General features: G+C 41.0%; 2 protein-coding genes across 2 annotated transcripts in view; both read left to right on the top strand.

The window, feature by feature from the left end:
- The window catches only part of tmx1 (thioredoxin-related transmembrane protein 1), a 7,648-nt gene extending 4,363 nt beyond the window's left edge, over window positions 1-3,285 (top strand). Inside the window, exons 6-8 of the mRNA XM_080513523.1 lie at window positions 216-317; window positions 655-721; window positions 1,027-3,285. Coding sequence (XP_080369649.1) covers window positions 216-317; window positions 655-721; window positions 1,027-1,280 — 423 coding nt within the window. The 3' untranslated portion in view covers window positions 1,281-3,285. The remainder of the gene's footprint in view (window positions 1-215; window positions 318-654; window positions 722-1,026) is intronic.
- A 40,577-nt stretch (window positions 3,286-43,862) lies between these two features.
- frmd6 (FERM domain containing 6) lies at window positions 43,863-68,662 on the top strand. Its single transcript, XM_080512261.1, has 14 exons — window positions 43,863-43,991; window positions 54,747-55,043; window positions 55,749-55,839; window positions 57,004-57,083; window positions 58,701-58,777; window positions 58,890-59,076; window positions 61,440-61,595; window positions 61,782-61,847; window positions 62,693-62,761; window positions 65,487-65,661; window positions 66,306-66,614; window positions 66,722-66,853; window positions 67,021-67,112; window positions 68,312-68,662. The coding sequence occupies exons 2-14, from the start codon at window positions 54,945-54,947 to the stop codon at window positions 68,600-68,602; spliced, it is 1,824 nt and encodes a 607-aa protein (XP_080368387.1). The 5' UTR covers window positions 43,863-43,991; window positions 54,747-54,944; the 3' UTR covers window positions 68,603-68,662.
- Window positions 68,663-72,089: the final 3,427 nt, after the last annotated feature.

Genomic DNA, 72,089 nt, shown 5'->3' with positions numbered 1-72,089 from the left:
TAAGAACATATATTGGATGCGTCACCAAAACTATCAAGGAGAAAAGGAAATATATTACTTTTAAGAAGCAAAACCTACATGTCATAGAACGCACCATTTAAGGCTTATCTCTATCATCTATCTTTTTTTTTTTTAACCCCCCCCCTTTTTTTATTTTATGTGACATGTGGAAGTCTTCCTTCTCATTATATTGACGGCTTGTTTTTGTTTTTCAGCGCTGTCATAACTACATGACGGAGCAGCTGGGGTTTCCCGTCTGGGGCTCGTATGTCATCTTTGGTCTGGCCACTCTGTTCTCTGGACTCACTCTGGGCCTGGTCAGTAAGAGCAGCTCTCCTATTCTCCTCTGAACTCAGCTGAGTCAAAACAAACACGGCATGCAAGCTCTTTGTTTTTATATACAATTGCAGAATGAGAAGTTTCTTTGTATTTAGCTCCTATAAAATGTATTTTAATGCAGAAAATTACAAAGTGCATTCATGTTGATTTTAATAAATCCAACTTACAGTCTTGGATTATTTAGAGTTGTGCTGAGGAAGTGATGTCGAACACCTTAGTGTCTGATATATGGACATAGAGCTGTGTTTGTCTGCTTGACGACTGTTTTTGAATCTTCTTTCGGAATGAAGGCTTCTCTGTGTTATTTCCTCGCAGTTGCTGGTGTTTATTGCAGATTTTGTCTTCCCCTCGAGGAGGTTTTCCTCTACTGACTACTACCAGAGTGAGTTTCATCTTATCTGCCATTGGTTTTGTGACTTGGGTGGTTTATAAATGTATGTATAGAAGAGTGCGGTCAACTCTGCTCTATTTTTATATTCGGGATAATTCTACAAAAATTAGAACATCATTGAACATTTTCCAACTCATAATATATAATTCTAAAAGGTTTCAGGGATGTTATGGTAACAGTTAAAAAGATTTTATCTTATTAATTATTGGAATGTTTTAAAATGCTTTATTTTGCTGTTCGATTTAAATGACTTTGAAGTGCACTCAGTGAATGAAGTGTTGTTCTCTCGCTTGCAGAGAAACAGACGATGGACCAGGCGAGGCTGATCCAGCAGCAAGAGGACGCCCACGAGGCCGACGGCGAGGAAGACGACGATGAGGAGGACGAGGAGGAAGACCAGGATGAGGTCTGGAAAAGACGGCGGGGGTCTCCGGAGGGCCGCCCGGAACCCAGGGGACAGGGCTTCAGTGACGAAGCCCTGAGGAAGAGGGTGGTGGGCAAGCGCGGCGAGGAGGATGAAGATGAAGAGGAGGAGGAGGAGGACACCTAGAGCGCCGGCCTGGAGCTTCACGTGGCTCCTCTCTCCTTTTTGATACGAGCGCCGCCAAATCAGCAGAGTTGGAGGAGCCGTGGGTCCTGAGCAGCAGTGTTTAGAGCACGGAGTTCAAAATGTTCCTCATCTTCCTCCTCCACCACTACCTCCTCTTCTTCCTCCTCCTCCTCCTCCTCCCCTTGTTTCGTAACGGGAGTGCTTCAGACGCTCACCGAAGCTCCGTCAGCAGCAGGCTCCACCTGGAAAGACAACCACACTCCTGACACGCGTTTCCTCCGTGGAAACCTGAGGTTTGGGTTAAGAAGTTCAGTACAGCAGGAGTTTGCGTTACCATTTATGCTATGCATTGTTTTCGTTTTTCGTTTTATAAAAAGAAATGTGTGTGTGTTGTTCTATTTCTATCTTGGAATTGTTAAACCAGGTTGGAGGTGTTATGTTGTTGAATGCTACTTTTTTGGTGACATACAGGTTGTCTTATGTTACATATGAGCCCCAGAACAGTTCCGACCGTCACACTCCTCTAGGATTTGAAGCCGACGTGAGGTCAAAATATCCAAATTGTGAACTTCAATCAAGTTTTCTCAAGATTAAATTGAGTAATTTGAGACAGAAATAGATTTTCTTTTTTTAATGGATTGTCTCACATTTCCTGTGGCTGCTTCAGGATAAAAGTTTTCAAAGTGAAGCGACGGGATGAAATATTTAATTTGATGTGAAACAAAACTGCTCAGATTCTAAATTAAACACATTATTTATCCCTTATGCACTTCTTTTAAATCCATCTATTCTCAGCGGAGACTCCTCGATAGTACAATATTGTAAGGGTAAAAGCAGGATTGCATTGATCAGCCATAACATTATGACCATCCTGTGTCGGGCACCGTGGGAACATTTTGTCCTCCGAGTTGATTTGTTGTTCTTTGAGAATACAAAAGGAAAAGAGCTTTTCTGTGGCGGTCACTATCCAAAGTGGGCATGTTCTCTGTGCGTGCTTGGGTTTCACCCTATAATCCCAAAATGCATTTGCACCTAATTGATGGCTCTGGAATTTCTTGTAGGTACGAATGAGCGCAGTTATCTCTGTTGTCCCTGTGATGGATTAGAGGTCTGTCCAGGGTGAACTCTGCTTTCACACATTGACCCGGGGTGCTGTTGGCGACACCGGGATCGACACAATATGAGGCAGGTGGTCATTGTTCAATGGCTGATCGGTGCGAGTGGTGACCCTTGCTCAGAATAATAATAAAGTTAGGATATTTGAAAGCTTCTGTGGTGTCTAATTAAACACAGTTTAATCTGAGACGTAGGACATTTGGGGCAGGAACCCTTCTGAAAGCAACCAGGCAACAAATAAACTAAAAAATCCACTTTCAATAAGAAGCCTGGTGAATGTTGTTCTGTAGATACTGTGTGATCCCATATTGTACCATCCTCCTGATAATCAAAGAATGTGATATCTGATTTTCTAATGTTTACTATTGATTCTGTATCTGTTGAGCAATGTTTACTGGCTGAGGCCGGCTGCACTCTGCATGCCTTTAAGAAGGGAGTGAAGTGCATAGGCTGGGTCTTCCTTTGTCACGCGAGGATTCAGCTCATCACACCTGGCGTCATGTTTTCGAACCACTTTCTGAAATCTTAAACATCAGACGGTCATCTATCTGCATGAGTGCCATTTTTTTTTTTCGTGCCCCAACGTCTCATTGAAAACAGTACAGCACTTTTGACTGACCCCCGATACATTTCTGTGTTGTAAAGCAAAATAAAAGGACCTTTTTATGTGCGTCTGTAAGAGGTCTGTTTTAATGAATTTCAATTTGTTTTCACAAGGCCTGAAACGAATTGTGTCAACGTTGGTTTATTTTTTATAAAGCATTTATCCTCTCCAAAAGCTAATCAACAATTATAATTTTGATCTATTTATGGCTTGTAGCATTCTCACTTTACCCCGAGCCGGCCGTGCTCCTTACTGTTTCTTTAAATAAAGGGTTAACTATGAAAACCACCCCAGTCTCACCTCTTCTGTGTTGTGAAACAAAAATTAATTATTTAAATAATACAGATCTGGAATGGACTATAGCAATAAATACATTACATATTGAAAAGTTGCTTTAAAAAATAAAGCATGTATAAATAAAAATGATATTGTGGAACCACACATTGAAGATAGTACATAGTATAATGTCAAAGTCGTGTTTCATATATTTTTTATTGTAAGATTATTTTGTTGAAATGTTTTTCAAAGTCTGTAGGACCTTCCTCCACTCAACCACTAGAGGGAGCTCGTGTTCCACCACAGGCTGAGAGTCAACGCTTCAGTCGAGAGATCTGCAACCTTGAGGACCAAGAGGGTCACTTCCCACCAAATTAAACGTGTAACCACGTAAAATCAACAATAATTTTTTTTTTTACTGCTTTTGCAATTTTTAATCAGATGTTGTACCTGTATTTCCCCCCTTGTTTCCAGCAAAGGAGAACGTGCAAACAGAACAGTATTTGAACAGAGACTCTCTCACTGTGAGGCGAGCGTGCAGACCTTGTGGCCCCAGACTGAATAGCTGCACAGTCTGCAAATTAAATACAAATAATATTGACCATTTTCCTGAGAATTTTATGAAAGCTTCATTGAGCCAGGTCGTTCGACAACATTGATACACAGTCTTATCAGTGAAAAACAGGATAAACCTGGGAACACACACACACACACACACACACAAAGCGTCAATCTTTTCCAGCAGATGTCCCTCTTGTATACAATTCTATTTGTGCCACCTCAGGGCCTTTTTGTTTATACTGAAACACTGTTAACAGTGACAGGGATTCTGTAGTGGCACTTTCTCTAAATGTAACACTACACTTGATGTTTCCTCTCATTTCTTCTCGGCCTCCCTTTTCCCTTCCTGTGCAGCTTCCTCCCTCCCGGAGCGGCGCAACTCCCCCTGGATTAAAAAGGGGAGCCTGTTTCTGGAGGAGATCTCTAATCAGCACTGTAATTGCAGCCCCCTCGCACACGCTCTGTTTAGCAGGGGTTAATCTCCTGGAAGAGGAGCAGAGGAAGAAAGTGTTTGATGGGATTCCCCCTGCTGTACTGTACCAGCCTGCTGCAGGCCTGCTGGCTGTTTCAGAGGTCGTTTGTGTGTGTGTGTGTGTGTGTGTGTGTGTGTGCATGAAGAAAAAACACATAGCAGATGCTTGTTAAAAAGTTGCCTGCACACTTGGCCGATGCCGGCTCTGATTTATCAGGTACATGTGCAGATTCCTCTGCATTAGACGGGCAGTTTCGTTGCTCTGTGATGTAAAGTGAAGGCAGATGGCATCGCTGCAGGTTTACCGGGTTTCTGCCCTTGCTCATTTAGCTCGCTTTGCTTCGTATGGTTTCCTTATTGTCCTTTGTTTTCACTTTCCCAGCAAAGTTCCACTAAAGTAGTCAAAATGTAGCAGTGGATGTAGCAGAGCTGTCTGAAAATCCATCTGTGACTTAAAAAAAAAAAGAAGAGAGAATTCAAATTCAAAAGATAAGCATGTTTGTTTCATTGGATGAACTTTGAATTTACATACTTTACCGAGCCATGAATCTTAAAGCCACATATAAGAGAGCAAACAAAAGAGAACGTGATGTGAGGAGAGCATGAAACTGCACACAGACAGAGAGACAGACAGACAGACAGACAGAGAGACAGAGAGACAACGTTAGAAAATGCCAGTCTGCTTGCCAGATTTATACAAAACTCACAATACAGAGACATTTCACACTGATATGAAGAGCGATCCCGTCACCGTCACACCAGCTGAAAATATCTTCATAATTGTAAGATTTTCGTTGAAATGTGTTTTCCTTGAATCTTTTGTGTTTTAAGTCTGTTCTGGGGGCCTTTTGCGTTTTGGGGCCAAATTTGAAGTCTCATTGTCATGAGTCTTTTTTTTTTTTGTCACTTTCTTTTTACAGGTGAATACCAGGGCCCCATAATCCTCTGGGTCTGAGCCCATGCACTGGACAGGTTTTCATCCATGAACATAGATTCACTTCATCAGATACAGCTGTCAAAGTCAATAGAAAAAAAAGAGCATATTCGACTCAGAACTGTTTCCCTGAACAATTGATCGTTGATCTTGCAAAAAAAATATTTTTACTGAAGTGGATTAGAAGTGTGAGGTTGATGTACGTTTTTCAAACTGTAAGAATCTCAGACTTGATCAGGTTTATCTGCCGTCCCTGTGAGGATGTCCATGTCTCAACCTGAGTCACTTTTTCCAGCTCTGCGGCGAGCAGGCGACCACAAACACAAACAGAAACGTCGGGGCGCTGTTTTCCCACACTTCTCTCCCCCATTTCCATAATTCATCCGATTCTCAGTTGGAATCAATTTCATTTCCATTTTGGCAAACTGCGTTCTCTGCTGTGTCCCATCACAATAATGGGAACTTAATCCAACAAATGATGAATTACATTATATCAGCTTGACTGGCAAAGTGCCTTCTCCCCTTGAACTCTCTAAAGTTTTACTGTAATAAAATGGAACTCTTCTCCAGCAACCGGAATCAGGCAGAAGCGTTTTTGGACCGCAGTCTTTTAAATTTAAATCTACGGGCCAGTGGCCAGAAGAGATTTTTCGCTCAAACCGCAAAAATCCATGAGAAAAACAGGACAGTGTTACAAGATCCTGCCTGGACTGAATGCCAGGGAGGTGTGAGTGCGAGTGCTCAACAAGGCAGCACTTGTTCTCCTGAACTGCAGTGTCCCCTCAGTGTCCTCTCTGTGCTGAGACCATTAAAGCCCATAAGGAAGATGAAGAGATCCAGATTCCTCTGGTTGGGCTTTTAACGGTGATTTATACATCAATCTGAAATCTTGCACAAAAAAAAAAGACTAAGACAAAAGGGCTGCCAGTGCTTTTTGTACTCTCTTCTTAAACGGCCTTTTATATCTTTCCAACATGCTGCAAATCTACAGAAACTCCAAATGGTGTGTATTATTCCTGCACCAACATCTGATGAATGCAAGTCTGAATCCTATCTGTAAATATTAGATATTTTTGCAATATCCTCTTTTTTTTAACGCAGGTATGTAAGTGCATGTTTCTCAGTGAACTGGTGGCTTGTTGCTGAAGTGACAAGCACAATGTTCCTGTTTCAAATAAACGGGTCGACTGGACTTTTTAGCGTGGAGGCTGCATGTTCTGCCTGTGCCTGTGTGAATTTACTTTTCAATGTGTACACCAGATTCCTGCCAGAACGTAAAGACTTGCCGAAAGCACTTTTAGATATTAAACAAATACTTATTTATTTATATTTCAGCATAGTATATTAGTCGCCTTGGCGGAATTTGTTCAATAAGTATAATCTCTGATAAACATGCACTTGTCTAGAAGATTTGAGTCATTTTAATCTTTTTTGTTTTGCTTTATTGCCTAGCAAATGTTAAGTTCCAATTGAAGCCACTTCAGCCAGAGGATGGCTGCAACAGTGACACCCTGTGGTGATTTTAAATACAACTGAAGCAATGTAGAGCTTCGAGACAGGCGGCAACAGTTTCCATCTAAGTAACTTTTTTCCAAAAGATTCTTAAACATCGACCGGTATCTTGAATCTCAAAGGCATTTTACAATGTTTTAAATTGACAGTATCTTTATTATGGCTTGTTTTCTGTGATTCTTCTGAACAAACTCCCAAAAACTTTTAAACTCAAACAGTAACACGTAACAAGGTACAACTGCAGTACAAGTATGGTACCTCTGTCTTTGTGCAGGCCTTATACAGTACACCCATTGTGCCATTCATCACAACGTTTGACTGTTTGGTGACTAATGTCTCCTCCACAATGATATTACTTGACTGAAAGGATTTTTCTCTTCCACAAACACTACCAACTACCCGCCCGTGTTTACATCTACAAGCTGTGTGTCACTTCCTTTCAAACCAGATAATTGCACGGTGGCTTGAGCAAAAATAACGAAACACAAAGGTTTGTTGTTGTGTCTCCCCTCCAGTCCACAGCATGTATATTCTCAGGAAACCAGTGCGGTGGTGCCAGAGAGAGAGAGAGAGAGAGCGAGAGAGAGAGAAAATATTCTCCCATGTTTGCACGTGGATGCAGAAATCCTTCTTTCAGTGTATGTAGGGGACTAAAATAGCTGCACCAGCTCCCTGCAGTATAAACACAGGAACATATACTGAGTGGACACACAATGTGCCAGCCAGCTCAGGATGAAGCAGAGGAAAGATCCCGGGAGGATTAAGAAGAAGAAGAAGAAGAAGAAGAAGAAGAAGAAGAAGAAGAAGAAGAAGAAGAACAAAACAACATGCCAAGGTCCACAGAAAGAAATAATAAATGCACACCGCTTGACTCATGTGAAAATGGAAACTCCACAACTTATAAACGACTTGCCCGCTGACAGGTTGAATCTTTTATCCAGAAACTGTATCAGTTCGAACTACACGTACTGTTTTAGCCTTTTCTGGAGGCAGGACTTTTTTTTAATGACCCTGAGATTTTACTTAGCGAGAAACTGCAGAAGCTGCTTTTAGTTTTTATTCACCAAATATTCCCAGAAAAGTTCATATTTCAATACAATTAGATGTATTTTTTTTTTATCTCTTTGTTTTTGCTCTGTACACACTGATACATTTAAATTTTCTTGTTGGTGAAATGTGTTATACTGATTAAGTTACGTCACCTCATCAAACGATTCATATTCCATTTAACATTTTTGCCTTCCTGATGAATGTAAACTCACTTTTTGCTCCCTCTTTGGTCTGCACCAACTCCTCAACGAACAGTTATTTAGCTGTAGCTGCTAAATGCATCATTCTGCTGTTTACCCAATAGTGTACTTTGTGAAGTACATTTTTCCAGTCAGATTCCTTTCATACTTTGCATTTTCTGCATGTTTCAGGTCAATTCTGAAATGTCACATGTCATCATTACTTAAAAAAAACTCATATTTGAGGATTTGTTTTTCAGCCAAAACTACTAAAAATTGTGTTTCAATGATTATTACTTTAATTTTAACAGATGATTTCTCTCTAACAATTTGTGATATGATAACTTCATGGATTTTTTTTTCTTTCAAATCATTCACATTTCTTTAAAATAGTTTATTGGATCTGTATGGATGACTTCCTCATAAATAACAGATCCACCTGGTATTATAATACCATACATTGAATGTGTAAAAGGTGAAAAAAAGCTCAGTGTAAATGTTTATGTTTGTAGAGGTGATGAGGGACTGCTGCCTGTGTTTTGTGGTTTTGCGTTGGTGTTAAGAGCTTCATGTTGTCGTGGGGAGGAAGTTGATGTTTAACTCAAACCCCCAAGTTTTTTTCTTTTTCTTTTTTTTTAAAGCAAACTTGCAGCCGTTGCCGTGGGTACGGCCGTTTGCATGTCACCTGATGTGAAACACACATCTGGTCCACGTGTCCCAAAGCTCAAACATGAAAACACCCTCCGAGGTCCAGTTTCAATATTATCACGGGTGGACGGAGACAGTGAGAGCTGGCTGTGAGCGTTGGGAGTGGGTGTGTGTTTAGATATCTACATTCCTCTGTCACTTGTTCACATGGAGGAAAAGCTAAATCTCTTAACAGCCGCTAAACGACAAAGGAAAAGGAAAGGCTGGAACGTGTATTTTTAGTTTTCAGCAGTTTCATGTTCACATGTTTTTCAAAAAATTAGATGTGGTCACAATAGGCACATATATCTCATTATGTGTCCTTCAAAAGGCAATAAAACACAAGATTATGGGGGGGGGTAAGTTGTGCTAATTATATAAATAGATTTTTTTTCTTTTGTAATATTTCTTATAGTAGCATGGACCACAAACACTTCTTTACTAAGATTATATCCTTTTAGACATAAATAAATGTGAAAACAATGTGATAAAATGTCTTTAAACATCAGAATTAAGCCACGTGGGTCAGGGGAGAAATGTTTTCCATGATGTATGACCGACTCTCGTTGACCCGATTCGATACACCTTTTAACTCTTTTTCCAAAATGAGATGCTCTCAGGTCTTTGGGTGTCTTACGCCCTGCTTGATGGAGTAAATTTGTAGACGGGGCTTCAACAGAAGCAGATAATCTGCTCCATAAAAACCCGCTGAAGAAAAGCAGCTCACTGACAAAGAGCCAGATTAGATGCAGGTCAGAACCTGGCATGTTCTGGATCCAGGTTAAGTCTCGGCTGTCGGGTTTCCACTGTCAGATCAAGTTTATATCCTGCGTGAAGCACGTCTGCAGCCAACCTGGGATTATTTATCTGCTCAGATTTATGCTTGCAATTATAATATTTGTTCACTCGGGTGCATCAGCACGGCCATGATATACTGCTGTCGGGGTGGGAGTGTTGACGTTTACTGTTGTGTTAGCATTCTTTTGCTGAGGCCTCGAATCAACAGCAACTTTGGTAAAAAATACACTCTTTACTGAACTTGTTCTCAAAAGAAGAGTTTGGTAAATGTAAAAGTACTAATTTCATACCTTTATATACATAAAGGTGAAAGGTAAAGTACACAATGTCTTTTTTTCCTGCATCTGGAACTTTGTTTTTGTTGGCGGTTGCATATTTACATACGTTTTACATCAGGAACTAAAAGAATAAATTGTAATGATAACCTGGCTGAACTTCAAATGAAACGACATGTAATCCAGTTTAAAGTTTTATTTAAGAGTAACTTTATTTTTGAAAGCGAAATCATTTCACTTAACTTAAATTGTTAATATAATTTCATCCATCTCAAATTTGTAAGCTTCTGCTTCATTTTGGATAACTCTTTCTGTCTGATGTTTTGATCAATTAACTATTACCATACTCTGGTTTATCCTCACAGAGGTTTGAAAATATGACAAACCCTTCTAAAAAATGTAAGCAGTTATAAGTATAGAAAAAGCTTTAGATACCAGAATCTAAAAATCTGAAAGAAACTCATGATTAAGAACAATATTCAAGTAAAAATAATTTGTTCCTCGATCTGCTTCAGCTGAAATATTATTATCATATAGCAACAGTAACCCCAAAAATGGTTAAAGGCAAATCAAGACATCTTGTGTAAATCTAAATCCAGATCTGACATAACAGCAGGCTGTGACACGTCAGATGTGCAGCAGGTGATCACACTGATGACAAAAATTCATCGCTCCGGGGTGAATCATGTCTTCTTCTGAAATATTATGTCAGATCGGTCGGCCGCAGGTGATAATCAGGGCGTGGATATTAGGAGCAGCGGTGAGTCACAGACATCAGTTTCATTTTTGAACACGGTGTCAGAGGAAACGCATGGCTGACATTAGAAAAGACCTTTTCGGACTGAATGTGCACCGATTGATTATGTTGGATTCTTTGCAGCTGAAATACATTCGATAGTGTGCAATTTGAAATTCAAATGATGTTCTGGACAAGAATTCATAGCTTAGAACAGATTCGTATTTACTGTTGGAGTTTGCCTGATCGGTCACATAAGATCATACTGTTTCCTCTGTACAGGCAAAACAAGATGAAGTTTTCTTCCTGCCTGACGTCACCTTCTCAGTTTGTTTGTTGTTCTCCATCCAGCTTCTTACTCTCTCATTAGTGCTTAAGTCTGGATCTGCTGGAGGTTTCGTCCCAATGAAAGGAAGCATTTCCTTTTTCTCTTATCACCTGTGCTTACACATGCGGGACTGTAGTTGTTTTTTTTCATTAAGGTATTACTTTTCTATGTAATGTAAAGTGTCGTGAGATGGTTTTGTTGCAATAGGTGCTATATAAACAGACATAAAATTAATAGATGGATCACTCAGAAGAGCAGCAAGCTCGGAGACACTGAGCCGTCTCGTTTTTCACAGCTTTCGCCTTCTGCATCCTGTCTGTTTGCACGTCAATTCTATCTGCTGCTCTGACTACAAAAACATTCAACCTAATATCTCACATCCACTAACAGGTGGAGTAATGAAGAGATGGTCACTGTTATTCACATCCCCTGCCAGTTTACATGAACACAAGATGAGGATCTGCGCGAGTCCAGTCCAACGAGGCATGCTGTTTGGACTAGTACGCAAAAGACTTTAATTTGCTCTTCTCGCCCCAGCTTTGTTTTGCATGAAAGCATTTTCTACTGTCTGACACTTTCTTCAAACACAACTCTCTCAGGTGCAGTGTGATTGTGAAAACACAGCATGATGACTACAGTAAGGAGTGAGGCTTTATGAGGCGTACGTTCAAAAACTTTGTCGAAACTGGATTAGTTGTATCTCGAAAGTGACACTCTATGGAAAAAAAAAAAAAAGTCACATCTATCACCCAGCACACATCACAAGCTTTTCTCTGATCCCCTCTTCTTCTAGGTGGCCTCGGCACATTTCATTTTCTGCCGCGCAGCGCAAAGCTTCCTGTTTGTATTTGAAACAAAGTGGCAGGAAGGTGCCGACCCTCGGAGCAGGAATTTGACTGTGGAGAGCCGCAGCTGCCGGGGAGGAGGGATGGACTATTTCTGTACCGTCCTGACAGCCTGGAGGAAAGAAGAGGCTTCGATCACCATGAGGTAATTACACGGTTTATAAGCCAGGGGGAACAATTACGGAACTTCGTCAGCAACTGTCGCCGTGTCTCCGAGGCAGAGGCCTTTTAATTGCAGGGCTCTGGTATTTGTCAACATGTATTTTAAAGGAACGGCTCAGGAATAATAAAAGGGTTCATGTGAGTCTATGGGATGTGTAAAATCCATATTGTGCTAAGTGTCCTCTCATGTTGTCACTCGTATCTTCGCAGCCACGACTCAGCAGTGTGTCAGCAGATCTGAGGTCAGAAAATGCAATTGACCTTTTGTGCACTGGGACTTTCGCTGCATGTTTGATGACATTTGACGCCGGGTCACTCGATGGTGACATAAACTGCTGTTGCCTGTCTGATACACAAATTGAACACCATGTAGCTTTAAATGTAGCATCCAACACACACACGAGGTGTACGTGAGTAAAACTTGTGTTATGATGTACGTTTTCTCACACATCTTCTCTTGATGTTGGAGATCAGATGCTTTATGTTTGGATATTTCTGAAGCCAATATGAGAAACACTATGGTGTCACATCAGTTCTGTGGCAGTCCTTATCCTGCTAGCATCAGTCAAAGTTTGTTGATAGAAGCTCAATAACATTTTAATGTTTCTCCTTTCGGATGATCAATTATAGCAAGTTTTGTTAGGAAATAGTATATTTCTCAATTTTGTTTTCTTGCAAACCCGCATGGTTATGTATTTGGTCCTCAAATCTTTTAACACCTGTACAAATAATAGTCACCTCTTTCCTTTAAAAAGTCGATGCAAATGTGAATCCTCATAGCAAAATAAAAAGGGGCAGATTCAAATTGTATGAGTTGTACAGTTTTATTCTTCCATATGTACTGGTTGCATGTTGGGCATAATTCTGCCTCGATACATCTGTGAGTTAAGTGTCAGGGAGACAAACCATGCATCACATTGTCTCCCTTGGAAAAAAAGGTACCAGAACATTTTCTTCTTGTAACTGCAGAAAAAAAAACATACTGCAGCTATCTTACATACATGTTTGTTCAGGAAGATAATCATAAAACTGTGAATTACATGAATTAAATTAATACATCATGCTCTCCTCAATTGGTGACAGGTCCAGGGTTTTGTTTTTTTCAGACATTAGCTCAAAAGGCCAGTTCAAATATCGTAGAGTGGAAAAGCACTGAAATAAGGTCTTGTTTGGGGCTTTAAGAGTATTTCTTGTCATTCTCGACACCGCAGTTTGCTCACATAGTTGTATGCCTCTTCAGTTCTGCACAGTTTATTTGCATGTAACCAAAGCCTCAAAATTGACTGAATAGTCATCCAACCACAAATAAGAACCGAGACGCCTCTGTTGTAAATCTTCTGTCCTGTTTTCTATGACATTCAGTTCATTTAATAGTTTTTATGACCACTCCAGTATATGAGCAAAACTACTAGAATCCCGTTAGTTGCTTTTTTTTCGTCTTAAAATCGTACCCTCTGGATGTCTAATCTTGACACCGTCTGACATTGTGAGCGAGCCGGAGCTCACGGAAGAGAAAAAGACTACAGAAATCACTCACCCTGTCTTTGACCAAGAGCGAGGACAGATTTTATGACCTGCTAATTAGAATTCAGAAAACGAACATGGGCCTTAATTCACCTCAGTAATGAAGTTACACGCTGCGCTCATGTTTCATGTTGACTGAAGTCTGCTGGTCTCACCGCTACTGCTGCTCTGTTTTCAGAGGACGATTAAAATTAAATATATATATATATACATTACAAAGTCGTCTCACATCATATGCACTTGAAGGAGTTCATGCTGTGAGCATCAAGGTTAAAACACGGAGACGGATTACAGAAACTAATGATGGTACGATAAAACATGATAGAAATCATCATGGGTCTATGGCAAGTGCTGGAAAACTGGCACAGCTAGATATTATGGATTATATAACACTGTTGAGCACAGTTTGTGTTCATAGCTATGAAATAGAGGGACATGCTGTGCCTGCAGTCGAGGTTCACTCAAGTTCACTAAAAGTATCTGCTCATTAATAAATAGCATCCCTCCAGTCCATACGGTCAGGTGGGGAAAAACAGATGCATATCATTAGTTTATATTAGCATATTATTAATTGTCTGAAGATGTCAGAACTAACAAAAATTTTATTGTGTTGAAATGTACATTTTTACAAGGGCCACGCCATAATTCTCCACAAATACAGTGCTTTTCCCCCTCTGCATATTATTTTTGTATTTCTTATACTTTGATTAATTTTAATCTAACTTTAAATCCTATATGAAAGTTGCTATATACATCAAGTTATTATAAATATATCACCATATCATATTATTAATATGAGAATGATTCATGTAGAAATTACTACTTGCTGTGAGACAAAGCAGTGAGTGGAAATGTGATTTAGGCTTTGTAAGTGGGGGTTCGTCTTCACCCCTGCCTTAAACCTAATGAGTGTTTATTGGACACATGATGAAGAGAAGATAACACTCTTTAACTGTAGCTGTCTGTTAATCCAATGGCTCCTTACCTAACCCCTCCACAACCCCCACCTGTATGCATGCATGTCATCACTTCCTGCATCACTGCTTTTTATCTTAAAAAAAAAAGACCTATATAAATGAGCATGTTGCTGGGAAGATAGCTAATATATCTTCCCAGACCCAATGGGATGGTTTCCAGGTAATGTTTTATTCATTCTTCAGCCGATGGCTTTAAAAAAAAAAAATAAAAATCTGATCACAACATGAAGATGATGAGTGCGCTCAGTGTGTGCTGCAAACACACTTTAAGGAGACTCTTTCTTCCTGTGTGTGTGTGTGTGTGTGTGTGTGTGTGTGTGTGTGTGTGTGTGTGTGTGTGTGTGTGTGTGTGTGTGTGTGTGTGTGTGTGTGTGTGTGTGTGTGTGTGTGTGTGTGTGTGTGTGTAATTCATAAAACACAACCACGCTGCTTCAAAGGCTGCGCTCGCAGAGATTATGAAATGTGACACCAGTGCATTGTCGGGGCTGCAGGCGCCATTGACAATGATTCAACTGTGCAGCACATCAAAAGGGTCGAGTTTTGTCACCCTGTGAAGTTCATAAACTCTCTGCTTTAAATTCCATCCGGAATTCAGCTGGGAGAAGGAAACACTGGTGAGAAAGTGAATAAAGTCTGTGAGCGTCTCGTTTTATGTCTTCTGTTATTAAAAATGTATTTTTCTATTGAAAACGCTTCATAAAGTACACTGAAGACGGCCAACTTCAAACCATTAACATACAGTTTGTACAATAAAATAAATAATTTAAAAAGTAACTAGACTTACAGAAACAAACTCAGATTCAAATTTTTTCTCATTGTATATTTTTATTCTATTTTTTAGAAGAAATAATGCTTGAAGAGGGCTAATTGGATAAAAACACTATTATATTATTTAAAATAAAGAAACATTTTGGAATGAAATATATTGTCAAATGACCATGACAAATTATAGCAATAAAAGAAGCTTCAAACCCTCATGTGAAATAATTCTAATAAGGAAACGCCACTAAGAACATTATAGTATGATTAGAATTTATGTATGGATCGCAAACACAATTATTTCTAGTATCTTTAAATACTTGGACATCAATTTAGGAATTATGACTTTGTCCTGTCATTGGGAGGTTTTGTCCCCAAACTTAAAATTTTGAAGGTCATGACACCCAGAACTCCCCCTGGAGTGGGGGGGCTGTGGCTCAGTTTGCAGCGTGGGTGGTTGGTGGTTGCTGGTTGAATCGGTCATAACACTTTGATGGAGGTCGAGCTTCTTTGGCAGCCGTCCTGTGTCATAGCGTGCGCATGAACGGGTGAGTTTGTCAAACATTGCACCAGCACCTTGAGACTGCTGACATGGTGAAATTCACTCGGCTCATGTGCGCCATATATTGTGGAATTCCTTTTAAAAGTGTCCCTGTTTTCCCCTTGGGGCATTTTTTTCATGCTTGTTTAATAGGATATTGTGATGGGGGTGGAGACAAGGGCCCCCCAAAGTGGAGACGGGTATAGATGAAGAAAAGAAAGTAACTTTTACTCAAAACCAAGCGTGCAGCAAAAGATCGGACGGTGACACGAACAGGTGATCAGGATGCGAGAGGAGAAATGGATGGCAACACTTCAGGAGTAATCGAGGTCAGGGGAATGGAGGGTGGAGCAACAAGACAGCAGAGACGAGTGGGGAGATAACGCAGACGCGGAACATGAAACCAGACGGGAACTTAACCATTGATATCAATCACATGAGCAAACAACATTCTGATAAAACAGATACAATCAGATAATACGGGACATGAGCCGACAAGACAACGTGTCAGGACATTAAACTGACTGACCACAGGAAATGACGATGATTTGATATGACCAGGAGGAGAGGATGAATAAATAACTCTCCCTGTTAAACAACATTGATTGTCAAAAGACTCACACTGTATTTCTTTTCTCATGTTATGTAATTTTATATGCAGCTTTGCAACGGCTCTGCAGTTCGGTTTGATCTGGCGGGGGTGTGCATCGAGCACTCAGTGATAATGTCACTTCTTTTTATTGTCTTTCCAAATGAACACTGCAACAAACATTGCAATACTAAAAATGATTTATTGAATATCGTTGCACGTTTATCCTGTTTAGTGTATGATCAACATCACTATTTAACAAGCTCTCAATCTTGTATAAGTATTATTTTGGGGGATTAAATGCAGGACAGCACTGAATCTCCTTCATCTTGTGCAGTATTTTTTGGGGGGAAAAAATAAAGTCGAAAAATGAGAATGACCTGACAATGAGTTTGCTTTCTCTCCAATATTCCAGCTCTTTTCTCGACAACAGACACACTAACAAACCCTGAAGAGACTAAAGGGAATTTCACAGGTGCCTGCATTTCTCAACTCCCGCGGGGGAACTCCAAACTGTCTGGACCGCCACATTCCTCCTGCAGCATATGGACGAGTCATTTCCCCTGACCGAAGGGACTCTGCCTCCGGCCCACAGACGCCACCGTCGCTTCCACAGCGGTGGGGGCAGCCAAAGGGTGGGAGGTCGAGCCTCCAGCAGCTGAGGTCAGGAGGGTCTTTGGCAGCGTGTCCCCGTCCCCTCGAAGCATTTCCTTTTGAAGAAGGAAAAGTCACTTAAAGAAACTGAAGAGTTGCAATGATCTGCAAAAACTGCAAATGTTGTGGCTTCTCCTATGGTGAATGACACACAGAAAGTCCGGCATCTGTGTTTGATGCAGCAATATTATATTAATGGAAAGGCTGATTATTTTCATTTCAAATGCTGCCACATTCGTGAGGGCAATTTATGGGATGAGCAGCAGAGATGAACATGTGGGTTGCATTTATATAAAAAATTAAAAAGTCTAATCTTTTATTTGTTGTTGTTTTCTCTTGAACTGAGAAAGTTAGATGTTTACTTGGCATCCCTCAACCCAGAGGGATGATTCGTGTTCTGCATTAAGTGTCAATCCCACATGTCCTCCGTCTTTGACCAAACTGCCACAAGACCACTTACCCCCCACAGCGCAGGTTTATCTCTTCCACAATTTGAGATCAGAGAGGACGAATCAGGTGAAGGAGCTTTGTTGCAACAAAGAAATAGTCGAGCAAACTCAGATTTCCCTAGTTTCCTTGAATAGTTTATATGAGTTTCTTTTTATTTACCTTTGCTTTGTTTGAATTTGTTTGGCTATTTTTCTTTCTCCTTGATGTTTTTGCCATTGTTTGTGATATATTGTGAAATATCCAGAAATTATTTGTTGCTGCTTGTGTCTTCTGCATCAGTGGGTTTTTCCCCCAGGTCGCTTCTTCCCACGACCGAAAGACGTGAACGTTTGTCTAATCGGTGACTCCAAACTGCCAGTAGGCGTGAATGTGTGTGTGTGGGAGTGATTGTATTTCAGTGTTTGGTTTGTGATAGGCTGTGTACATGTGTACTCTGCCTTTTGGCCCACATATACTGCTGGGACTGGCTCCAGCTTCCTGCAACTCAAATGAATAGAACAATTATACAGAAAATGTGTTGCCTATACATTGTATTGTATTATATTGTATTGTAAGAAGATTTTCAGATCAACAAAATTAAGGTCCAAACCAAAATTTGTATTTGTTTACATTTGTTACAAGTTCATACATTTCACACATTTTTAATTCAATATCATCAAACTATTAGTAACAATGTATCAAATTATATTTTTTTACTTTTAAAAGCATCCTCTTGTAAGAATGCTGAAAAAAGGAGTGATAAGCTTCAATCTGATATGTTTTCAACTGCATTTCATTTGAAACTGAAAAGATTCCAAATGCATGCTTCGAAATACAAACTAAATATCAAAAGGACTTTTTAATCAATTCTGACTATAACCTGTTTTTATTGCGACCTTGCAACTTTGAATAATTTATTTTTACTTACTTGGGGGGGATGAATCCGAGCACAATGTGAACAAATCCGTCAAACTTGAGGAGCAATGAATCCCAGCCAGGATGTTTGTGAAGCATCTATTCACATCCCGAGCCTCTCTCACACCTCGGCTGACACGCTGCTGCCTGTTGATTGTTCAGCGTCGGCATACCTGCGACCGAACCGCAACGGCCGCTACTCAGATGCTAAACTTTGAGCTCTTCTGCCTTCAAAGACAGAGACGGTTTCTTCCTCCCTTTTAGCTCATCAGAGAGGATAGCATTGCGAGGATTTCACGCTCCACATGGAGACACATTCCTACATGTCAGCTCGGATCCAGGCCTCTAAATGCAGGACAGGCTGTAACCTGCTCACAGCTGCCCTGACACCCTGCACCCTCCCTCACTGCTCAAGAAGACAATCACTCACCTGTGGCTTTTTTTTTTTTTTTTTTTCCCTCTGGTCACACTAAACTGGCTTTGCTCCACATGGAAATCAATTATCAAATGCCTGAAAATCCTTGTCCCCTTCTTCAGCTCCTCAGTCTATACTTTATTCTTATTTTTACTTGTATTGATGATCATTTAAATCTGTTAGAAGCCCTCCACAAAGACAAAGATGAGAAAACAAAGGGGAGCCGCAGGAACAAGACCTCAGACCGCTTCATCCGTCATTTGAGTTTGTGTTTCAGTCCTTTAGTTCAAATCTCCTACAGGTACAGACATGCTGAGCCAGCGTTCAGTTCAAACATCTAAAAGACTCACTTCACAATAGTGGCTTATTTTGATGATTAATATAATTTGTGCAACCCATTTTTTTGTTGTTGTTGCATTTGAATCCCACAAGTCTCTGCAAAGACATGTTTGGTATGTTGTGCATGCAATTTAGAATATTCCAGTGATGAGATTATGGATATTACAGCACTGCAAATACAGAAAAAATTTGAAACAAACGCTTTGAGTGGGAAGAGCATGAATCACAAAGTGATGAATGAAATTGAAGTTATCTGGAAAAAAAAACCTTGCTGAGCATCATTGGGTTTTTTTAAATCAAACTTTGGATAAATTAATTATGTGTTACCACATTGCTCCAATCAATAAACTTAACCTTAATTTAAACTTTTCCACATCTATGCATTGTGAAATACATGCATTTAAAATTAAAATTAATTTGTTTGGGGTTGGATGCAAATGGTAAAGCAATCTTTAAAGTTGCACGAGGAACAACCTCATCTATTTTACAACAAGCACTAGTCCTGCTGTGCATTTTGGCCAAAAATGAAATACATTGAATTCCATCAGCCTGCTTATTTGAAGCAAAAAACTAAATAAAAATCCAACCACAGGAGTTGTTTTTTGGGAATTAAAAACAAAAACAAAACCTGACGAGGCAACTCTGTATATATAGTATTCAAAATGAGCGGTCAACACTTTTCCATCTCTTGAAATACATTGCGATTGGTTTCTGCGTATTTACGCTCTGTTTTCCCGCACTCCCACATTAAATGACAAGTGGGAAACTCCCACTCCTGCATCTCCTCAAAAGAGGGCAAATTTAAAACACATCATCGACTTTAACAGCCAGCTATTTTGAGAGAAGGAATCTGGTTCTCTCTGTGGGCGATCCACAAACTATCAAAGCCTCAGCAGGAACGACAGATGCATGACATGTTTGGGTGCCAAATGACCCCTGTTATTTTTGTTGTTGTGGTTTGTGCCAGCATCAGGGCACGATAATGTGGGGAACACTTCTACATCAGCCAGTTTGAGCTTCAGCTGAATGTGGAGCTTCATCAAAGTGCTCTGGGATTTGTACAAAGCTAATTATCCTGCGTTCGATTTTAATTTTGGTTATTTAGCTCATAGCCATAAACAGATATGTCAACTGTGGTGAGGAAGAAACTTGTGACCCCCTCCTCGGATGAAGTGCAGACTCAGTTCTGTAAGCCACCCGGTCGAGGTCGTATGAATTATCTCCGTCGTTATTATTGGCGGTCTGCTTCTAATGATGAGGGGAGAACCTTATGAGGACAAACTGAGGACATGAAGGAAAATGAAGGAGGCTTGCTCAATACAAGATAAACTCCGATTTCCCACAGTAACCAAAGCCACAATTTTTGCTTCTTCATTTCTTTGGCGTTGAACCTCAAACAAATTTCACTCTTCCTGTGAGCTCGAAAGCTAATGAATGTCATATGTCAAACAAACGGGTTTTCCAACTGGAAATATTTGAGCGCTATAAAAGATAAACAGTGTAGTTGATACTGTTGAACAGAGATTGGAAGTCATGATCAAGGTGCAGGTGAACTTAGAGAACAATAATGAAACAGGACTCTTCAAATTAGTATTATGCACGCGTAAGATTAACACATTGGTGGAGGAAGTTCTCAAACATATCGGAGTGATACACCAATATATCTCTGTTTGGCAGTGCTGTTAATTGGCATGATAACAGCAGCATTTCAGCTCATGGCTGAGTCGAGCAAGCATGCAATCATCATGAACTCTTCCCAGTATTGGAATAGATAGAATAGAATAGAAATTTTGAACACCATGAAGAATTTTCAATGAATAAGTAAAAACAGAGTTAGTCCTCTCGGTAGTTTCTCTAATTGTGCTTTTACATATTTGGTTTTATAGTACGTAAACTAGTAAATGTTTGTTCCTGACAAAACAGGAAATACTTTCATATCAACATGGTAATGTTGAAAAAAGGAATTATTTTTCACGATTGTGGAAACTTGGCTTATAGACCCTCATTGTGATTTATAGATACTGGTATGTAGTTATATAATGTATGTAGTTAGTCGTGTTGGGCAGAGCGTATGTGTAGTCACATGGTTTGGCCTTTACTGAGGCGTGATTCTTCATCTTCTACTGTACGATGACAAAGCTACAGTTTCTCTACTGTAACACAAATGGAATCTGTACCACAAGCACAAGCGGACAGCTCCAGTCACAGTCTAATAGATCGTCTGTGGGTTTGGAATCTGGGGTTTGACCCGTGGAAAGTGCTGCGTATGTAGTTAACAGCAGCATGAGAGAAGGCCACTCTCCAACCCACCAGTTGTGTAACAGGAGCCGCGGATCTGTAGCAAGTCTGAGTTCAGAGGGAATGGAAGCAACTTCCTTGTCAAAGAACGAAGGGAGGATCCAGTAAATCCCCACAAATGTGACGTGCATTTCAAAGCTTCTTCGTGAGAACAGACAGACGGTGAAGGAAAAAAACAAACTGATTCCACCCAAGAGGAAAATGTTTTGCATCAACTAATAATGCAAGTTGGACACCATAACGCTTGTCAAATGAATAAATGATGCCTTGGAAATGTGAAAATGTGTTGTTTTCAGTGAAAATATACACGGGCCATGGAGACTAATCCCATTAAGTTGTTGCTTGTCAAAACTTTCTCAGCCCAAGTTTTGGGTTACAACAAAATCATGTTCCTTCTGCCAACACAGCCATCAAGCTTTTCAACTCCAAATTTATGAGCTGTCATTATCGCCTTGGGTCTTATGAAATATTAAGGGCCCTATTGTGTCCTTTATTCTTAATTTTAACATAGTTTCAGAGAAAATTAAGATTTCTGTGAAGCCTTTTGGAAAAGTTTTTGTTTGTTTGTTTGTTTCCAAGAAATCCAACTGATTTCTTGCTGTTACATAACACAATGCCGCAATGATTATAATCTTGTCTGGACGAAAAAGCTGCAAATGCAGAAATCCTGTCAAAAATTTTAGTACATTTAAAAAAAACCGAAGTCAATAATAATTTTTTTCCAGTGAAAATATAACCCAGATGCACTGGGTTATATTTGGGGTTTCATTTCAGACCTCTCCACTCCCACGTCACTGGAACTAATAAATATATATCTGTGAAAAGTCTGCTCTTTTGTTGGGGTTGCATTATTATTATTTAATGTGTGATAAGCTAAACAAAAATTGATTGATGGAGATTGCTTTCTGAACTGAAATGTGAGTTTTGGAAGGATAGATGTTACAAGTTTGTTTTGGAAAAATAATTAAATTTTTGATTTAAAACTATGATACAACTTGAATCCCAATCTTTGCCATTGCTGATGACCAAAGTTGCTGTAAAAAAAAATCCACTGTCTTTGGTTGTGAAGTTTGGTTGTCACAGTTTATGAAGCCCTGCTCAGATCAAATGTTGGTTTCACAGCTAAAACAAGGTTGCTATTATTTCTCTGGACTTAAAGGAACATTGATCTGTTAGCACTATAACCTGTAAAATGACACAGATAAGCATAGTAAGTTATGAATGAGAATGGTTGACTTTCTGCTGTTTTTCAGTGTGTTCAGTGAGTTTAGGGTATCCATGAGGTTATATTTGTCCATTGTCAATGTCTTAAAATATTTAGCAAATTGCTAGTTGGGAAAGTCAGGGAGCATCATAAGTCAGCAATTGCTTTATTTTGGGGAAGCAGAATTGTATCAAGGTTTATATTGACTTTGTTTTCATTCGCTTTAGTTTCAGAAAACCGACGTCAACTGTCCATGGAAATTTAATTCGAAACAAGCACATCTTTTTGTGTGTATAATGTTCATAAAATTTTTACACAGTATAATTATGGTTCAGTCCTAAAGTTGAAGCCAATGAGCTTTGCTAGTCATATTTAGAACCGTTTGTGTTGAATTAATATTGTTTATTGTGATGCAACAACTAAATTATCTTTCTTTCTATTGCATTTTGTGATAAGCAGTGCCCAAGGTTCGGCAAAGGAGGCATGCGTTGGAATGACTTCGTTCCCTTCTTTTACCACGCCCTGGGATGAAGAAGCGCCCCAGATGTACTTGTCATTCACTGCGGCAGCAATGATCTTGGTCAAGTAGAAAGTGAGCATTTACTCACGGAAATGGAGAGAGACCTGGGAGAGCTCAACCAGCAATTTCTTCAGGTGAAAATAATACTTTCCTCCATAAACCAGAGGCGCCATTGGAGATAGGGTACTCCAGTGAAGGTGGAAAAGGAGAGGAAGTTTATTAATAGTGTGATGGCTAAATTTGTTGTGCGCATTGGAGGGAGCATTATTTACCATCCTGGAATAGTGTTCTCCCGTCGTGAACTCTTCCTCAGGGATAACGTTCACTTGAGCCCTCAGGGATATGATCTCTTTTTTGGGGAACATTGTCCACTGTCTGAAAGACCAGATCTATGACAGCAGATCCAACCGCTAGCAATAAAAAAACTTTGCTCTGATGTACTGTTGTGATGACATTGTTTTTATCAGATGGACCATTGTGAATTATAAACTCTCAAAAAGGCACAACTGCTTTTTCTTTGTTTGGCAACTTTATTTGCCCAGGAGCAAGATATTTTTTTGATTTTCTCTCCACAGCAGCTGGCAACACGACTATCATTCCGTTAGAATCCACGTTCTACACACCACAACTTTTGAGTGCTGTAAAACAGATTAGTGTCGTGCTGTTGCAATCAAAAGAAATATGTTTCCTAATGGGTTTTTTTTAACTTAGGTTGTTAAAGAAACATTAGAACACAAGATATTTACAAATGAAACCAACATGTCTGTTAATACAAATAACACTTGAGTCACAACATAAATGATATGCATGCATAATTTCTGGAGGAAGAGAGAACGCTGTTATGATAAAAATTTTGAGAATTCAACAGCAGGGTGGTATTGTGTGCAGTCCTGAGAGTCCAGCATTTTTGTTTGATGCTACATTTGTTGAGGCAGCAGGCAATTATCTACATTCATAGTATTAAAAAAATAAGCATATTCTAAACTGCCAACATTTTAACATTTTCGTAAGATATTAACTATATGGCCATAAACACGAGAAGCTACATAGAAGATGGATGGATGGATAGAGATGAGTGAAGCTGATGACAGAAAACTACTGTGTAACTGAATTCACAGTATTATCAACAAATGTGCAACTTGCACAAAATCATTTTATAATAATCTTCAACTCATGAAGAGTCCTTGCGTGTAACAAAGTGTACTTTTACAGATTGTGTAAAGTGCATGTTTTTAAACACACTGTGCAGAAGTTGGCATCAAATAAGCCACAGTTGAAATAACATTCAACTCTGCTTTTCCCATAGGTACTTGTTTTTTTTTTTGTTTTTTTTTTATTGTCGACGGGGCAATTATTCTGCTTTAAAATAGCAGTGCACTGCCAATGCATCTGACCACATTTAATTTTCAAACCAACACACCCATGAGTGCACAGCTGCATAAGAGTGCGTTTGCTATATGAGCAGTGTGGGTGTTCATCTCGTTACGAGGTGAGCTTGGGTGAAGTGAGGAGTTTTTGTTTTTAGTAGTTTTCAGGTTTAAAATAAACAGTGACCCAAGATACAATAACAAAGGAGGGCCAAACAGGTAATGCCGCATAACTTTACAATGTTTGACTTGATATAAAAAACAGGCAGCTTCTTCACTCGAAGGCCAGTAACTAAAGTTTCCACTAACACAACTTTGCTATACACGCGGCAAAAATGGAAACAAACAAAACACCTAATTAACTTAAAACAAAACAGCTGGTACCTTCACCAAACTGTTGGACTAAGATTCAGTTTGACTAATGTTTAACTAAAATTCACACCCTCAAAGATCGGAGTGGAGCCAAGTTCAAAAGATCACTTTAACTAGCCCAAACCCACACTGAGGTTTTCTCGAAGCAGACACTTCCCGCCTCAGCCGCCCTGAGGAGTCTGCTGGAGCTGTTTAAATGGCCTCAGCTGGTGAGCGGAGCTGAGCCAATCAGCAGCCATCCTCCAATCACAGAGAGCTCCACATCAGGACAGGGGGATGAGGATGTCGGTGAGGGTACCTCCCGTCAAACAGCACATGGGAACAAAAACACACACATGCACACAGAGGAGGAGGCGAGGCCATACAGCCTGTGGGCTGTAACGATCTGAAATTAACAAAGACTACTACAGTGTTGTGAGCTAAAAAGAAGCGCCATTTGAGGTTTTGAAGTGCACCATGAACAAATACTCCAGGGCAGTAGCTCCCAACCTTTTGTCCCTGTTTATTTGAGAATCTCTTGTTTTCCAAAAATATACAGTAAATTGAAGATGTAATTATCATCAATTACTGAATCATTTGCATCCAGAGGAGACTGATCACTCACTGTTGCAAATCGGTGATGCATCTGCATAATTCAAAGAGTAGAAGCATGATTTTATTGTCCCTTTTCTTCAAAATCAAAAAAATTATTTTTAAATTATTTTATATTTATTGCTGAGACTAACCAAGATGTTGACGCCAGCAAGACTGTAGACCACGTTTAATTCATCATTGAGTCTGCATGCAGGTTGTAATGAAACTAATATGCATGTCCATGTCAAAAACTTATTTGAGGCCACAGCACAGACCGTATCAAAGCAAAAGCAAACCTGATTATGCACTCCTACTCCAGTTACAAACGCCACAGTCACCAGGTCACCTCAAAGACGTCACTTCAGTCGCTCTGGGAGTTAATATCCTTCAAATTAAATGCATGCTTTGCTGGATAAAGTATCTCAGAATAGGAATAGCTGTTCCTGTGAGGCACAGGAAGAGAGCTGTTTTGCTAAGGCCTAAAGCTGGAGCTGGTTTGCCTTCGTGACGCCGGGGATCGGCCCAACCCAGAGCGGGATCACAGCGCTCTCTGGTTTAGGGCTGCAGGAACATCTGGTACTGTTTAGGCGCAGTGTTTATTCCACGCGTCGTTCCAGGGACTGTTTGTAATGCGTTTCTGTGCCTGTGGAGTCAAAGAGGTCTCAAAGCTGAGAGTTCAGCCATGAGATAGAGGAGCAAAGGCACTTCCTTGTCCTTAAAAGAGTCCCTGAGCCTGAGCTGAAATAAGGTCAGCCTCCTCTATTGCTGACCTCTGGATAAGATCTTTCTTTTTATTTAATGAGCTGGAGTCTGTGTACACCATGAGGGCAGGTGGTTTGGTTCTGCTTTTAGACCGGGAATTTCCTCATTCAGAATCAGCCATGCACTCACGACCACTCGTGCAAAAAGGCGCCCGTGTCAAAGGAGGCTTTTGTTTTAAGAGAAGAAAATTGCACTGTTTATGACTTGAAATAGAAAATCCGAGGGCATGACACGCATTTATTTCCATTGCCTTTTTTCGAGTTGCTCCCAAAAAAGCTCAAATACAAAGGGATCACGAGCGCTCAGGGCTGTAATTTTTCATTTTAAGGCGCCTGTTGTGACTGAAACAAGGCGACTGAAACTAGCTTCATTTCCACCCCTGTTCCGAGTCCCTCTGCCATTCACCATTATTATATCTGACTCCACCTCATGCTCTAACCATAGTCCCAGTCCATGCCATTCAGCCCTCCCATTTTGACCAGTTTCCTGGCCCAGTTTATCACCACTGCCACACTGATCTTCCACACAATTAGCAGGAAATTCAGCAGAATACCTCACCCGTTTTGTAATAAGAGCTGCTGAGACAAAATGAACTGTAAACATCTCTTGAGATTGTTTACAGAGTCAAGTGACTCAAGGTTTGGTGCTAGCTGATACCTACATCAAGTGTTGCTTTTTGTTGATTAACATAAGAGTTGATTATTATTGAAGTACAGTTCAGAAATATGAAATATGAAATCACCACAACATTGATAAACTGCACCTTTTCTATTTCTCCATCATTTTTTGTAATTTGCATTAAAGGCTCCCAAAAGAACAGCACTTACTGTATCTTTTTGTCAGATCAAAGGCTTTCGCCGATGCACCCACAGTGCAGTCAAGCTAAAAAGCCGGTAAGAATTAGTTTTCAGCCGAGACAGACTGACTAATGTGGTTGTAGAGAGGGAGGAGTCTGTGTGCAGGTGCTTTGAAGCTGTCCTGCTGAGTGTACGTGTGCGCACGTGCGTGTGTGTGTGTGTGTGTGTGGGAGAGTTCAGGGTTTGATCACTGGAGTATTATATTGTTGATGAGAGGGGAGAGTGGGCAAGTTGAGCTGACACCACAGAACAAGATCACACAGTGAAAGCAGCAGGTGGAGTAGCTTCAAGGCACCAGTTAATCATTGCCTGAAGTATTTGGATAGGAGACACAACATTGGTCATTGTTTTCATGTCACAGAAAGATACAAGTGATGAACTATCAATCAATTTCATGTACTCCCTTCGATTGACACAATGATGAATAAAAAAAGTTATGATTTCTTAAAAAAAATAAAAATAAACACATATAAACCGTCAGGGCCTCTCTGTGTAGAGACTGAGTGTTCTCCTTGAGCATTCATGGATTTTCTTTGGATAAAAATGGAGAAGAATTGGTTCCTCTAAAATTACTCCTGGGTGTGAATTATGGCTCGTTCAGGCTGTATTTTCTCATCCATCGTCAGCTGGGATCAAGGCGAAGACCTTTTGAACGGATAAAGTGGTGTACAACATGGGTGAATGGATGAGTAGATAAATAATTTAATACCTTTGAAAAAATATCAATCTCAAAACGTTACCGCGACCTAACACAGATAAGGAAACAAGTCAAGTGTACAACAAAATCAATGGAGCATTAACAAAGAAAAATGAATCCTTTAGGAATTTATTAATTAAGCACAGGTGAATGTGAAGTCGCCAATACCTATGATGAAGTAGTCGTGTTATTAATATGAATATTTAGAGATGATTGCAGTCACAATTATTTATTTAGAACATCACTGGTTATGTGAAATAAAAAAGTAACAAATTGCTTAGAAATGTAACTCTTAACATGAAGAAGCAGCAACAAACAGTTGAAACTACTGTAAAAGCAGACCAAAGCAGACAGATCATAGAGGAAAACAAATGTTTGCCAAAAGACAACAGCTTTAGGGTAAAGCTCTCCAACTCCCATTGAAACTGTATCCAGTTACTGCAATCCTACTAAGGATCAGTAGTGGCATCACAGTAAAGCATTCTCGCATCATAATTCCCATTTACAACCTTTTTCAAGTTAAACATTTCAGGTTGTTTGCATAAGGAACACTATTGTGTGAAGCGTGTGCTTAATTTTGATCACCGCTTGCTGCTAGTTAACACTCAACAAGCCATTTCCACTTATATGTGCTTTTCCTACTGGCCTGTAATGAAACAAGATTATCTGGGAAAGCAGCAAAGTTTCTCTGCATCATTAAATTAAAAAAAAAAAAAAAAACTCCTTTGAACCTAAGGTCAACAGGTATGTTTTACAGTGTGGTACACACAAGGTGGGTGGCACTCCCACGGGTTACTGTTCCCCTTAATTAGCCCATTACTGCATGAGAGAGACGCAGGCCAACCTGCAGGAGATTAATAGCCCACAAAAATTCCCTTTGTTGATCTTTGCATCCCTCCAGCACCCATCCTGCCAGATACTGTAAAGCTCATTTACGATGGGAGGTGAAGCTGTAAAGAGACTTAAAAAACAACAACAAATAAACAGTTACCAGGTTGTAATTACAGCCTGACACACATTCACACAGCAGCTCGTGGATCTGGATCACACTGACGTTGTTAAATGTGAGCTATGATTGAAGATCTTGGCAAGCAGAAACAAGCAGGTAAACATTATCATGCTGCAGAACGTCATCGCCGTGCTTCATCGTGACATTCAGAAGAAACTCCGGCATAACCCCAACGAGGGCATCTCCTCATGTCTTGTCATGCAACCGTAAGTCAAAGTCGTGTCACTAAGATAAAAAACAAAAAGAACGAATGAAAGAAAGCAGAGAACCAATCAAAAGCCGGGATAGCTCGCTCAGTGATAAACACCTGACGAGCCTGCAGGCCTGATTCATCACAAGGATGCTGTTTGATCACGTAGAGGGAATGCACCTTCAGAGGTGTTTTTCTTTCCATCCGGTGAGCTGTTTGTACAACATTTTGGATGTGTTTCATTGGGAAAAATGTAAGAACCATAGTGAAAGCTGAAGGCTCCATGTAGCCTAGATAGACAGTCAGCTGGCTTTGTGAGCAAAGACCATAATGAAATTGTTAAAACTTTGCTCTCGTGCTTGATGTGGTCAGTTCAAGAGACAACACACTTTTAAGTGAAGTAATCCATGTCAAACAAGAAAACTAACACAAGATTATGCTTCAGATGTTAGCTCTCTATTTATCTTCTGTTGTGCTGCAGCCATAGATAACTAAATAGTATTTAAAGCATCAACTCCCCTTGGTTGCCTATTGGTGCCTGGAAAGTTTAAACTGATCCACAAGCATGACACTGTGTTATAAGAGATTTTGAAACATAAGCAGGTTGTGGTTGACGTGCACTGCGTTATGGATGTTGTTTAGACAGAGCGACGAGCAGCTGCTGTGCTGGGCGAGCCTCCTGCACAGCATGAGTCACATCACGCTCATTTCATTCACTCAGAGAGCCATAACTCTTCAGTTTGCTCATTACGTCTGATGAACAGCCAGGAAACCTTCGCTCATGAGTTTGCTAATCGAGCTTTCTGATAATCAATCTCAGCTCGTGAAGCCTGTTGCTCATTTAGGCGAAGCACAAAACATCTCAGATCATGAAAGAGTCGTGACTTTCTTTCAAACGGGCCTTTGGGGATATTTTGAACAAATGGGGTGTAAATTAGAGTATGATCACAAGCTGCAGCATTGTCAATAATGTCCAGTAATACCAGATTTATTTCTGACGCACTTTAAACAAACATAAAAACATGTTTGACAAAGAACTAAGGGTACAAACAGAGAACAAGTCCAGGAATCAAACTGTGAGACAGAAGAAAAACATTGCAAACTCACAAGCATGAACATCCAGGCTGTGTGTGAGACTCTAAATGAATGAAAACCAATTGTTTCCGGCCATTGGCTCCAGTGTTCCCTGCTAATAGAGGCACCCAGTGATGAAAATGCAGATTTAACAGGGAGTTCTATTTGTGAGGGCAATGACAGGTGAAATTACTGGTCGGGAGCAACATCCTATGACTCAGCCGAACAAAGAAAAACAAGCTGCTTCTCTTTCTGTCTCCTGATTTATTTAGTCAGTATTCAGTAAGTTGGCTATGTTTTTTTAATAACATGTACTCTATTCTGTTAACTTGATTTTTAACACCTGTATCTGTTGTACCGCTTTTGAAAGGGAGGTACAAATGGTTTCAGCTGTCAGCATTTCCTCAGCAAGTCACCTTATTGTAAGATTTTCAAAGATTTTGTTTTTCTGTGTTTTATCTTTTTTAATGTTCTGTCTTTTATAATGAACTTTTTTAATGGACTTTTTTGGTTTCCTTAACTTACAACTTTTCACCACATCTCTTATATAGTGGATTTATTATATAGTTTAATTGCTGTAATGCAAAAATGTATTTGATAACTTCCTCCACTAACCCATTCAACTCCATGGGAGTTCAATTGTCCGCCCAATCACTCCATGATGAACACAAGCAAACGAACATGAAAACGATCCCTTTTCCAGCGAGTATTTCTTGTGTAAACATGTGAAATGCGAGCAACACCGTCAGTTACGTTTGCTCATGACATGACTCATGGTGTTGTCTTTGGATGATCACGTGCAAAACACATGGAAACAAATGGGCCATCTATTTGCATGCAATTTAGCACACACTTTACAGAACCTTGGGAATTGAACTGACTTTTATGTAGCGGTATACAAACCCAAACTGAATTGTTTAGTTACAAAATCACCTGCACTATTCCATGTTAGCTCATTGCTGCATGGTTGCAGCTCTAATGGCCGCTCACTTCATCAGATGAAACTCTATCTGAAAATAATGACCATGCCCTTTCAAAACAGGGCATGCAGTTATTAGCAGAGCTGTTAGTTTTCTGAATCTCTCTGCATTTATTCTTGAACACATAGAGTGAGCGAGAGAGAGAGACAGAGAGAGAGAATGGCTCCACAGATCACGGTTTGTATATCAGCATCATAGGCTGGTATAAAGTCACTGCAGAGAGATCCAGTCATGAGAGGAGGCTGGAGAGTTTCACCAGATGACGTAATCTGATGGTGATGTAATCCACAGGCAGCGTGGCCACCAGCATGGTAAACATTCACGACTCCGCCACTCCCTGATTTCTGCTGTGACCCTGTGCTCTGTCCGTGTCGGGTAGCTCTATAATTACTGACCATAACAAACCATCAAGTCTTTTCGTCGCCGGGTGTTTAGGGAGCTCAGCGGGCACAAGACCGAGCAGGATGACCGAGTGTCTCAGTCAGTCCCTCATTAAAGTCAAGCATGCATGCAAGACAGTAAAACCTATATTTATCTTTTAAAAAGACTTTTTTCTAGAATATACAATTAAATAACCCTGAGTAAAAGCGCATTATTACCATTGCCATTTTCATCGGCCACTCATACGATTGGCAGCAAAACCAAATGATATAACACAATTTATAGTTTTCCTGTCTGCTTGTGGGATCATAACAGCTAATTTCTTTTTTTATTGTCTCCATTTACGTATAACGTCAATGTGAAGACAATGGAGCACATTCATAAAAACATTATTTTGTTTGTTGTTTATTCAAAGAGCATTGTAATCACATCCTGGGGTCCACAAGAAACATTTCAACATGACAATCACAAAAAAATAACACAGACTGAGAGTTCAAACAATATTCAGACCTTGATGAGGAGGTCATTTTCCTAAATGAATTGCACAATCAGAGTCACGGGTTAGGGTTCCATCCATCCATCCATCCATCCATCCATCCATCCATCCATCCATCCATCCATCCATCCATCCATCCATCCATCCCCAGGCTGTTCTCGGACTCAGGGTTGTTACCAGACCAACCAAAGTAAATATTCTCTCCAGTAGGTTCTTGGTCATCCGCCCCGGGCCTTATCCCAGTGAGACATATTGTGTAGGCCTCTAAAGAGAGGTGACCAGGGAATTATTCTAATTACCTTTAGGAACAGGCCTTATTTAGCTGCTGTTACATGAACAAAAAACCTGACAAACCTTTAAACCTTTACAATTGAGCACACAGCAGGACCAATGTGCCGTTCTCACACAACCCTGAGGGCCTGCAAACTCTTCTTCCAAGCTTCTATTTTTAGCATCTCCTTTGGAAGCATGGAGCGCATTTAGAGGGACGCATAAGACGCAAACATTGAGCCTTTGTGTGGGCGCACGGTGCTCAGGAAGAGCGGTTAAAACCGGACGGTCCCTTCACTCAGTATGTCCCTGAGAGATTTAAAGAGCCTGACCAGGCAGCTCCTGTCCCCCCAGCGTTAAATCAATGTCTTGATAGAGCACGTGCACGCTGTGTTTTCATCCCACGTGAACTGAGAAGAACACACGTCTTAGTAAAGAGATGCTCATTGTGACCGTCGTCTAAAGTGCAGTGTAAAGGGCTCTGTTACTGTGTGACGTGATGGATGGAGTAATGTGTCAGCTGTGGTCTGTTCAACAAAGACACTTGCAAATCATCGTGATGTCAGACTGATTGTTTTGCGAGAGTAGCTGAGTTTGGCATACTACTTGGCAGTTTTTATCAGTCCAAGTCCCGTAAGTATGATCCAAAATCCTCTAGGCCTATGAAAATTAAATCGGACAAGCTTTGAGGAAAATAAACTTCTAATCAATGTGTTTAAGGAGATACAGTAAATAGATGAATGTGCTGATTCTCAAGCCGACTTTATTAACACTGCTAAGGCACCTTGTTTTAATACTTTCAATTTATTGACAGTTACAAGTCCTGAGATGTCCTGTCTTTAAAGAAAAGCACCAATCATTGCCAGAAACCTTGCCAGACCTGTCCATGACTTTTTTGCAAGAAACAAACAAAAAAGACATTTTCAACTAACAAATCTGCAATAAGATTAATAGAATTTGATAACAACCAAAAATGAAGAGACTAGAAGATCCCTAATCCTGCTGGTACCTTATACATATGAAAGGTTTATGTGACGTTGATTTGTGAATCTAGTACCTCTAAAACTAGCAGAGTCAGAGGATTAAAAGTACAAATATTTCCACTTTAGGTGCCATATAAACATGACAAATCGAGCTGCTGTATAAATATAGCATGGTGGTATTAACACTGGGACTTAAGAGTTGTGTCTTATCAGGAATTCTGACGATTTATTGTATAATCCTTACAAACTTCCCACACCCACCATCCTCCCAGTAGTTTTAATCCGGCTTCCTCCCGGTTTCTCCTCTGATCCGCGGCTCTATCTCTCCCAATGGAGACACAACATGAGGAAAGTCAAACATGTGGGAGGACGGCAGGGTTCATTTTGGTGTGTTTCTGTCAGGGGGAACAGCGGAGGCGCTTTCCGAGCCTTTACGACATACATCAACAGGATTCATAATCCTGCTGGCCGACGCTCACAGAATTGTACATTTTTCATCCGGGAAACAAAAATGACAACACCAGTTGATGTTGAGCATCAGGCTCTTTTGTGTTTACCCTCGCTCTCTGCTTTTACTGGCACAAAGTGTACAGGGCAGTGATAAAAGTGACCAATTTTAGTTTTTGGACTTTGGACGAGATGCTCGAAACCCAAACACCTCTCCAGTGATGGCAAATATTTATCTTTACCCCTATTTCGTTTCTCTGCATAACAGTGCATTCTTTGTAGCTTCTTTGTTTGACCATGTCGTCTATTTTATCTTGTTTTGTCTCATAGTAGATGTGCTCTCGTTGACAGGACGCTGCCAAGGACCCAGCCAAGATTGTAAAGGTGATTTCATTCAAGGATGTTGCACCGTCAGAGATACGTGTCATCTTTGTGTCTGCATGACCCTTCCTGCTCTACTTGGCAAATGATACAAAGGTGGCATGACAGGATCTTTTTCGGTATTGCTCAACAGTTTACAAACTGAATGAAAGACAGACAAAAAGGCCCTCTTGAGTTTTTAGAGGATATTTTCTTTCCGAAACAAAAACAATGTACCATTTTCAAAAATGGACGTGTCTGACTATTAGGCAGGTGCTCTTCTAAATGGTGTTGGCCATTTTTAATCCAATCATAAAATCCATGAACTAGTGGCAGCAACCTCTCTCAGTCCATCCATCAAGCCATCCATCATCTCTACCCACTTTATCCACATGAAGGTCACTATGGAGCTGGAGACTATTCCAGATAACATTGGGGGAAATGGTAGGGTACCCCCTGGCAGGACGCCAGCCCACCAGTTGGTTAACATAAAAATTCTTTTTTTCACTTCAGGTCAATTCAGGATCATCAATTACCTAAAAATACATGTGTTTCAATTGTGGGAGAAAGGCAAACTATACTAAGAAAGGTTTGAAACACTGCACATTTATGCTTTGGAGTAGCCACCACATCCACGTCCAACATTTTTGACCTTATCCATTCAGAAATAGAATGAATTGTACTATTGTATCTTGTGATGGACTGGCAGCCTGTTCATGGCGTGCCCTGCTCAGGTCTGTGTTTAAACTCAACCCCCAACGCACATAAAGTATTCAAAGATTGTTATTACTTCAGTAAATGGGGAGGGGGTTGTGAGATGCGGGGGCTACAATGGCGCAGAGATGACTTTCCTATGTTCAGCATAGACACACATCTTTTGTACATTGTTGTTTAGGACATTACGTGTTGACATTTAGATTATGGGACGACAGATTGGATTCGGACACAGAGCGTTAACGGTGGAGGCACATTCCAGTGCAATCGGGGGTGGGGACGAGCTGAACGGGGGTGGTGTTTGTTTTGTTGCCCCTGAGCCTCCAGCCTTTCTACGGCCTCCAGCTCTGTGACCTTTACAGCCGAGAAGGATCAGCGATTACAATCAACACTAATCCAGACAACAGATATTCTTACCCCCGCTGCGACAATCAACCGTAGCAGTGCGGCGAGATGTTGGACAGGGTTAGCGCAGGTGATTTATGACTCAGGAACCACCAGTGACCTGTGGCGGGAACAGACAATAACCTGCTGATTGAGAGCTGCTGTAGAGGCTTTACCAAAAGGTAAACATCTTAATTCACGTTAATGGACTGCGGATGTGCTGCACAGTTTAGGAAGTAACAAAAAACTCTAGTATTTCAGGGTTGGGTAGCGATGGGTGAGGGTGTTACAGAGGATAGAAAAGGTTTTCAAGGTGTCCTGTGTTCTTGCACACAACATTAGTCATACAGCAAGTGCTTGCTCAGGAGCTTTTCACTGACACACTTTGACCTTGGCTACCAGACAATACACAATATTAATATATAGAGAAGTTATTAATAGCTCTGGTGGAAAGTGCTCACTGTTCAGTTCAGCCTGCTGCTATTTTTAATCCATTGTTCGGTGTGTATTCGCAGCGAATCAGTGCAGCAAGGACTTGCACTGACATAGAGACATTTATTGTAAACTCAACGGTGAAGCAAAGATAAATGCGGCTGTGACAGTAAAGGACAAAGCCTGCATTGAACTCAGCTCCAATTTAGTTCGAGGACAGCCAACTATCCATCCTTCCCTTCAGCCTTTATGAAACACTCTAGCTGAGGCCGCCAGCATCAACTCGCAGGGAAGTCATGATCTGTGGCGAACTGGAACTCACATTGACCGACAGAGGGAATCAATAATTGTTTACGATTGTAATAAAAAGGTCCATTAGGCATTTATTGTAAAACTCTGTTTGACAGACTCCTGTCCTCCTGTCTTAGTGGTCAGGGGGGGGACACTCATGGGTAAAAACACATCAATTTTGCATCTTTCGATTCATAATGGCACTCAATACCTGTAATGAATAATTTAAAATATATAAAAGACTGAACGTGATTCCTGTGTCTGATCATTTCAAAGTGTCATATCCGCCATTGAAAGTGGCTTCAAAGACATTTATGTAAAACACCAAAATAATCAGAAAGGTATTATGTCTGTATGTTTTCTCTGACTTGAGCTTCTTTGCACAATTTAAACCAGCCTAAAATTAGTAAAAGAGCAAACTTCAATTGTTTGTGTGTGATAGTGTGAATGATTGTCGGCCCTTCTGTGTAAGTAGGAATATCAAGGAACCGGTCCTTGGTGAATCCTTCCTTTTGCCCAAAGTTTAGAAAATCCCCACCATCTAGAAACACCTATAGTCTGGATTAAATGGATATCTCAATCGCATGAATATATTTCATAATGTTCTTTTGACCATCAATACCATAATAAAGAAGCATTTCTCAACATATGGACACACTTCATTTTAAAAGTTATGACATTTGTACTTTCCTTAAACATTTTCATACATTTCACACAAATGTGAGATTGGATTGAACCAGTCTTGATTAGCTCTTCTTGGATGATGTTTTTATTAGGGTTGTTTTTTTTCTGTGACAGGAAGCTAAACTAACTATACTACGCTAAACTAGACTTTTCCAGAAGAAAACAAAGAGATTTGGCCCTCAGTCCAGTGGTGTATTAAGCATGTATAAGAAATTACATCCGAGGCTGACCTTGTTGTCTTGCTGACATCTGTTGTTTTCGAGAGGCTTATAAAGAATATGTTTCTTAAGGGGTTCAAACAGCCTTATTTAACTGCAGTTGGAGTGACTGAGAAAATGTATTTTCAGTGTGAATATACAAAGAAATATACTCATAAGACATGCTTTTTCTTCTTCGACTGCTGCATGTGATAACTATAAGACAAATTGGAGAAATCCATCTATAGTGCTATCGCTGAACTCATTAAAATGTTATCCAAAAATGACACAATCGGCCTTAAGATGTATTTTAAGCCTGAATAGTGTGTTATTTCTGTTGAACTTACTGCAAATGAAACTGACCAAAGACGAGAAGCCGTTTCTGCAGAGCCGAAAGCAGAGCTGACAAACTGCCAGGTGGCTTTGTGAACGGGGAACAGGCCAGGTATGACAGCTGGTGCTTAGACGAGGCCTGTATAGCGACCGCACTATCATGACCCCAGGTTGCTACATTAGCCACGTGGATGTATCAAAACAAAACAGCGTCTCTCTGCGAGGACACACACACAGTGGACACTTTATGTCTCATGTTTCCACAGATGAAGGTTAGTGAAACAAAACAAAAAGAAGGTAGTACAACCAGGTAAGCAAAAAGTGCTGGCTTATTTAATAATTTTATCCAGAAACTTGTCCAGTATCATATCCATGGAATTTTAGCTTGACAACACAATGTTGCAGCATTTCAGAGAGAAGAAGTGAACAATAGAAGCAAGAGAAAATCTCTCCATGCTCCATGGGGGAATGAGCAAAAGCAAGCTAAAGAATGCAGATGTGGTATTTTGTAATATTTCATTACCAGTATGATACCCTCGTCTTTTCTCTGGACCCTGCCTCACCAGCAAATGTCAGGCTAAAACAACCATCAGATATATACTTAAATTAAATGATTTTTTTTATGCATTATTTGTATTTATTCTCAACTTTAAGATGCTGCAAGGTGATGTAGTGGTTAGCGCTCCACCTCACAGTGGGAATGTCGTTGATTTGAGACCAGGTTTGGGGACCTGTCTGTGTGGAGTTTTCTCCAGGTGCTCCGATCATGCTTTTGAGACTAATTGGTGACTCTAAATTGCTCTCAGGGGTGTGTGACTGTCTGCCACCCGTGTGTCATCTGTCAACTGGGGTCTGCTGGAACAACTCGCTGCGGTGAGTTTACCATCTTCTGTTAGCTTCTGCAAAAATGTGTAAAACTAGTTATTAATGTTGTTGAATTTGGTGCTCTATAGAAAGTGTGAACATTTGGATAGTCCGGGGAAGTTTTTTTTGAAAAAGTCACTTTCATGCATTTTGCTTTCCATTTAAAAAACAACCTGTATTACAATATATTTAGAGGTGAGGTTTGTTATAACTGACTGAATTATACTGATATCGATGAAGCATCCTCACAATTATGTGTTAGCTTCAACAAGTGATGACAACATTGTCAGCCTTGTATTTGTTATTTCTTCTCCTGTGAATGTCGCTGGCTCAAAAGTGGGAATTTCCCTACTGGTAACATCCTGCGTTTCTTGCTGGATGGGCGCCTCATAAATAAACACCTCAGAGAGGAGAAACCCTGTTGATTTACTAAAGAAGCCATGTGTGTGGCTGGTAAAAGTCATGCCCTGCTCTCAGATGAAGAGAGAGTATTTATCTATATCTATCTTCTTATTTATGTCAAAATTGAAACTTAAATCTCCCACAAGTAGTATTATAAGCAGTCTTGGACCCAGATGCTACATTTTCACTGCAGCTCTTTGTCTCAGTCTGTGTTGCTGTGAATTAGTAATGATTAGTTGTTTTGTCTTATGGAGAAACATGGGAGTCAAATCCATATTTCCTCCAATTCAGTAGAAGAAAATGATTTGCAAGCATGACTTGACATTTAAAATAAAACATCCATATTTTTTACAATTAAGTTAGTCTATCTGAATGATATTATTCCTCATTCAATTAAGCCAGAGATTTTCAAAGTGTGGGTGAATGAGCCCTCCCAGCACCTTTGCCTTATGGAGTTGAATGCCAGATGTTTTTGCATCATGAAATATTACTGTTAATGGCTGTTCAGATCAAAAAGCATGGCTCTGCATTTTAGATGCTATCCATTTAAAATATTTGATAAAGCTGTATATTGTCTGTAAATTGTCGAATGCGACCATTAAACCTATGGTTCTGTACTTCGGGTTTTTTAATGGATTGAATTAGTCTCCATTACACTTATAGCATGTTTTAATCACATGATTAATAGTAAAATCCTCAACTTTATTTTTCTTTGGAGTAAAAAATATAACATGATCGAAAAAAAAAAAATCCTAGCTGGGAAAAGGCTCTCTATGAAAACCACAAAGTTAAGCCATGGATTTAGAAAGTCTATTACCAATGATGCAGTATCTTTGCGCTGTATGCATAAATTTGATGCAACATGACAACGTTAAAGTGTAATTTCGAATGGTTTTCATAAATATGTAAGAGGTGGGTGACAGATTCAGCCTCTTTAACGCGTGTTAAATGAAACCGTACTGACATGACAACTGTTGTTGAACACAAGTTTTCGAAGAAATATAGAAATACATGAATTTGAGCACAAATTTCTTCCTTGGAAATCCCATTACATCAACCAACATACACATGTAAAGATAAAGATGTGAAACTTCTTAAATCGTTGCCTCACCAATGACCACTATAGCCAACATAATGTGACTCTTTGTGTTTAATATTGCAGTGTAGGCTTACAACAGAACTTTGAATAAAGCCAGTGTTGTGTTACCATTGTGTATTCTTCACTGTACCATCTGGTGACTTTACTCCTCCTCCTCCTCTTCCTCCTCCTCCCCTCAATTGCTCCTTGCTTTGTTTCTTTGTGTATATTTTCCCCTCTTAACTCTGTGACTGTGCAGAATACAACTTGTGCCAAATGGTTGTCTGGTTTGATGCTGGTGAGCATTTTCTAAAACCACAGATTATGTCAAAATATGATTAAAATGGCAACAATTGACCGTCTAATCTCTGCACCACGTTTTGTATTCAGAGTTCCATTACTGGGTCAAGGAAATATTAATGTATTCTTCTCAGACACCATTTGATGAAGGCCTCAGTACAATAACTTAGATCAATGCCCTCATCTCAGAGTTTGCCTGCAGGGATCTCAGCAACATTTCTGGAGTATTGCTCTTCCACTAATTTTATGGTACACCAGGGCCTCAAAATGACTGCTGTTCTTTCTCTAATATAGCAGGATGAGCGAGTTCATTCTCAAAACTTTCAGTGAGCTGTTTCAATAGTGCACTCTGATATAGTTACAACACGCCGGAGTGCACCTCAAAGCCTTTCTTTCCACGTAACCCTTTGTTATTCATCTTCCAAGAAGACAGCCCTCCCTAATTTCCCTGATATTTCCCAGAGGAGGGGTGAATATTGAATCAAGTATCTCATGCAACTGACCAGCCATCTGGCTTATCGTCTGAAAACAGATCGAAATCTAAACTCGTGAAAAAACACATAAAATAAACATAACCAGCAATCTTTTTTTTGTTTTTTTTTGTTTCTGGCACTTAAAGCTGAGACGTTGCCAGCGCTTTCACTTCCAGCATTGTTCAATGAGATCGGTATGTATCCTTACATAAGAGAGTGACAGATGACCACAATTAGACAACATCTGCCGGTGCTTCGACTGAATGTCAGGTCCAAGCTCTGGGGAGTATTCAAAACACATGCTGGATGTCCAATCCAAACTGTACAGATACACAAGCATTCTTTTCAAGGCAAAGAGGGAAAATCAAATAACACACGGTGCATGATGTTCTGCTAAAATATGCATAATAGTTTAGTCTACAAAATGCATTTTGCGTCAGGAACACTTTCCAAGTGGACTGTGGTGCAATTACTTGTACTAAGACTGTTAGTGTCACATGTCAATTCGCAAATGGATTTAACAACACACATAAAGAGAATAAAAAAACATGTTACCTCTTGTGATTATTTCATGATGGGAGTTGTCTATATTGTTGTCTGATACTAGGAAATTTTGTGTGCAATGAGATTATCGTGAGTTTGTGACCTGGAACTTAAGAGTATAAACTATATATGTTTTTATGAGGAGTTTCCAATGATGATCTTTGTACATTCAATGTGGCATTGAGATTTGCATGCGTGCGTGTGTCGTGTGTCACTTTAGGCCAGCGAATGAGCTAATGGCAAGGACTCTGAAGGATGACAGAAGTGTGGTGGGGGGTAGACTCATCTTTCCCCTGGGCACTCAGAAACGCAGAGGGACGTATTTCAATTAGCCAGCTCGGGTCACAACAAAGAGCCCAACCTGCTTTCTGCTGCACCTCCAGCCTGTCTCGAGCCAGCTAATCAAATCAAGACAGCGCGTCCACAGACAAAGGCTGGAAGCCCTCTGCGGTTTCCAGAGGGAAGTGGTGGGCGTATGTCAGTGGATGTGTCAGGTACGACACATAAGGAGCAGCAGTGTTCTTTTGGTTTTGCGTGCGTTTAGTGGGAAAAGGCACAGAAATGTATTTAAAAAATCAAGATATTGGTTAAAAGGAGATTTCATCCAGTCACCGACTTTGAACGTAGCTGAAAATCATCTGAGGAGTATCTGATTCGATCCAGGGAATTGTGTTTTATTACGAAAGGGATTTTATCTTTTTTTTTTTTTTGTTAAATAATACTCAATGGGGACCTTTGTTGTTCACAGGTCTCTTTCTGATGTCACTTCAAAGTCCTATGCAGTTTGGGCCGGAGGGGGTTTAGCCTAGCTTGACCAGGCACACTTCCTTGCCCCTTTTCATGTTTGGCACTCATTCCTCTGTCTGACAGGCGGTTGAAGCGGAGTCAGGGCCCCCGAGCACTAATTACAGGTCACTGTGTCAGCCAAGAGGGGCTCTCCCCACTTTGAAAACCACTTTCTGACATCTTGAAGGTGAAGGACGAGGCTTCGTGGGAAGCAGAGGGACAGCGATACAAGCACTTGTGTACATTTATTTCTCTGCACAATACATATGTCATGTTTACTGGGTTGCATGTAGTGTTTAAACAATGTTTTTTATTTTTTTTTTATTTTGTATGTTTTAAATTGCTTGCCATTTTCATTTTTAAGGAAAAAGAGCTTTAGGTTTCCTAAAAATTGATCAATCACAAAAGTGATATCTCCAGCCAGATTAAGCTTTGTTGCCTGGAGGCCACAGTGTGATATTATGGTATGGAATCACTGAGGTTTGTCATTGAAATGATGAAACACGAACAAAAGATATATTCCAAAAGTCTTTATTACGCAGCACTTAGAGGACTTTTTTATTTCAGTGTTCCGATAGCCATAGGTAAAACTCAAAGAAATGTTGCTAAACAGTTAACAGACAATTAATTTACAAAACAGTGCAAATGTATTTGGAAGAATATTTGCTGTTTTCCCCCCTTTTCTGAAGTCAAATATAAGCTTAGGAACCTTGTTTCTTTGTATTTTATCTTATCTTTGGTGATGTAAATAACGATATCAGCCGATCTTGCATCAATTGTTATGAATTTATAAGATAATGCCACAAGTGTTTCTGCAGAGGCTTCCTGACTTGAGAAATAATATAATTTTACTCAAGAACTAAACAAAAATCAAATCCAATATTTCTTCGAACATACAGTCATGGGTCAGATATTTTACAATGGACAGATATCGCATTATTTCCAATGGTTTTGTTTGAAAGTTCACAAGAAATAACATTAACTTTTACAGTTTTACCCACTTTAATTAAGTTTGGCGCGAGATAAATGCCATGGCACATTTGACAACAAAGCTAAATTGTTTGTGGGATTGAAATTCCTCAAGGGTTCATTCATCCATTCGATTTCTAAACTGTTTCTACTGAGATTGTGGGGCGCTGGAGCTGATCACAGGTACGGTACACCCAGGTCGCCAGGCTGGGACAAATACAGAGGTACAATCACACACACGCTCACATTCAAACCGACAATTTTGTCACAATCTCACACACACACACACACACACACTTACAGAGGCGCCAAACCTTAATCCAGACTTGAACAAGGGACCGTCTCGCTTGTGTGGCTCCTCAAAGGTCAGACTGTGTAATGTAAGCACATGCCTCTTTACTGCATGTTTGATTTGTTCCTTATTTGATATACATGTTATTACTACACCCAGCAACTAGTGTGAACAATCTTAGGCATTTCTGCCTTCTCATTTTATACAATTCTAAGCAAAAATGCAATAGTGGGCCAACTATTTATAATACAAATCTACTTGTGTTGGAAAATGTACCATGAAGAGGTCATAAATAATAACTTTTTAAGCCTTGGAATACAGACTTATAAGCCACTAGTGGTGAAAAAATGTTAATGTCAGCAGTAGAATGACAAATTGCAAATATCCACATAATTGATATTAAGTAGAAGGTAATTCCCTTCTACTTTGATCAATATTTTTGTGGAGAGTTTCTCATACTCAGACTTTACTACTCTTGAACTGCAGATTTTTTTTTTCTATTTTTCAGAATTATGTTTACTTGTAAAGGGTGATTAAAGCAACAGTAATCACCCTTAGTTCTAAATGTTCAATATTCTTCCTACTTCTGCTTATATTGCATTCCTCTTTTATTTGAAGTTGAAGCCATTTGATCCATTAGGTTCAAATTCACTCTGAGATGATTTCACGTTCCCATAACTGTGAAAACATTTATTATACTGTTACTGCATTCTAATAAGGGCCACTGGGGAGAGAGAGAGAGAGAGAGAGAGAGAGAGAGAGAGAGAGAGAGAGAGAGAGAGAGAGAGAGAGGCCTTATAATAAAAAAAAATATATCTGCAACGTGCTGGCGATCCCGAAGCAAAAAGAAAGTGTCGCACTTCATAAAACTTTTCTGAGTGCGCTTTTAATAAACATGGACGACACCGTTACTATTTCTCCTCACTGCCCCTTCCAAAATGTAGTGCTGCTGCAGAGCGCCTACACACACACACACACACACACACACACACACACACACGCCACACACACGCACAGGAATGGAATGAGAGGCAGCCGTGGGCCATACTAAGTCAGAGCTCAGTGAGGGGGTTTACGTTTATAGCATAGCAGTAAATCCAGACCTTAATAGGACAAAGCATGCTGGGGCTTTTCTCTTCTGAGTAAATATTATTCAAATACTCCTTTTGATATAATACTTTGCTGTTCCCTCTAATTCAAATCAGTATAGATTTGAAATCTTCTCCCAGAGCCCCCTCGGCTCTCCCACAGACCGCACGTGTATTCCAAAGTAGGCTTTCCGAGGGAACGCAGTGTGGCTCCGTTTTCCAGCGAAGGCGCCGATCGACGTCTGCTCTCTGAAACTTAGTGAAGTCTTCTCAAACTGAGGAGTTCCCCGTTTTCTCCTATTTAAACACCCTTGTTTGGATTAATCTATGTAAAAGGAATAACTCACCCCCCCCCCTTTTAAAGGTAAGTTGTTCCCTTTTCCTTGTGCGCCTGCATTCCTCAACCTTCTTTAACCAATTGTATCACCTGAGCGCAGGAGGGTTTTCATTTTTACTAACTGATCTTTTCATTCATGTGAAACATGTATGTTTTGCTTATCTATTTCGGAGTCAATACGACTATTTTGTGTTGTTTGAATCCATCACAGTTCGCGCAAAGTCAGGACAGAGACGCTGCGTTGCTTCATCGGCAGTGATGCTGCCAGGAGATTTTACTGTGTTGTGTCATTTCATCGCTCCAGGAACAGTTTTATTAGCACGTTTTAACCATATAGTTATTCCTCTCGTGTATTTATTTATTTATATTATTCATTGTAAGACTGAAAATAGGGTTTTTCGTTCAAAGAAAAGTGTGCTTATTTATTTTGATTTACCCACAACAAGAAAAACAAACAAACAAACAAACGGGTCTGGAAGTAGCCATAGTAGTGTAATTGGCGCACTGACGCATGTGAGATGCCAAAGCTTTAATGACTGAAAATTAAGTGCTTCCTTTGCCAAGATGTCCTGCTTGGTGCTGTGAAAATCCCCGCTTTTGTTTTCTTTTTTTGCGCAAACGGTGAAGTTGTTGTCTTAGCACTCAGGAATGCCAACAATTTCCTCTTTGTTTAATGATACACCAGGCAGCACTCAAGCACAAGAAAGCTTTTAGGAATACTGTCGATTTCCTGCAGATATGCAGCTTATTAAAAGCTTACAAACACTGCCTCACTCCATTGAGGTCAATGTGAATTGTTTTAAACTGAATCATCTCCATCCATACTGAACTTGTCATCCGAGCTCATCTGAACAAACATGCAAGATGTTAATTGCTCATTGAAATTATGATTTTTGTAAGGCTTTCCCACAAATTCAGTGGTTATACCAGCACCACAGCAAAACACGTTAATCTAATATTGTCGCCAGTCAGACTTTTTGAGTGTGTCTGTATAACGTAATGCAGAATTGATTCAGTCTATTATATTGAGCAGGACTGCATCTTGAAGAACTCACAGCCTTAAGATATCACTTCAGTTGCCTGATTGATTGAGTTTCTCAAGAGCTTGACTTATAATCTTCAGGCAGATGGAACAAATGGTATTATTACAGCATTACAGCCTAATGTACATTCATGATCACGAGACAGGTAAGGAAGGTTTTTCTGCTTTCTCAAAAAGACCTTAAGTCACTGAGAAAGTATCTATTTTGCAATGTCCCTTTGAAGACAAACTGATAATTACCATTATATAGAAGTATTCATGTGCTAAAAAGTGTGGACGTCCAGGAGGTTTCTGTATTTCTCAAACTGTCCATTTATAAATGAAACCAAGACTTTTGGCCGACACAGTCAGTCAGGGGATCCCCTGTTAACACTTGAAACCCATCCAGGACATATGGCAGGTTATTCAGCTGCCTTGTGTGGCCCGGCTACGAGCTTTCTGTGCAGGTCGCCATTCCAGCTGTAGAAGGGAAGCGGAAGAAAAACAATCCATGTTTTTTTGAAGATCCTGACTCTTGTCTTGGCTCGGTGGAGCAACAGAGCAAAGTGAATGGTGCAGGTGCTGTCTGCACAGGACGAGTCCTGCTGGAGGAGGAAACAAAAAAAAAAAAGGAAACGTGAACAAAGATGGTCGGTGTTGGAGAGTCGGTGATTCATTCAGATGAGTGACTCTCCGTAGGAATGTGTGTCAGGATGGTCCATAATTGCACAAGGCATTCCCCCTGTCTCTAATGGACTAAACTTTCTATGAGGACCGGATTCTGGTTCTGGCATCTTTCTCTGGGACTTACGACCTTCCTTTTACCTCGCTGTCATGCAGCCGCAGATGACAATCTCGATCACTTCTCAGAATGTCAGAGCTGCTGTTTTTTCTGGATTCATCAGCGATTTCCTAAGTATTAAACTCAGCATCAAAAGCTCAACTGAATCCTTTGCCTCGGGGCTGGCTTTCTCTTTTGCTGGAGCTGCTGCATGAATACAGAGACTGCTCGACACAGGAAGAAAGCATCTGTGGCTCTGCACATCAGTAACTGGCGATAAGTTATGTACATTTTACATTATCATCTGTTCGCAATGCAAATCCTCCCAGGGAAGACCGGCACACGCAAAGAGGGCACGTTCATACTTCTTCAGGCGCTGGTTTGTGAAATGCTTTTGTTACCTTACACCCACGTCTACCTCTGGCCTTGTTACTTGAAGACAAAGTGAAAGAGGGACTGTATTTTGCACATGAGGACAATTTGATTTGGGAAAGCAGCGTGCTGCCGCTGTATGAGAAAAGGATGAGGTTATTGTTATTGTCATGAATCATGAGAAAGTCTTGTTTCATATTTGTCTGCAGTATGAGGGGTGTGCAATGCAGTCAAATTCTCACGGTGTCTTCGTGTAAGATATATAGTTGCCCGAGGCACTCCGCTGCCATCAGTAGACGCCATCTCATCCATGTAGCCACTTTTATGGATTCAAGTCTCGTATCTCAGGAAAGTCAGGTTTCAGCCAACCTAGTTTTCAGATAGGCTACATGTATTTATTTATTTATTTATTTTCTGAATAAACCTCGTGTTTTGACTGGCCCTTCAAAAAAATGGTCCAGTGCAGACTGCACACATCCTGACTTTCAGCGAAAACATCGTGCTCGTACGACTTTACCGCGACTGCAGGGATGGTGCATGATGCCCCCATATCCATGACCCAAGTAGGCTGAGGAGACAGAGGGGGGGGAAAAAATCGGTATGTTCTTCCTGCATTTCTCTTCCTTTTGTTCCTTTTCCTTGGATTGTGTTTTTTTTCCCTCGGCTTTCTTGGCCTCCTCAGTGAGATTTAACCTGCAGCCATGCCCCCTGAGGATTTTATCAGCTTGTTTCATGTGCAGCTTTCACTGTTTCCTGCAGGATGTGTTGTTGTATAAGAAGGGTTTGTCGCAGGTAGATGTTTTGCTGAGACAGAGATACACTGTTGGGTATCTGTCATCAGACAGATAGATTTAAGAATAGTTGTTGTTGTCTGTTTGGGTTTTGGATTTTATCTCAAATATAAGCAGTCTTTTACTTTTTTCTTTCCATTGCGGTCATTTCAATGGTCCAGAGGGCTTCATAACACTTCACCAGGTAGAGGCTTCATAGATTCCATAAAGTGAGTTAAAAAAAAGTTTTTCCTGTTGAAAAAAAAAACTAAACCCAGTACACCTCATTTTGGTCTTGTGACTCTCCTCAGGTGTGACAGTGTAAACAACAGGAGACAATCCCGCTCCGACTCCTGCCCACAGGAAAAGAGACTCGGTTCACCTGCACAAACGTTTTTTTCTTGAGTCGAAACGGAAGACCTTCACTTAAAACAAAACAACGGGCTTTGGTTGGGGTTAGTTATAATTGCAGTTCGTGTTTTTTTTAACCCTCTTCTTTAAGGCTGCTCCTGCTATTTCCAGCATACGTAATGGCTGGGTTGATGTTCCTGCGGTGTGTTGCGCTGCGATTGCTAGTTTGGTGGTGTTACTCATGCAGAGTCCAGGCCTGAATCCTGGGCGGGGAGGGAAGGGAGCGACTGCTGACTCTGTTCTAACATGTCTGGCAATGGCGGCAGTTTGAGATGTGTGCGTGTGTGTGTGTGTGTGTGTGTGTGTGTGTGTGTGTGTGTGTGTGTGTGTGTGTGTGTGTGCGCACACGTGCACGCTCTGACTCCTTGCTTAGAGCCACATGGAATCCAGATGCTTTGAATGTTCAAGTCATTTTTCCGTGTAGGGAGGTGTGCTGAATCTTTGTTGCCCTTGCTCACAGCACATACACGTCAAACATATCAATGTTTGATGCGTTAGGACTTTAAGTTTCGCTTTACATATATAAAAAACAATATTCTCCACCAACACCGGTTTTGTGCAAACAACACCACTGCAAAGCGAGATGATAAAACTGTTAGTCTTTGAACATATCGTAGCTTTACTATCTTGGACCATCCTGTCGTGCTCAACCCGCCACCCATCAAAGACTCAGCTCGCCTTCAGCTACCTTCAGTCAAACTAATGACATGATTACTTGGTATGATGGGCAATAAAGAAAATGAGAGTGACAAAAGTGTGGGTGAAGGAGACTTTGGTGGAAAACGAGAAGCTCTCAGCATCATTATTTCAGCCTCATTAGTTCTTAAAACAGATATGGGTGTTCTGGAGAAATATTGAATAGGTATACTGCTGAGGTCAGCATTTTCCCCATGTTGTATGATCCTGCATAAATATTGGATCTTGTAATTTCTGTGTTGTAGCAGCAAAATAAAATAAGCGGCATTCATGAAGACCAATGATAGATAGCACTTTATTTATTTATTAACTTATTATTGCATTTGCAGAAAACACAACAAAATCATAACATAGTTTCGAGACTGAAAAGTGGCGTGGAATTCAACCCGACATCTCTTTGCAACATTAACTTGTTCAACAAGTCATTAAGTAATGCCCAACAAATGACTCATCCAGGGCAGTCTAGAATCTTTTGTGCATGAAAGGTTGAAATTCAAAACCTGGATGATTCTTACAAATGGGGATTTGCCTCTCTAGTGAATTTCAATAATGCGTGCCGGTTTGCTGAAACAGGGTTTACTGTGTGAGTAGTAGTTTTGCCCAAGGCCTCCGACTATTCCTCGATTCCTTTCAGTGAATTATATAACAGTGCCATGTCGCGTAAGGACATGACCTTCGGTGCTTAATGAACAAGACTTCGGATCGGGAATGACACTCCAGTATTTATTTCTCACATCATTGGATTCTGTTAGAAAGCATGTAGTTCGTGCTTAGTGGAGGGGGGGAAAAAAACTCTTCATGAAAATTCAGCTGAATCTGTCATAATTACCCCAATCCCAAACTTGCTTTTCATCAAACCAATAATGAGTCAGTTAAATCCGGTTTTGGTTTTCAGGCATTTAATATTTTTATCTGAGCCAGAAGCAAATTGCTTTCACTCACTGCAAGCAGAATTCTGACAGCCAACGTACAAATATCTGTTATCTGGGCCGGGAATCATGGGAGTCCTTCATAGTCTACTGTGTTTTCTCTTTGCATGAGATTAGGCTTAAGGCCTAGAAATAACCGCATATGGCTTGAAGGTATTTAAAGAAGAGCAACTAAACATGCAACTGTTCCGATCAGCAAGAGACCTTTTTTTTTCCTTCTTCTTTCCATGTACAGCACATTGACTGCGGACTAGAAAACACCAAATATGATCAAATTCAAAGTTTCCCGTGTAATTTACACAGGACAATACTTTCTGTACACATCAACGGCTAATTACCAATGCCACAACAAGAAGCCAGAATAGATGCTCAGACCATCTGGAAGTTTTGGTTTGGATGTTCACGCATATTGCCCATTGCTTCATCTGTTTGGAGGAGAGAAGGAAAGTCTCTCCCTGGAACCTAATGGGATCTTGTGACTGGTGTGATTTAGAGCTACTCATCAGCTCAGCAACATTTCTCATTAGGTGAATGAGCTGACCTCTTGGCTGGGAGCTGTTGTGGGGAAATAAAAACCAGTTCCCTCTTGGATCCTGTTATTGGCACTATTTTTAGAGATTGTACCCTTTGAAAAAAAGAAAAAAAAGAAACAAGCTTTAAATATTTCAGTAAGGGCAGTTTATGTCAGCATCTGCTGCCCTGTATGCAAACTTCAGATAAATAGTTAGTTTATATTTGTACCGCTTCCACACGGCTAATTTAGTTCCATTTGAGTTTTTAGTACCAACTAAAACTCACCAAAGAAAAGAAACTTCAATATTTAGTGTGACATCAGATGTTTCGTTATTGCATTTGGTTTGGCGAAATGATGCTTTGAATTACACTCAGTTGCAGCTGTATATGATTGGAAATGTCCTTCCCTGTATGCATGACAACATTCTGAAAACTAATCATTTGTTGCGTTCTGACTGTTCGTTTATACAGCGACAACAGAACCTTTTTGAAAACACCTTTCAGAGTGCAACGTTTTCAAAATGTACTGGTCTCCCTGTAAACGTACAACTTTTCAGAAAGGCTCCGTACTGTACATGGACGATGCAGTTACTTTCAGTTGTTTTTCCAAGTAGATCCACAACAGTAACATACAACAGTGGGGTAATATGATGAAGAAAGACAGTTACAAGGAGCCTGGATGTTTCTCTGTGTGCATGTGTGAGTAGTTATAATGTGCCTATCTTTTAATCAGGTATCTCTACTAAAGCGTTTCCTCGGTAATTTCTAACTATTGTCTCTGTCAGAATTTAGCGCATGTCTTGTTTGAATATTTAACCATTGTCCCAGAAATATAATATTTGTATTAAGAGTCATTTGAAGCCTTTAATAACTATCTAGCACAACCGTATCAGTTTTCATAGTTTACATTCTTGCCCTCAATATAATTTAAGGTTTAGGTTGCACCGCTGGCAGGAAAAGGCCTTGTTCTGCGTATGTTCATATACAAATGCTGGAGTTGACGTCGCTCGCTCTGCGGAGTGATATTAGGCCTGATCTTTTCCTGACACAGCCTAACATATTTCTTCCAACGTTCTTCCAAACAGCGCTGGTTTAGTGAGACAACATCCTTGTGTTTCCCACAGCACTGATTAAAAATTTGTGTTTACTTGTACAGTTGTGTGGAGAGGCGGGTTGATGTCTGACGGCGCCGCGAGTTACGCGAGTCTTCACGTGAAGGTTGAGTAGCACCTTGTCCTTCCATGACCAAGGCATTGGAACGGCATTTCAGTGTTTAGCTGACGAGTCCGTACCATCTTCGAGATGACAGTCTTCAGCGTTGAAAAACTTTTTGTTTTTATCCTGTGTCTTCACCGTTTGGCTTCAGATCCGCATTAGAATGCGTGTGCGCTGCTGCAGGTTTTCAGATGTTGTCAGAGAGTCGCGGGTGCGTGGAGATGGCGGTGTTGCTGCTCGTTGTTTGCATCAGGAATCAAAGGCCGCCATTGTTGGAATGAGAAGCAGATGTTAGTGAGGAATTCTCCTGACTGCAGCAGTTTTTTTTCCTCTTTTTTTTTTTTTTCGCGCCTCAGCTCCCTCCCTTTGGCTCTCTTGCTCTTTGCTTTGTACATCCACCCGCTTCTTCCCGTTTTCTGTACCTTTTGACACGTGCTGTAACTGAACCTGGAGTCAAACCGGTGCTGTGACAGCCTTTCTTCTCCGAAGTTTTTCCTTGCTTTTTCCATCCTCTGCTCTTGCAACACTGCAACAGTTGAACCCAGACACATTTCTGATGTCAGTGGAGGAAAGATAGAGGTAATCGAAGGCCTCTCTCTGTATCCCAGCATGAGTTTGGGTGTCATGCCTGACTCTGGGGTTTGCCACGTTGACAGAACCACTGTTTTCAGCCTGAAAGGCAGGAGGAAGCTCAGTTGGCCGCTCTTTGTGTGAGTGTTGCTTTGGATGGGACTTTTGCATTGCATCACACTTTACACGGCAGTGAAAGGGGGATGGAAAGCAGCAGTAATGTCATTATCCAGCACTCTCCTGCCCCGTGCAGCACGGAAGAGAACCCACCCTTTCATTTCATGGTGGACATCGTCTCTGCAGTGACGTCTCATCTGAAGACCAGACATGACACAATCATCCTCTAAACGCATTTGCACTGACCACACACACTTTTGTCTGACTTACTCTGGTCTCCAATGAGCATCCGCTTTCACCATTCAACAATCCACAATGTAATAAAGGCATAGTACTTTATGGAAATCAGGACTCTATTTCTGGCTGGAAATGTAGTGTAATATGAGTTTTCAGGGAGACGAGGCTAAATTGAATGTGTGACTAGTTCATACACTTAAATAGTTTTCGTACGCCATTATATAAAAATAGGACCTTGCCCCTTTCCCATGAAAAGATTTTGATCCAAACTGGCAAACGTCAAACAATGTCTTATTCTTCCAAACATGTCTGTGTGTTACGTATGTGGAGATATTCACTCTGCTCAGGTTGAGTCGGTTCAGCCTCTGTTTCATCATAACTTACTGCAGCATTTATTTCAATCTTGAGAGCTCTGTTTACAGCTATTCTAGGCTGTAAAAACAACTGGGCTGGGGGAAAAAAAAGACTAAAAATATACTACAAATACATATAAGCACTAGTAAATATTGATTGAAGGGACCACAAAATGCAGTGTTTTGGTGGTGTATTATTTTCTTTGTGACAACCTTCATTACCTTGTGGACTTGCTCTGCTGACTCTTCTGTTTTGTATCTGTTTACTGCAACGCTACACCAAGATTGAAATAGTCGTGACACTATGATAGAAGAGAAGGAAGAAACTTTGCACCTAATAAGCGAATTGAATGTTCGCTAAACGGTTAGTGAGGATAAATACAACATCCTATCTATTGTGATTTGAGTAAGAAACTACTGAGGCTTCAGGGCTACTATATAGAGACCACAACACTTTAGCTTTGTTGTTTTGTGCTAAACGTTTCAAATACCATTGTTAATTGTTGTTTCGCTAACTTTTTCACTAGCAGCTTCTTCCACTGCGGACCTTCTGCCTGCCACAGTCGTTCCTCTGTGTGAGAAATTGAACGAAAACACCGAGTGACAATTGTCTTTTGTCACAGTTTCCCACTACTGCCCGATGAAGAATGTCAACACTTTTTCTCTGGGAATGTATAATAAAATCCTAATTTTGGTATTGCTGGCAGTGGGTGAAATGTAAGGGTCACTTGTACTGTAAAATCACACTTACTGTAAAGCTTTAATAGCATGCCAACATTTAAAATGACCTTTTGTTTCAAGTTTAGATAGAGGTCAATTGTGGCTGAAAGCCATTATTTGCCATTCTTTCCAACACTTACAAAAAAAAAAAGAAATCACACTGCATAGGATTTAAAGCAAATAATTCGAGGCGGGTGGTACATTTATCCTGGTTGACTCGCATTGCTCTTCCAAGGAGAAATGAGTAATGTAGGGAAGCGATCCAATTAGATGGCCTCACTTCTAATTAACCTTGCTGCCATCACACAGCTCAACTGCCCCGTAGTACAGCCTGACATATGGCCGTGGCAAGAGAGTAGCGATGCAGCGTGCGATGCAGGCCGCGGCGTGCATGCGTTTCTCCCGTCCGTCGCATGTGTGTGCATTTATGCTTGTGTTGCAGTGGCGATGTGTTGGGCCAAGGTCAGCGGCAGCGTGGGGAGGCCCCCCCCCCCCACCAGTCATGGCTCATCAGCCCACTTTGCTGAGTAGCCGGTTGCCTGCTGCACATTCATTGAGCAGTTTTAATGAGAACTGATGCTGTATGTCAGCAGCATGTGTATTTATGGCTGCTTTGCCCACAGAGCTCCTTGTCTCGGCAGAAACAAAGCAGTGTTATATGTGGACTGCAGACATATTGAATGGCCAAGAGGCTCTTTTTGACTTTGCAGTGGTGGTCCGATTCAACATTTGAGGATGTTGTATAGAGGTGTCAGTTCAGTCAGTAGTTTTTCGATTTTTTTTTTTCCCCTACTGTTTGCTTCTGCTTGTAAAGCAGCAAATTACTGATTTTAATACAGGCTTATCTGTGTACACTTTTACTTTCTCAGCTTTTAGAAGCTGTTTTTTTAATGAGGTGTGACTTAACTCTGCATTGTTGTATCATAAAATAGTGTAGGCAAGCTCATGCTGCAGTAAAACGTTGTTTATGGTTTGCAGATGCAACAGCTGCAGGTGAAGAACTTCTGAGCTGTTTCCACTGTGAATCAACCATAAAATCTCCCACTAAACCTTTTCAAATGCTAATAGTGTTTCCCTCTGTTATGTGATTCCTATTAGTCTCCCTCCTACCTGTTATCAATGACAGCCGGGATTCAAGTTGAGTGACTTTCGACAGGAAGAAGTGATAATCTACACTGATTGTCTTGTAACATTCTTTTGTGTGGTCTGAGACTTTTCACACCCTCTGAAGATCTCGCATGTCGTCAGGCTCAGTTCAAACTGTGAGCTACTTCCAGCCTGTATCTGTTAAAGTTTAAGGGGTGTATGAGAACATACTGATGTCAAGCAGGTTCAGATTTACTGAAGATTTGAGTAAAGCCACAGCACTATATCAGCACATTGCAAATCTCAGGAAAGAACTTAGCTTTTAATGCGCACCATTGCTTGCAGAACAATGAAATGGTTGGATGGTATTCTCCTTGTTTTTCCATGTCAGCATCCTCTGAGTTCACTTCAAAGACACTAGATACGTTATGGTGCCGATGAAGCTCTGGCCTGACAACTACGTATGTTTTCCAGAGAACAGTCAAACATTTAAGCAACTTAAACAGACTAACGTGAGTCAACAGTACTGAATTAATCACAAAAAAGACGCCAGGAGGAAAATGGGGAGCTGTTTGGGTTACAGAACCAACAGACATCTAATACCTCCCCGTGCATGAGTTTCTCAACAGCTGGACTTTTTCTTATGTTGAAGAAAGAAGGTGGCATGAATTGTGTTATAAAATTATTTTGAAGATGATTCACTTGGCCAGTGTTCGCATTGTTTGATTATGACATGTCATCACATCCTCTCCAGACATTTATTCACATGTTTCTCTGGAGTCATTGACATTCCTGTGAAGTCACATCAGGCGGCCCTCATTTTGTTTTATTCCTTCTATCCTTTCAGAGTCCTTATAAATATGTGGAACTGCTCTTTTTAGATGTTGATTTGGATCTTCAAACAATTTCTTGATTTTCATGTCAAACGTACCCCTGTACAGTTCAATCCTCTAACTCCAAGTCCTGTTTCCTCTCTGATGTGTCTTTGCAGTGGCTGACTGGACCTCGGATCCCCATGTCCTGCCCAATGAGCGCTGCTGGGCCCGCTGAGGCTGTCGGTGTTTCCACGCAGGGCTGCAGCTGAAGCAGGAGGACAGCGGCTTGGTGGAGGCGGGCCGTCGGAGGGCCCAGAGCCCCAGAGCCCCAGTAGCAGGCGAAGAGGCCTGTCCTGTCCTGAGCCAGACAAAAAATGAACAAACTGACCTTCCACAATAACAAAGCCATGCAGGACCGCCGCTGTGTCTGTGTCTTTTTGCCCAATGATGATACGCTCAATGTCATCGTCAATGTGAGTAAGCCTGCTTTATCTCTGTTTTCATCTTTCATGGAAATGTTTAGCTGTTTGGGGGATATTTATATCTGATATTTGGTTTTGGGTGAGAGGTGAGAAGGGAAGATGATACCATTGTTAGATGTGTACAAGAGGATTTTTCTGAGCTGAGCATAAACAAGAATAACACAATAACAGCCCAAAAACATTTCTTACTTGTTTATAAAAGAAACTTTTCTTAATGCATCATACTATTACTAATGCCATGATTATTAGAGCATGAAAAACAGCCTTTTTTACTAAATTGCATTTGCACTAAATTAGCTTGAATGTTAACTGAGCAGGGTTAGCCTCCAAAGTAGCCGTCTATAAACAACACTGATAGGATAAAAAAAATCTTTGCTGTGATTTATACCTTGTTCTTGTGCCATTTCTTTGTCAGCACCTTGTGTAACACTGATGCTTACATGTTCAAGGATGTTAAAGGACCGTTCTAAGTGGTGTTTGTCGTGTTTAAGAAAATCTCAATTGTCAAGCTTTAGTTCTGAATTATTAGGTCTTTTGTTAAGTTATATTGAAATCGAAATATTAAAGAATAAACAATGTGAAACGTTTGTTTGCTTGTTTTCATCTTACAACCGGGTAAACATCAACATTTGCATTTAGCAGCAAGTTTATTATTCGAACGGATGCTGAGGAAATGTCTTCCTCTCTCATCTTCAGGTGAAAACTCTGTGCCAGGAACTGTTGGTGCAGGTTTGTGACCTTCTCAGACTGAAGGACTGCCACTTGTTTGGACTCAGCGTCATCCAGAGTAAGACAGAAGAGCTGCATGTTTCTCTTGGCGTGTGCTCCACGCAGCCCATCCAGATGTGTGGTCATTTGAAGCCACATTTAAACCGGGCAGTTACTTCCTTTAGAACGGTGACTTGGCCGGAAAAAAAAAAAGGAATGAGCTCTAAATGTAGCGCCTCTCACCTATCTGTCATGTCGGCCAGGAAAACCAGAGCCCTCCTCGTCCTGACTGCTCTCCATTGTGCGCTAACTAAAGTTGTTTTTCACAGTGACGAGGCTCAGTCAGGGTCGTGCGTTTGGAGTGAGTCACTGTGTCTGTGCTGTGGAGGGGCAGACAGCGGGTGACAGTTGTAGGCAGCTGCAAAGGGAGAGTAAATTGCACGGGGCAGTGTTTTCAGACAGCTGGCCTCCAGATGAGCCAATGGCGGCACAGCAGGTCAGTTGAGCAGGAGCCAATGGGTCTGATTGTGGGACATTCCTGAAGTGCTTGTCTGAACAGCGTGAAATCCCCAAGGCAAACAGAGGCCACCCATTCCTAGTGGGTCACCCACTGTCCCCCTGACCACGACATCTACACCAGACCCAGGGTGGGACTCTCCTGTGCTGCTTTGCACAATAGCAAATAGTGCAAAGAAGGGGGGAAACAAATCTACCATCTTACCATCGATACATTTCATCCGTGTATCTTTAAAACGTAACTATAAGCATTATCATCGATCAGCATATTCTCGGTCATTATAGTGATCTACTGATGTTTAGTATGCTTACATGGGGCTAATATAGAAACAGTCACGATCACAGTCATCTTTCCAATGTTGAAATATGCATCGGCGTACTATCAGGGAAGCGCTGCTCTTGTATTTCATGTGCTGCTTTTTTAATTGGTTCTTAATGTATAGAACCCAGAGTTGTCAGATCAGCAGGCTGCAGCTCATGAAAGCTGCCACTTCAGTCACAGATTAAGACACGGCAGTGTGAGGTGACGAAATGAGAAGGAGCTCCAGAGGCTCACACTACAAAAGGAAGTGCAGCGGCTGTCTGATGTGATTGCTCCGAGGCAGCCTTTGAACAGGGCCCATTCAGAGGGGATTTCTTTGTGCACATACACACACGAAGGCACCTATATATCCAGGTGTGCACACAGTGAGACTGAGTCTGAGTCAAACTTCTGCCTCTCCTACAGATAATGAACACATCTATATGGAGCTGGATCAGAAACTGTCCAAGTACTGCCCCAAAGAATGGAAAAGGGAAGCCAGCAAGGTAAGAAATGATGTGTTGAATTACGGATTTTTATGAAGTTGAACTGAAATCTATTGTTATTCCATAATAACTTCACTTAAATTGTTAATTTCTGATTATAAGAGTGTTCGTAGCTGCAAACATAAATACGAAGCTCTTCATTCTATTTCAACTGTGTGTGTTTGCATACGGTTCTGTGTGAAAGTTTCATGCACTTTAGAGAACCTGTTGTTATGTAGATGTAGTCCTTCTCAGTGCCTTCTGGCTCTTCCTGGTATCAAAGATTGATTTAGTGATGCTGAGATCAGAGCTCTTTGTAAGTCAGACCTCACATTGCAGGACATTTTGTTCTTATTGTGGGTGGAGATTGCGCTTTATAACTGGCTGTGTGTCTGGGCTCATTGTTATGCTGCAGACTTAAGTTGCGTCACATGTCTCTCCACTGGGATTGTTTGATGGATAAGAAGTTCAACATATTCTGCAGTGTGTGCCTGCAGAATTTGATGTATTACCAACATTACTTCAGCATTTTATAAATCCTTCTATTGCCCTTGTGCCGACAAGATACTGGGAGTAAAAACTTGAAAACCTAACGGTAACAACAAGCCACAGTGAAAACGCGGATATTATTTAATACCACAGTACACAACTAAAATCAAGAAACCAAAATTTTTTCTTTTTTACATATTAGTTCATGTAGGTTTTATTTATAATTATTTATGTATAACACTTTGTTTTCGTCTCTGTTTTTTGTTTTTTTTAAGTGCCATAGAGTTCAGTTGATTCAATAAGTCAATAATACCTTCAAGAGGTCCTACATTATCCATTCATACTTAGTGAATTTAGAATGAGAAATATTTTGTCATCCAACCCTCTAAACATACAAGAAAGTGTTTCCGGGTTCAGTGCAATGCTGACTGAGTTAGACAACCAGAACACTGTGGCAAAGTACCACAAAGATCTAAACACGAAGTAACATTAAAAACAGAAAACATTGTTGGCTAAAGCTGCACTAGATGCTACGAGGAGTCAAATCAAGTCAATAGCAACAGTACAGCACAAAGTAAATATTTGCTTTAATTAAAGGCAGCAGAGGGAAGGTCTTCGGTTTGAGCAATCCTGCAATTCTCTTGGTGCTTCTTCCAAATATTTGTTGCGTTAAAAACTAGCTGCAGCTTCTGCATGTTTTGGTCTGATCCTGTTGAGACAAAGCAGGTTTGATCCAGTCGACCTGGGAGGCTGAGTAGGTCCATAATAATGCTGTAGATAAGAAATGTATTTTGAGCTGCGGTTTTTATAATTCTATTTACTGAGTGGCATGGGGCCTGTCTAAACACAGTAATATAGATATTATATGGCACGCTCTATAGTCTTGGCTCTTTTTGTGAAGAAAATCCAGATTGTCTAATGTCTTAAAAGAATGTTGATAGTTAGAAAAGTAAAAAAAAAAAAGCGTGTACCTGTTAATCTACTATGTTATTATTCAAATGAAACCTAAAACTCAACCAGAAAATGCGTCAATAAGTTGTTAGTGTTTACATTGTCCAGCTGAGGACACGTGACTTCAGTGTTTTTCTCATTGCTGTTTGGTGGTAAATATTAAATTCCCCTTGTTGAAGCAGCGCGTTTGTTTTGCAGGGCATTGACCAGTTTGGGCCTCCGATGATCATTCACTTCAGAGCTCAGTATTACGTCGAGAATGGAAGGCTGATAAGGTCAGTAAAGCCCCGACAATCTGCACTAACCCCCCCCCCCCCCCACCCCCCCCTCAGTTTCACTCCACCTGTCCTGAAAGCTGGTTAAATCTGCCCTCCGTCTGCCCTCCAGTGACCGAGCGGCCAGGTACTACTACTACTGGCACTTGAGGAAACAGGTGCTGCTTTCTCAGTGTATTCAAAGGGAAGAGGCCTACTTCCTCCTGGCAGCCTTCGCTCTGCAAGCCGACCTCGGCAACTTCAAACGCAACAAGCACTTTGGGAAGTACTTTGAACCCGAAGCCTACTTCCCTCCATGGGTGAGTGCATCTAACACATATCATATGTGGGATAAATCGCTGCGTGCCAGACGTTTCAGACAAGAACCACTAGTTGAAGGGACTTCATTGTTGTTTTTCACACTTTCACACATAACTATCCCAAGTGTCGTGGCAATGATATCACAAAAATCTTTTAATTACTGAGAAAATGGTAATATGCGTTGTGTTTTATAGCTGCAGATCTTTCAAAGAAAGTGCAGCGAGGACTTTAGTTAATGAATCATATACAGTCAAAAAGCTCTATTTGTCTCATTTCTGGTAGGTTTTTTTTTCTTTCTTTCTTTCTTTCTGGATATCAGAAAGGCTCCAGGAGTTGTGGTTATACAAAGTAAGCATGCATAATTCTATCATTAGTGACATGTTAAGAATATGAGGGTTAACAAGTGTGTCGAGATTTGTCAGATTTGGATTGATTAGTACAAACCGTGACGCTGTCAGTGTGTCAGAGCGGCTCATTTCTGGATGCATAAAAAAAAAAAAAAAAAAATGCTGTTGCGCACCAAGCACACTGCCTGCAAACAAGCTCTGTTGTGGTTTGATTGAAGCATGAACACAGCACAGACCAAAGACATCCAAACCGGTCGTACACAGATGTGACAGCCGTTCAGACCACTGCCTCATTGCAGTGGATCGTCATCGCTTTGTGAACTTGGAATACATTCCGTAGGCTAATCTGAGCTGTCAGCTGATGAAAATGTCATCGTTATAATCCCATGAGTACTTAAACCAAGCACTGTTATGAAATGTGAGAAACCTCTGTCACATAGCTCTGTGTGAGCAGTCAGTATGATGTCTGGTAACAATATTTGGTCCAATGTTTCAAAAAGCCCACATAAACACACAGTAAACCAGAAAAACCCTTTTATTTTTTTTTTATTGTCTCATTTCGTCCAGACCATAAGTTGGAACACAACCTCAATGTCAAATTTGAATGAACAGTAGGTCTAAAACAGTATTAGAGGTCTTCTGGGCATGACCAGCTCGATCGAGGCTCAGAGGTTAGTCCCGATCTGTTAAAGCACAGCGACTCAGCTTTTCATCCATTTTCAAAAAAAAAGACCAGGTCAAAACAATCAAGACACATTTTTGGCCACATGTTTTCTAAAAAAACAAAAACTGCAAACACAGGTTTAATAACTTATTGGAAATAGACAAACAATTTATATTCAGGGTGTTAATAATGTACATTCACTAGCTTCCACTATTAACTTCTTGATGAACTCATGAGCTGCAATCACAATGAGTCTGCATTCTACTTTGCTTTCCTTGAATGCCCTTAGGAAAATAGTGTTGATTGATGGATTACAGTTTAATGTGCATTCGGGATGTCAAGCAACGTTTTTTTTTTTTGTTTTTGTTTTTTTTCCAGACCATAGTAAACATCCAGGTTATTTAATTGCCATCTGGTACACAGAAGCTGAATGTTGGTGTTAACAATGAGTAATGCAATAAACACATAATGTATCAGACTGGTAAAGCCGTCTGGAGCAAGTGTGTCTGCTTCACCAGTGAGTCACTGTGAGTCTTCTTGTACTCAGCGTAAAGCTAAAAGCTCAAGACGGTGAAAAATAAACTGCTGCATCACTGAATGAGAAGCTAAAAGTCCAGTGAAGGTTGTTTAAAAGTGTATTTCAGGTTGTGAGTTGGTGTTCAATGTCCTGGCCTGCTGTGTGTTCAGTATGTGGGTCTGTAGCCACCTTCCATTAATCATCCTGAACAAACATTTAGCGACAGATCTACATCAGAGTATGCAGGATATTAAGAACTGGGACACCAAGTTTATTTTTGTCCCTGGAAGTGGCACACACACTTTATAATCAAGAGAACTGCTCCGTCTAACGTTGCTATTCTGGCAACACCACTGCCCGCCACGGCCTCTTACTATCAACCCTCTGAATATAAGTGCCACACCCCTCTGATTGCCCTCCACTTCCTGTGATTAGCCTCCAGCTCCCTTATCGCCACTCAAAAGCAGCAGTGACAGGAAATTGTCTGAAGATGGACAGCGGGCTTGGTTCCACAGTAAATCTCCCTCAGATTTAGGCGCTCACAAAGCAAACTTCCTCGAGAAATCTTCAAAAGCCGCCCTCAAAGCTCAGCGGGCGTGTTTTTCGGGTTTCCGTCTCTCCAGGTGGACATCTGTTTGCCCTGCGGCAAGCAGCTTCATTACCCTTACTGACAACCTGTGCTGCCAATCTGCTGTAATGAGGCTGTACAACTTCAGGGCAGCCAAGTGTGATGACTCTCTCTCTCTCTCTCTCTCTCTCTCTCTCTCTCTCTCTCTCTCTCTCTCTCTCTCTCTCTCTCTCTCTCTCTCTCTCGCCCTCTCTCCTCCTGATCAGGTGATAGCAAAGCGAGGCCGCGAGTACATCCTCAGGCATATACCAAACATGCACAAGGACCAGTTTGCTCTCACAGCTTCAGAGGCTCACCTCAAGTACATCAAGGAGTGCGCACAGCTTGACGACGTCACAGTTCACTACTACAGACTCTACAAGGTGGGAAACAGGAATATTTCCAATAAATTGAGTCAGGCAGGTGTACAAACACTTGAATTGCATCCCCCCCCCCCAACACAAGCCAAAATCTGATCTGTCTGCTCTCTTTCATTGCGGTTTTGTGAAGTTTTTGTCCATGAGTGCCACGACAGCTCATTTGATCTTTGATTGTGTCTCGTCCAACAGGACAAAAAGGAAGTTGAAGCATCTCTCACCTTGGGCCTGACTTTACGTGGTATCCAGATATTTCAGGTACAGTTTCTTCTTTTGCTGTTTCTTGGCAACTTGGCCTGAAATACCATGTCAACATTTGATACTGTTTCTCTGTCATATGCTGTACAATAATATACAAGTATGAAAAAATAGAAGATGTTGCTCACTTGTTTGCATCAAATGATTCTTCATAACATTTCATCCTGATTGCATAATTGTGTATAAGCGCTTGAAGGGCAGCTTGTGTAGATCAAAACAAAATCTTCAATTGGTTGATCATGTGACATTAACATCCAGTTTATCAGGAGCAAATGTCCAGTCTGATGTAACACAGAGCAAGGTGCCTTCACAAAGGATCAAAAATTTAAGATCACTATGCGATGTGGTAAATTGTGTAAGGTTGTGGTTTGCAGCGGCTGTTTTCATGAGATCACAGGGATGATTAGAAATCTCAGTGTGCCAATCTCATTTCTGACCAAAGTTATAACATCATGCTGTCTATGTGTCACTTGAATAATGTAACTCCAGAAATTACATAATGATTGTGCCTTTAGTGTGCCTGTAATGGACCCATTAACTCAACGATTAAGAGCAGTGTCATTATCACAATAGATTTTATGAAATTATAGTACTTCATGGTTTGTATTGTTTCGCTGCTGCTGCCTGTTGGAATATCATATGTTTATCAAAACCCTCTCGGCTCTTTATGACAACTCCTGAGTCACCTTCATGGTTCTGCCTGGCACATCTCTCACTTGTTTTCAAATAGCAAAGTCAGTTTTTCCTCATCTTTGTAGTGCACGTTTCAGCCAGAGCTGTCGCCGGTTGTGTTCAATTTTTAATGAGTCGAAAACAACCCACGTTTTTCTGCCTCTGTGTTGCAGAACGTGGGCTCCGTGAGGCAGCTGCTGTACGACTTCCCCTGGACCAACGTGGGAAAACTGGTATTTGTGGTGAGTCAGTCGCAGTGTCAGAACATGTTGCCCAGAGAAATATATTTCATAGTTGCTGTCGTACGGTGTTGTTTTAAACCGGTTCCAGTGATGCTGAACCTGGAGCATTGCCTTGCTTTTGGGGGATGTTTGTGAAAGTCTTACACCCCCCCCCCCTCCCGGCTCAGGGTCCTGGAAATTTTTATGCAAGGCTTCTTTTCTCCACACGGCTGTTTTATCTTAGCCCTGCAAGTCCTCTGGAACTAATCAGGGATTTAGAAAGACTTTCCTTACACACACACACACACGCACGCATGCAAGCACCTTTACATACTGTACACTACGTGCATATTTTCATGCAATCGGCAGTTTAATAACATCTATATCTCTCCACGCCGTTTATCAATTATCCCTGGTTTTCCCGTGCCGGTTCAAAGAAAGCCTGTTGGATCTCCTCTCCTCTGCTCTTGAGTCAGCTTGTCGTTAAGCTGAGCGCAGCAGTCCCTTAATTTACTTCCACAGGGTTTGCGTTATCGCAGGAAGGCAGAGAAGCTCACCGTGCGGTATATCTGTTTCCCTCTGACGGCCTCACGTTCACTACGATTCTGTTATTAATCACAGCGGGGGTAAGTCGTCGTTACAGAAGCAGTTCACCTGTGACTCTAAATTTGGCCGTTTGTTTATTTTGTACAGTGGTGTGGTCTTCGGGGCGAGTCAGCTCTGTGAGGAAACTTGTGTTGATTCAGAAAGTCAGAGATGTCTCTCTAAAAGCAGGTTTGGCCTCTGGTCTAATTTGGGTGCCAACCATGGCATCTGCTGCATAGTTCACTGTAAACACATCCTGTTTTTTAACTGCTCTTGATGTTTTGTTTTTTTTCTTTAATTGTTTTTGTCTCTGCTCGGGCCGTCTGCAGAGTCGTGAGAGCGAAGCAGCCGCGGCGTGGCGTGGCTTTGGTTACTATTGTGGACATGAAGGGCCTCTGGTGGCCCCGTCCCACCCTTCTCCTGAATAACAGGCTTTCTCCCCGGCCCCACCCGTGACTCACGTCATCCAACATCGCTGCTGCGGCAGCAGGCGAGCGAGAGTGAAGCGAGCAAGGGGGTGGGGGGGCGACGCGTGGGTCAATTAGCACCAGATGTTTTAATGGCTTTGGGAGGGGGGAATTTTTGAATCAGGTTCGTAACCTGGGGATTGACTTTAGCTCATCTTTAGGATCGAGATTTGTTGGAGCTCAGTGTTAGAAAAGAATTGACCTGAGTGTTTCTGAAGCATGTGGTCACATTCATGCTTTTCTCAAGAGCCAAAAAGTTGCCTGTGTATTGTGAAATGCAGTGTTGGATCTTTGTCCGGTTTCTGGCTCACCACATTTCGGGCTGATGCTCCTCGGGATGAGTTGCGTAACCGTCCTTTGAGGATTCGGGGAGTTTTCGGTGTGTGTGTGTGTGTGTGTGTGTGTGTGAGTGTGTGTGTGTGTGTGTGTGGTCTGTTGGGGAGGTCTTGCTGCAACAGAGGAAGAAAGTTGAGCAGCAAGTTAAAATGGACTGATCCTGTGTACAGAGTGTGTGTCTGGAAGCCTTCTAACAACTTGTCACCTGACACCTGTCTGCTTCCCGCTATTTGTATTCAGTGACTTCGCTGCTTTCATCTATTTCTGTTTAGTCATTTTCCCTCTCCTGCTATCACTTCATGACAGGTCGCTGTGAAAAGTGTAAGGCTAAAACAGAGAAGAATGTCTTTAATAAAAAAATAGGCTATGGCAAAGTCTGTCTTTCACAAAATGATGAATAGAGGGGGAGCTTATTGCTTTTTTGGCTGTTTGAACTGTTTGAAATGTAAATGGGTTTAATGTAAAAATGAGACACAAGACTTGTGAAAAAGGAGTAAAAAAAAAAAAATCATTGCCAGTTTGTTGCTCAAGTTTTACCCTAATAGTTTAAGGCTGGTCATTCACAGCTGTCCACTGGCCAGTACTTCAATTTCTCTATGGCAACTTGTTGGAGCTCCAGAGCAGCACTTAGAGGTTAAAGAATAATATCCAATGTGATGAACGCAAAAGGATTTCTCCAGCTGTTTCCCACCCAGGGTTTTCCAGAGATTTAAACAGGAAATTTTGGTGTCTCAAGGATACCTCTACCCCAGGAAATCCACCGCCAACGAATCGTCAGATGGGTTTTATAAATTTCCCAACGGTAGAAAGCTGACTGGCCCACCTCTTCGTAAGGTTTAAATGAACTTGGAGCCCCGTTATGGTGACATAAATACTGAGGAGCTCAGTTCTGTAGTCAAAAAATGTGCGTCTCTTAGCATTTTCTCAAGGTTGTTTTAACCCAGCCTTCGCCTCCAAAAGCCCAAACCGTTGCAGAAATGTTTATAGGTCTGTATTGAAAACAACCCCGCTGACACCGAAGACAGCTGCTATTGGGTCCGGCCTTTGCCAAAAGGAGAAAGCATGAACCCACCATTTTAGTTGTTTTTCCGTGAATCCAGCCAACATGTCCTCTCTCTGGAAGACCAACAAAACTCCTCTGCTTCAATGAGGAACAGATTCATGAACTCGCTTCTTGCTTTTGGGTTGAACTGCAAAATAACTTTCAAGAGCACACTGTGCTCTCGCTCAGATCTGCCTTCAGGCCTTCCTGGCACTTCGTCGTGATATCAGATCTACATTCCCACTTCATAATCTCGTGTTTATAACTGCTGAGGTCCTGTATTCAAGGTTCTTGTGCTGTCGTTCGTTTCCCCCAGGGGAAGAAGTTTGAAATCCTTCCTGACGGCCTGCCCTCGGCTCGCAAACTCATCTACTACACGGGCTGTCCCATCCGCTCTCGCCACCTCCTGCAGCTGCTCAGCAACAGCCACCGGCTCTACATGAACCTGCAGCCCGTTCTCAAACAAGTCCGTCGACTCGAAGAAAACGAAGGTATTTCCCGTAGTTCTTCACATCATTACTGCTGATGTCGTCACTATATTATGTGTTTAATCCACTTACTGATCATATGTTTTCTGGTATCCAAATAATATAATATTTGGGGGCAAATATTTGCCTCTGGACAAAAGATAAATGAGCAACAATCCCATTGATATAAGAGAAAAACAAAAAGAAAATGTCTTCGTCGTATTCTTGTTTTTTAATTTTTTTTTAATTTTGGGGGTTTCAGTGAAGCATAAACATCAAACTAATTCAAAAACAAAGCATCTCCTTTATTATTCACGTGGCAACAAATATGATGCAACATTTCTAAAATGATCTGAGATTGTGTATTTTGATCATTTGTTTAAGTTGGTGACTTTTGAATGCAAACAACAACAAAAAATATGTTTTTTTCCACTCTGACGTTTTGTTCCTATTTAATAAAATAAATGCTTAGAAATTGTTCAGTAAATTTTGTCTCAGTTTAATGGATCCACTCTCACTGTTTCTTCCTTAATTTGATCATTCTGCGGCACTAAAGTAAGGCAATGCAATCTATAGGCTTTTACATGATGAGACTTTTCAGTCTCTCCAGTCTGTTTTGTTGTAAATAGATTTGGCTCATTCTGAAATGACTTTCTATCGGATTTCAGAGAAGAAGCAGTACCGGGAGTCGTACATCAGCGACGCTCTGGAGCTGGACATGGACCATCTGGACAAGCGATCCCGTGCCAGCGGCAGCAGCGCCGGAAGTGTCTCCCACCACAAACGTCTGTCTCGCCACTCCACCGCCAGCCACGGCAGCTCCCACACCTCCGGCATCGAGACGGACAGCTTCAGGGCGCCGGGTCAGGCCCCGCACAGGCCCCTACGAACCTGCAGCTCCTCCACCACCAGCCACGGGAGCTCTCACACCTCCGGCATCGAGAGCAGCGGCAAGGAGCGCATCCTGGATGACGACGGTACGGGCTGAAGATGACGATTGTACCATTCATGTCGTTAGTATCAGTCATCGCAGACGCTTACAGTTCGCAAGACGTTGAATTGAATCAGTTGCGTGTTCCTGCAGAGATTGAGATGCTGGTCGACGACCCCAAAGACTACGAGGAGCTTCACGAGATGGTTCTGGATCAGGAGTTGTGCATCCACATCACGGAGGACATGCTGACGATGTCGCCCGACCAGACCAACGGATACTCGGGTAAAAAGTGTAAAAGCTCTGTGTGCAACAGTCCGTCTTAAAGTAGCAGGATCAGAAAGCTCAGGGTCGGTTTGCATTACCTGCAAAATAATTGTTTTCAGAGCTGCTCCCGGGCTCTTCCCCCACAGGGGGACTGTTACTAAAACAATCTGTTGTGTTCTTTCAAGGACTGATCGTTAAGGACGTCAGCTCCTCCACGTCCAGCTCCTCCGAGACCGTCGTGAAGATGAGAGGACAGAGCATCGAGTCTCTGCCACAGGTAAATGCTCCACTGCGCTGTCGCCGCACAGCAGCGACACCAGAGGACTTGCATGTAGAGGTGCACAGTTTACCAACTAAATCCCGCTAACAGAGGATAATCTTTCACAATTTACGTTCCATTTTGTTTCATGTATGAAAAAAAGTTACAGTACAGCTCATGTTCTTTGATGTACAGCATCTTGCTCAGCATTGTGCTTTTGTTCGACTTTTTCTTGATTGGAAACTTGAGGGGGAAAAAAATGTTTAATGGAATTATCGGTTCACAGTGTGGGCAGCACAAACAATGTAGAAGAGTTAAAGTTAGAAAGGTCACATTGACTGAAAGATATGTTTCAATACTTTTAATCCTTTAAGCAGGGCGAAAGATGTCATGTGGAAGAGCTTAACATTTGAGTTGTAGCCTAACAAGTTTAGACTTTATTGTACTTTTCATGCTCTGAGTGCTTCCAAATGCAACGGACAGCTAAAACCTAAACAAGACCAGAATATTATAGGAGGTTTTTTTCTGTTTTGGGGATTAGGCTACACGAGAAAAGCGAGACTATATCAGTAATTTAGCAAACAGCAGGATTCTCCATGGTAAATTCTGCAATTCTGTCCGTGTTTTCTGCCAAACAAGCAAAGTGCAATAAAAACAAAATAACAGAGATAATTAACAGGCGGGAACAATAACATTAAAAAAAACAAAAAACAAAGCATATAAGTTAAGTACAGAATAAGAAATTATAAATAGGACTACGACAACAAGACAAAATAATCAATATGGCAAAACAATAACAGTCATATAGGGATTTTACAGAAGTCGATATTAGAAGTAGTCTTCATAAAGCACCTTTCATAATCAGTCACAAAGCACTTCACTATGTGAAAGTCATTAAAACGCTTGAAGTAAATATGAGAGAAGTTATTACAATAAAAGATCTGATTAAAAACTACAGTTCCATTTATGTTATGTACTAAAAGAGAGAACTTATTGACGTGTGTTTGAAAGCTCAGCAGTGATCTCTGGTTGTTCTAAAGGTCACGTTGTAAAGAATGTTTAAACATTTACCGCCTTTACTGATCCTAAAATAAACCCATTATTAAACACCCGTTCCCCGATGATTATTAAGCATTTAAAACTGTAACTTTCCTTGTCAGTTTCATTTGTTGGCTGTGCTCCGCTTGACCTCTGCTCCCTTGGTTTTCCCCTCGCAGACGTCGTCATGCAGAAAGCCTCAGTCTTCCACCGACCGCCACAGCCAGTCCCTGGACGACGTCCGGCTCTACCAGAAGGACTGCCTGCAGTGGGCGGAGCTCTGCCAGGACACCGCCCACAGCTACACATTCGGCTGCGCCCAGGAGCTGAGCGACGGCGGCGGGCAGCAGGGACTAGCCGACCAGCGCGCCGGCATGCTGGGCGAGCAGCACCCGTTCCCCATCAAGAGGACCAACAAGTACTTCTCCCTGGACCTGACCAGCGACGAGGTCCCCGAGTTCGTGGTGTGACGGAGGCCGGAAAGCAAGCAGGCGACCGTACCGCTGCTCCGCGCCGCGCGAGGAGACGCCTCGGGCCTCGGGGGGGGGGGGGGGGGGGGACCAACAGAGAGAGGAGGGTCGCAGAGGTGGTTTCTATTCTCAGCAGCAAACTGGAAAGAAGCGGGCCGTCCCTCCACGCTCCACTCCAGATGTATAGAACACGATAAATGAACAAACGTGGAGGGTTCTGACTGAAATTAGGACGTAAGGAGGAACCTGGGTTCAAAAAAAGACTTTCCACTAAAAGCCCAGGGGAGACAAAAGGGATTCCTCACTTTATTTTTAGAAACACGTCTTTAGTAAACTCCTCCAGGCTGCTTCCGTGATCCGCCTGCTGCATTTCAAAGACACACACACACAATGGGCTCCTCAAAACTGATCTGTGGAGGACACAGGACGAATTCACTCTTGAGCTACAAAACCAAAGACGAGAGAGATGGAAATAAAGTGACACAACATCTGTTTCTGCGTCCGCGCTCAGGCCTGCGGAACTTTTCAGAGTCGTGCGGGAAGGAAAGCTGGACCCAGAATCCTTTGCGAGAATCTCTCACCCCCTGTTGTTTCCTCTCCCGTCTGCGCCACCTCACCTTACCTCAAAAGGAGGCGCCGTGCGCCCCCTCCCCCCCCTCTCCAGACCGGACTCCTAATCCTGTTACAACACAAGCCGATGTGCCTTCGTCACACTATGCAGGTGTCAAAACTCTCGCCTCGACAATCACACACCTTCACCTTATTCAACTTTTTAAGCCATCAGAATGCGAAGCGCTGTCTCTGAATACCGCGCAAGCCTGTGCGGCCAGTCGAGCTCTAAGATCTAAAAGATCTAAGATTTCACGCTGTTTTGATGTCCCGTGAAATCCAGACGAGCTCCTGCATGTTCCGACTCGCGTCACATTTTGCAGTTTCCCTGTAGTCTCCTCTCAAAATGGAGCTCGGGTGGCGGTCAGCCAAAACAAACAGCACGTGTCGATGCACACATGTACGTCTTCCGCTTACTCTCCTACTCCTGTTTCACCTTTTTTTTTAAAGTGGATTTTTTTAAATTTTTTAATCACTCACTCTCTGAAATCTTTTGTATTTTTGTACTTTGTGCTCCGCGTGCGGTCGATGTCATTCAGTATTACGAGCAAATGTAGGGGATAGTATTACGAATGCGAGGCACCGAACAAGACAGACTGGTTTTAATCTCTCAGCAAAGATTGGAGGACTGAGGCCCGTCGGAGCTGATAGGATGTGTTACGAGCTGTTAGGTATTAATCACATTAAGATCCACTGCAGAGGGGGACGAGTGAGATCACTGCTTTTCAGCTCACTCTTCCTCTCATTCACAGCAATAATGCCAATACTTTTTATACATAAAGATAAATACTCACACCAAGATTGATTTTGAACTTACTTTTAATCATGTTTTATTAAAACCACAAATCACAATTTTTTAATTTTTTGTTTTGCTTAAAAGACATTTTAACTGTGATGCATTGGTGAAAAGCAACTTTGTTCCCAATTTAAAAAAAAAAAGAATTGCTCACAGCTAATCAATGAAGTTATGTCTCAAAATAGAACATATAATAGAAACACACATCATCCTACTCTTAAAACTGATATTAAAAAGAAACAGTAATTAGATTTTGGCTTGGCTGAATAAAAAAAATACTAAGTCACAAACAACAGGAGGGTAAAATGTGATTTGTTCAACTCGACGTGAAAACATCACGAAGAGCTGAAAAAACAACCTCCTGGTGGAAACGTGAATACAGCAGTGTAGGGTGGTGTTGATATGCAGCATCTCCTCAGCGGATCGGCTGAAACTGACCAGACTTTTGCGATTCAGTTCTTGAATAGTTCAATCAAATCCAGGACACACCTCATATCTGGAAAAATGTGTTGATAGAAAATGAATTACTGTGTCCAGACATCGTTTCGCTGGAGTCCACCGCTAAAAAGAGCTCAAATCTCACTAATAAATACAACTTGAAACAAAAAAGGCAAAGCTTTGAGCTTAAGTTGTTCAGCTCTATGTTGTTTTTATTTATTGAATTCATTTACATGAACTTCAAGAAATCAAATCTTTTTAATGGTGGAAAACTATTTTAACTATATATAGTAATCAGTGCAGTGGTCACAGGAGGAAGTGACACCAAGAGCGAACACGAGGAACTTTTTGACTTAATATACCGAAATAAAGTCCTAAATTTTCCAGAAAATTATCCATAAATGATTTTCCTTACATAAGTCTTTCTGATCTCATCTGGTTATTATTATTATTTTTTTTTTTTTTTAATTTAACATTTCAGTCAAGTGTCACAGTAGTCGTCCAGCAGATTTCCCTAAATCGGTCCCACATACCTTCCAGGTTGTACTATTTTTTTCATTTTAAGCCAAAGGGCATTTCAGATTTCTCCAAACAGAAATGAGGCGATGATGTTGTTTGCTTGCTTGTTTGTTTGTTTCGATCAGCCACAGGTTTAAAGAACGTCTTCACAGGACAGCTTTAAATTTCAATGCAAAGAAATGCGATGAATAAAGCAACTTCTTTCTTTCTTTCTTTCTTTCTTTCTTTCTTTCTACTTTCTTTCTCCTATTCCACATGAATTGAACCTGTCTGATGTCATATTTTGATGGACAGTTGTTTCTTATATTAAAGCAGCAGCATGTGTAAAGGTACATAGCCATACAGTCATAACCCATGTCTTTTTTTTTTGTTTTGTTTTTTTGCGCCAATATATGGTCTTACTTACACTTTGTAAGAGTCTGTATGTCTGTGTCCATCATCCTTTCTGTGAAAGGATCTCCCTGCAGGAAAAAAAAAGTATGTTTTGTCTCCCTCTTGTTAAAAAAAAAAGAAAGATTTGTTATAATGAAGTCTGGTCTGTGCCTTTTTGGTACTAATGCCCTCAATATTCAATAAATAGGTACATTTATCTATCAAAGTGCTGCTCGTGTCTGTTTATTTCTACCATACAGTGAAGGTACTCTCTCTCCATTCATCATTTACGTTTGTTTTTATCCTATTTCCAATTCAAATACTCGTCCTCCTGCCATGCAAGTTTTTTCAGGTTCTCGAAAGCGTGCTGAGAACATTAAACCCACAGGGAATACATGTAAACTCTGAACAGAAGATAACTGGATAAATTAACTTCTAACTGGAGTTATTCCCACTGTGAGTCAAGAGTGCTAACCTCTACACCACAATACAGCCCCTCTTTTTAATACAACTGCAAAATTAAATTGTTTAAACGTAAATAAATATGTCTTGGTTTTATAACCATCCATGTTTCCATATAAAATCAAGATATCGGATACAATGCATAAATGGTTAAAAAAAATAATGTAAAAACCAAAACCAGCCCACCACAGAGTCGAATCCAGCCCGGGGGATGAACATTTCTCAGAAAAAGAACTGCTGTTCTTGGTTTGTCATCAAGTTGTTTCGCGGTTATTGTAAAATTAATGGACA

Source organism: Blennius ocellaris (genome assembly GCF_963422515.1).
Source record: "Blennius ocellaris genome assembly, chromosome: 17".
Taxonomy (NCBI): Eukaryota; Metazoa; Chordata; class Actinopteri; order Blenniiformes; family Blenniidae; genus Blennius; species Blennius ocellaris.
The sequence above is the reverse complement of the archived record's forward strand: the minus strand, read 5'-3'. Positions and strand labels throughout refer to the sequence as shown.

What these genes read in the sequence shown, in the direction of transcription:
- frmd6 (XM_080512261.1), top strand. Translation starts at nt 54,945, where the DNA reads ATGAACAAACTGACCTTCCACAATAACAAAGCCATGCAGGACCGCCGC. An exon ending in GTGGTATCCAGATATTTCAG is followed by an intron (nt 61,848 to 62,692) that starts GTACAGTTTCTT and finishes TCTGTGTTGCAG; the next exon opens with AACGTGGGCTCCGTGAGGCA. An exon ending in GCATCGAGTCTCTGCCACAG is followed by an intron (nt 67,113 to 68,311) that starts GTAAATGCTCCA and finishes TTCCCCTCGCAG; the next exon opens with ACGTCGTCATGCAGAAAGCC.